Genomic DNA, 67,326 nt, shown 5'->3' with positions numbered 1-67,326 from the left:
GTAGAGCACCCATAGGGCTCTGGTCAAAAGGAGTGCACTACACAGGGAATAGATTGCCAGGTTTTTGTTATTATAAGGATTACAATGATATTTACATCTATTGAGACTTTGGAGACAATTCAACTATTTTATCAAACTGATAAAAAACCTATGGGAAAAAAAACACTCCAACAGATGCGCTACCTCGCCTATTTGGAAAGTAACAAGCAATCTTTGATTTCGTCATTGTCTCTGGCTTTGTCTGTGTCAATCAAAGGCAGTAGCTCTTTGGGTGGTTTCCTTTCCAGGGTTAACAGAAGTGAGAGAGAGAAAGGTCACTTAGGCCTACAACCTACACACCTCTGTGGGCGCAGCTTCCTGCAATACCTGTCCGAAACACACCAGCTCAGAAGCAACTGTTGTTTCTCCTATGAGAGTACAACACCTTACCAACACCAAACCATCACACTATGCATGCTACCACGTATGACACAGCTTTTTGTTGGGTTTTAGGAGGCTTAGAGGCAATTTTTTATAAACAAAAGCATGTTTATTTTTTGTATTTTTAATAATCGTGTTTTAAAGTATGACACTAAAGGTTTGCAAATGGTAAAGCTAAGTTGAGCTGATAACACTTTTTTTTTAAAATAAAAGTGGTCTACATCTGAAAGGAAGTGAAACTTTCATGGAACTAGAGGTTTTACCAGTGAACATGAAACTGTCCATTGTCAGACTGTAACTTGTAACCTGTGACCTGTAATTCTGCTTGTAATAGCACACAGAGAATGGCATCTCTTTGGTTTATCTTGATGATTTGTGAGTAAAATGTATTGGATTTTCAGAGAGTCTTATTGATGAATAGCCTGATTTGATTATGCACATGTTTTTTTAATTTGATTGTAATAGAAAATTGCCTAATGTGTTGTAATCTATCTATCAAACAAGTGTTCATCGTCAAGCTACGGCAGTCTGTGGAGGAGTCTGTGTTTCGAAAGGTCCAGCTTGGAGATACTGCCATTTCCCCCTGTGATATCTCTTACCATTACGAGATAACCTGTAATCTTTGGTCACCAACACAATCTTCGTTTCGAGGCACAGATTGCCAACAGGTCATTGGCATTGAAAATCAAGACTGTTGAGGATGCAGACCTTGGATTGTATTACTGAATGGGAAAGGTTGGAAAAATGATGATGCTTGGGGGAGAAAGCAGAATTCATGGTAAGAGGAGATTTTTGATAATCAAAAACATATGTGTATTTTTCACAAAATACCATGCTCCTCAATTTACAATATACAATTTTAGTTGTTAAATCTGTCACAAAATGTTATTCTCACATCTAAAACGTTCTGCCTCAGAGACTTTATGTTCAGTCTCTCCAACTGTGACCTTAACAAACCAATTTATCATCACTGGTGGTACACCTAATCATCAACCAATCTCATTAGTAATTTATGTCACTATTGTTCAATGTCTGGCCTAGAAACTATAAATTAATATTTTACCACTTGTGTACAAGGTAACATAAATATATATACTAAATTATATTACAGCTTAAATACTATGTCATACTGCATTTAACACAAACAAAAATGAGCCATGCAATTTTCCTAACGTAGCATAATTTCAGCAGGTAAAGCTAACCTCGCCTCCCTCCTCCTATACTTCTCCTTTTAGCTTTGCCTGCAATGTCTATTGGTACTAACGGTCTCTCCTTATTTCATCTGCATGCAGTTTTTAAGTTTTAAGTTCCTCGGCGTACACATCACGGACAAACTGAAATGGTCCACCCACACAGACAGTGTGGTGAAGAAGGCGCAACAGCACCTCTTCAACCTCAGGAGGCTGAAGAAATTTGTCTTGGCACCTAAAACCCTCACAACCTTAACAGATGCACAATTGAGAGCATCCTGCCGGGCTGTATCACCGCCTGGTATGGCAACTGCACCGCCCTCAAACGCAAGGCTCTCCAGAGGGTGGTGCGGTCTGCACAACGCATCACTGGGGGCAAACTACCTGCCCTCCAGGACACCTACAGCACCCGATGTCACATGAAGGCCAAAAAGATCATCAAGGACAACAACCACCCGAGCCACTGCCTGTTCACCCTGCTATCATCCAGAAGGCGAGGTCTGCAATAGGTATGCAGCTTGGTTTGAAGAAATCAACTGTGGGAGCAATTATTAGGAAATGGAAGACATACAAGACCACTGATAATCTCCCTCGATCTGGGGCTCCACGCAAGATCTCACCCCGTGGGGTCAAAATGATCACAAGAACGGTGAGCAGAAATCCCAGAACCACACGGGGGGACCTAGTGAATGACCAGTAACACACTACGCCGCCAGGGACTCAAATCCTGCAGTGCCAGACGTGTCCCCCTGCTTAAGCCAGTACATGTCCAGGCCCGTCTGAAGTTTGCTAGAGAGCATTTGGATGATCCAGAAGAAGATTGGGAGAATGTCATAGGGTCAGATAAAACCAAAATATAACTTTTGGTAAAAACTCAACTCGTCGTGTTTGGAGGACAAAGAATGCCGAGTTACATCCAAAGAACACCATACCTACTGTGAAGCATGGGGGTGGAAACATCATGCTTTGGGGCTGTTTTTCTGCAAAGGGACCAGGACGACTGATCCGTGTAAAGGAAAGAATGAACTGGGCCATGTATCGTGAGATTTTGAGTGAAAACCTCCTTCCATCAGCAAGGGCATTGAAGATGAAACATGGCTGGGTCTTTCACCATGTCAATGATCCCAAACACACCGCCCGGGCAACGAAGGAGTGGCTTTGTAAGAAGCATTTCAAGGTCCTGGAGTGACCTAGCCAGTCTCCAGATCTCAACCCCATAGAAAATCTTTGGAGGGAGTTGAAAGTCTGTGTTGCCCAGCAACAGCCCCAAAACATCACTGCTCTAGAGGAGATCTGCATGGAGGAATGGGCAAAAATACCAGCAACAGTGTGTGAAAACCTTGTGAAGACTTACAGAAAACGTTTGACCTCTGTCATTGCCAACAAAGGGTATATAACAAAGTATTGAGATAAACTTTTGTTATGGACCAAATACTTATTTTCCACCATAATTTGCAAATAAATTCATTAAAAATCCTACAATGTGATTTTCTGTTTTTTTTTCTTCTCATTTTGTGTGTCATAGTTGAAGTGTACCTATGATGAAAATTACAGGCCTCTCTCATCTATTTAAGTGGGTGAACTTGCACAATTGGTGGCTGACTAAATACTTTTTTGCCCCACTGTATGCTGATTATTTATCTGAAGACAATCGTGTTATGGTCAGGAGCTCACGAATTTGGGTCAAGTTTATCAGGAAGGAAACCACCCATCTGAGGTCTGGAACTCCCTCCAGGTCATCTCTCTCTCCATTCCTTGGCCTTGGTTGCCTGGTTTTTAAGCACTACATTCATTCATTGTGGAGAACAAACATCCGTTTGGCCAGAGCGATGTGGATGGGTAGCCTTGGTACATAAATATTTTGGAAGGACAACTCCTGGGAACCATGTACAGTGCCTTGCGAAAGTATTCGGACCCCTTGAACTTTGCGACCTTTTGCCACATTTCAGGCTTCAAACATAAAGATATAAAACTGTATTTTTTTGTGAAGAATCAACAACAAGTGGGACACAATCATGAAGTGGAACGACATTTATTGGATACTTCAAACTTTTTTAACAAATCAAAAACTGAAAAATTGGGCGTGCAAAATTATTCAGCCCCCTTAAGTTAATACTTTGTAGCGCCACCTTTTGCTGCGATTACAGCTGTAAGTCGCTTGGGGTATGTCTCTATCAGTTTTGCACATCGAGAGACTGACATTTTTTCCTATTCCTCCTTGCAAAACAGTTCGAGCTCAGTGAGGTTGGATGGAGAGCATTTGTGAACAGCAGTTTTCAGTTCTTTCCACAGATTCTCGATTGGATTCAGGTCTGGACTTTGACTTGGCCATTCTAACACCTGGATATGTTTATTTTTGAACCATTCCATTGTAGATTTTGCTTTATGTTTTGGATCATTGTCTTGTTGGAAGACAAATCTCCGTCCCAGTCTCAGGTCTTTTGCAGACTACATCAGGTTTTCTTCCAGAATGGTCCTGTATTTAGCTCCATCCATCTTCCCATCAATTTTAACCATCTTCCCTGTCCCTGCTGAAGAAAAGCAGGCCCAAACCATGATGCTGCCACCACCATGTTTGACAGTGGGGATGGTGTGTTCAGCTGTGTTGCTTTTACGCCAAACATTGTATTGCATTGCATTGTTGCCAAAAAGTTCAATTTTAGTTTCATCTGACCAGAGCACCTTCTTCCAAATGTTTGGTGTGTCTCCCAGGTGGCTTGTGGCAAACTTAAACCAACACTTTTTATGGATATCTTTAAGAAATGGCTTTCTTCTTGCCACTCTTCCATAAAGGCCAGATTTGTGCAATATACGACTGATTGTTGTCCTATGGACAGAGTCTCCCACCTCAGCTGTAGATCTCTGCAGTTCATCCAGAGTGATCATGGGCCTCTTGGCTGCATCTCTGATCAGTCTTCTCCTTGTATGAGCTGAAAGTTTAGAGGGACGGCCAGGTCTTGGTAGATTTGCAGTGGTCTGATACTCCTTCCATTTCAATATTATCGCTTGCACAGTGCTCCTTGGGATGTTTAAAGCTTGGGAAATCTTTTTGTATCCAAATCCGGCTTTAAACTTCTTCACAACAGTATTTCGGACCTGCCTGGTGTGTTCCTTGTTCTTCATGATGCTCTCTGCGCTTTTGACGGACCTCTGAGACTATCACAGTGCAGGTGCATTTATACGGAGACTTGATTACACACAGGTGGATTGTATTTATCATCATTAGTCATTTAGGTCAACATTGGATCATTCAGAGATCCTCACTGAACTTCTGGAGAGAGTTTTCTGCACTGAAAGTAAAGGGGCTGAATAATTTTGCACGGCCAATTTTTCAGTTTTTGATTTGTTAAAAAAGTTTGAAATATCCAATAAATGTTGTTCCACTTCATGATTGTGTCCCACTTGTTGTTGATTCTTCACAAAAAAATACAGTTTTATATCTTTATGTTTGAAGCCTGAAATGTGGCAAAAGGTCGCAAAGTTCAAGGGGGCCGAATACTTTCGCAAGGCACTGTACATATGTGGGGCCGTTTCAGCTCCAGATGACACAAGAGGGTTGCAGGTCTGCAGTCATTCATTTTAATTAGAGAAATATCCTATAAACCGAACTGTTTTAACTGTCAATGTACTTTATTGCACACAATCCTCTAATAAAATCGAGCATAAATTAAATCTGTGTATTTACATTGGGTCTAATGTGTGTGTGAGAGAGAGTGAGGCATGTTTCTCAACTCCAAGAAAAGCACACAGAATTTTCTCAAACTGTACACATTATCACATTTTGATTTGATAGATATTTAGAGTAATTACAGTGCCTTGCGAAAGTATTCGGCCCCCTTGAACTTTGCGACCTTTTGCCACATTTCAGGCTTCAAACATAAAGATATAAAACTGTATTTTTTTGTGAAGAATCAACAACAAGTGGGACACAATCATGAAGTGGAACGACATTTATTGGATATTTCAAACTTTTTTAACAAATCAAAAACTGAAAAATTGGGCGTGCAAAATGATTCAGCCCCCTTAAGTTAATACTTTGTAGCGCCACCTTTTGCTGCGATTACAGCTGTAAGTCGCTTGGGGTATGTCTCTATCAGTTTTGCACATCGAGAGACTGACATTTTTTCCTATTCCTCCTTGCAAAACAGTTCGAGCTCAGTGAGGTTGGATGGAGAGCATTTGTGAACAGCAGTTTTCAGTTCTTTCCACAGATTCTCGATTGGATTCAGGTCTGGACTTTGACTTGGCCATTCTAACACCTGGATATGTTTATTTTTGAACCATTCCATTGTAGATTTTGCTTTATGTTTTGGATCATTGTCTTGTTGGAAGACAAATCTCCGTCCCAGTCTCAGGTCTTTTGCAGACTCCATCAGGTTTTCTTCCAGAATGGTCCTGTATTTGGCTCCATCCATCTTCCCATCAATTTTAACCATCTTCCCTGTCCCTGCTGAAGAAAAGCAGGCCCAAACCATGATGCTGCCACCACCATGTTTGACAGTGGGGATGGTGTGTTCAGGGTGATGAGCTGTGTTGCTTTTACGCCAAACATAACGTTTTGCATTGTTGCCAAAAAGTTCCATTTTGGTTTCATCTGACCAGAGCACCTTCTTCCACATGTTTGGTGTGTCTCCCAGGTGGCTTGTGGCAAACTTTAAACGACACTTTTTATGGATATCTTTAAGAAATGGCTTTCTTCTTGCCACCCCTCCATAAAGGCCAGATTTGTGCAATATACGACTGATTGTTGTCCTATGGACAGAGTCTCCCACCTCAGCTGTAGATCTCTGCAGTTCATCCAGAGTGATCATGGGCCTCTTGGCTGCATCTCTGATCACCAGGTCTTGGTAGATTTGCAGTGGTCTGATACTCCTTCCATTTAAATATTATTGCTTGCACAGTGCTCCTTGGGATGTTTAAAGCTTGGGAAATCTTTTTGTATCCAAATCCGGCTTTAAACTTCTTCACAACAGTATCTCGGACCTGCCTGGTGTGTTTCTTGTTCTTCATGATGCTCTCTGCGCTTTTAACGGACCTCTGAGACTATCACAGTGCAGGTGCATTTATACGGAGACTTGATTACACACAGTTGGATTGTATTTATCATCATTAGTCATTTAGGTCAACATTGGATCATTCAGAGATCATCACTGAACTTCTGGAGAGAGTTTGCTGCACTGAAAGTAAAGGGGCTGAATAATTTTGCACGCCCAATTTTTCAGTTTTTGATTTGTTAAAAAAGTTTGAAATATCCAATAAATGTCGTTCCACTTCATGATTGTGTCCCACTTGTTGTTGATTCTTCACAAAAAAATACAGTTTTATATCTTTATGTTTGAAGCCTGAAATGTGGTAAAAGGTTGCAAAGTTCAAGGGGGCCGAATACTTTCGCAAGGCACTGTATGTAGATACTGACAATGGACAGACAGGCGTAGATATCTCCCATCCTAAAATAAACTTGAGCATCCATAAAATAAACAAGTAATTACAATTTCTTTACATTGGGGATAATGTGTGTGTGTGTGTGACAGAGAGAGAGAGCGTGTGCATGTTTTCTTTTTTCCTTGTCAGCCACCCATCTCTGCTTTATCAGTCTTGATAGGCCCAGTGTATGCACTTCTGGGTGAGGCTGTCGGGCAATGGTGGAGTGCATGGCAGATCTGAAAGAGTGATGCACATAGTGACAGTAAGCTCAACGACATGTCTGTGTGTGTACATCTGTTGGTGTGAGTGAGGATATGTGTATGAATATAATTCTGAATGACCTGAATCCATCTGGGAATCCTCACAAGTTTCTTTCTCCACGGCTACTGTAGAAGGAACCGGTGCAGCCGGTAAATTAAATACCTCAGCAGCAGACTGCTGTGACTGCAGCTGAATTGCTGGGGGTGGCAGATCTAAAAGAGAGAGGCACAATTTTCTCAACTGACAATAATCATACAACTAAACAGACTGAATGAGTGTAAGGCCTAGATCCAATCAGATCAAGTGTTAACCAGTGATTGCTGACACCACATAGCTGATGTTTTGGCGGTGTCTGAGGTGTTAACTGAGTTGGATCTGTCAAAATCAGTAAGCAGCAGCTCTTGATCATTGTCATGAAGCTACCCTGTCCTACTCGTGTTACAAGTTCAGAACGAGAAAGTGAAGGCTATAGATATATTGATGCTCAAATTCAAAATCATTAAACAAAAGTGAGGATTTCTATTAGCCTAATCGAGATGTAGATTAAATCTCACATTCCAGTGTTCAAACTTGTAAACAAGTCCGCATGAGATTTCTGTTGATGCAACTCGCTTTAGGTATAATGCCAGGGGCCGCTTGTGGATTTCACAGCTCTAACACAGTTCCACCTCAGACACCACCAAAAACAACCGCTATGTGGATGTCGGCTAAAGCGGACATGATTGAATAGAGCCCCAAGTGAGGGAGTGTGTGCATGTGTGTATACATGCATGTGATAATCCCCTGTATCACCAGTCGCTGCAGCAGATGCAGGGGCAGACGACTGCAGCTGTGAGGTTGTAATAGGGTTGTCAGATCTAAAAGAGAGAGGCACAAAAATGACACAACATAACAGTGAGCGATTGAGTGAGTGTGTTAACATGTGTGTGATCATTTTTTGGACCACATCACACAGCTTCAGGTCTACAAGCCTCTGGAAGTTCCAGCGTGCCACTCCAGGGCTGGAACAGTTTGGTGGGAACACCCACCAAGTCTGGTTGTCAGATCTGAAAGATAGGCACAATAATATTTTAATGGCAAAGCCTCGACTACACATAAAACTAAATTAAGTGTGTGCTTGTGTATATCGGGCAACCACACAGCAGACTTAATTTCCCCAACTGCTCATTGTACTTGCCCTCACAATCTGTGGTGTGTTTGTTCTGTGTTATTGACTCAGAAGTGTGTCATCCTGACCACATCCTTGTAGTAGGACATTCAGTGATTAGCTATTAACAGTGTACAGTAAAAAGGATATCAAATATTCAGACCTGGATTGACAAGTAGCCTAAATCAGTTTCAAAACCTCTAGGGCAGGAGTGGGCAAACATTTTGGCTCGAGGGCCACATCAAATCAAATCAAATCAAATTTATTTATATAGCCCTTCGTACATCAGCTGATATCTCAAAGTGCTGTACAGAAACTCAGCCTAAAACCCCAAACAGCTAGCAATGCAGGTGTAGAAGCACGGTGGCTAGGAAAAACTCCCTAGAAAGGCCAAAACCTAGGAAGAAACCTAGAGAGGAACCAGGCTATGTGGGGTGGCCAGTCCTCTTCTGGCTGTGCCGGGTGGAGATTATAACAGAACATGGCCAAGATGTTCAAATGTTCATAAATGACCAGCATGGTCGAATAATAATAAGGCAGAACAGTTGAAACTGGAGCAGCAGCACGGTCAGGTGGACTGGGGACAGCAAGGAGTCATCATGTCAGGTAGTCCTGGGGCATGGTCCTAGGGCTTAGGTCCTCCGAGAGAGAGAAAGAAAGAGAGAAGGAGAGAATTAGAGAACGCACACTTAGATTCACACAGGACACCGAATAGGACAGGAGAAGTACTCCAGATATAACAAACTGACCCTAGCCCCCCCGACACATAAACTACTGCAGCATAAATACTGGAGGCTGAGACATCTGGATTTTTAAATTCAACGGAGGGACACATTTTTTGGGGGGCAAATTGTTTGTTCAAATCAATTCGCGGGGGCCTCCAGAGTGGTGCAAAGGTCTTGAGAGTGGTGTAGTAGCTTGAGGCGTCACCACAGACCCAGGTTTGATCCCAGGCTGTGTCACAGCTGGCAGTGACTGGGAGACCCATGAGGTGGCATACAATTGGCACAGCGTCATCCAGGTTAGGAGAGGGTTTGGCCGGCCGAGATTTCCTTGTCCCATTGCACTCTAGAGACTCCTGTGGCGGGCCAGGCGCATGCATGCTGTCACGGCGCCAGGTGTTCTTCCAACACATTGGTACAGCTGACTTCCGAGTTAAGCGGGCATTGCGTCAATAAGCGGTGCAGCTTGGCTGGGACGTGTTTTGGAGGACGCACGGCTCTCGAACTTCGCCTCTCCCGAGTCCGTACAGGAGTTGCAGCGATGGGACGAGACTATAACGTACATTTCTGTGTCTTAACTACTAGCTTCGTAACATATAGTCCATTTAATCATAATCGGAATAATGCATTGGTCATTCACAGAAAATGTCAAACGGAAAGGGGGGTTCACCCGATGTCTTGGCTAAATTCCCAACCTGGCCACATTCCATCATGGCCATCTAATCATCTCCCTCATTCCTAATTGGCATATATCACTCCTCACCTCTCCATCTGATAGCTGACGTGTGGTGAGCGTTCTGGCACAAAAAATGGTCGCCGTGCATCACTGAGGTGGGCGCTACACATTGATGGTGGATAAGGTGAGTTTCCCCCTACTATGTAAAGAGCTTTGAGCACCTCAGTTGGTAGAAAAGCGCTATATAAATCCAATCAACTATTATGTATTATTATTATTTGTATACGATCACATATGTCTCTCTATTGTGAGTGGGAATATTTGGGAACAGATTTCCAAAATTAAAATCACTTGGAGCTGATGTCCGGGTGTTTGTATAGTATTTTATGTCCGGCAAAATTCAACAATACATGTGTATGCACAAATTATTTTTTTGCTCAGAAAAATGTTCAATACATTTGTATCATGACATTGTTTACAGTCACAATCTTTTCAGATGTCATTACATGAAAAAAATTATAATCAACTATGATTCATGTCATAGTTAGCTTATCACATGAATGAATCTGTCTATATATTTTTTACTACTGGAAATGAAACCATCGAGTAAATCTGCCAGTCTGTGTGGCGAGATATAATCATATTGTCCAGCAGAGGGCAATATCACCTTGTTTGTATTTCAGTTCAATTCATCCGTCATCTGTGAATCACATCATGTCAATCTTTTGAAAGCTCCACATCACAGACCTATTTCGCAGTTTAAATGATCACCTCCTCATTTGTACAATGGCCCACACCCTCGCTCGCCTCATGATCCCAACCCCCCAAAAAGTGTTTGTTTTCGGACATTGTGACCATAAAAGTGCAACAGGTGTGGGCAAAATGGAGATAATGTGTGTTCGCTGCCGAGTAGAATTTGTGTAATGAAGGCTGGCTCCATCCAACAACCCTCCAACTCCTAGCCTAATTCAATGGTGCACTTATCGGTCCGCACAACACCGAGGACTGCCAGGGCCTTCTCAAGGAAAAAAACAATACATCACATCACACATGTGTTGCATATATCTGAAAGTCTTTATAATGTAGGAAAAAGTGAAGGTGTGAATGCTCTTTAGATGGGCCAATTGGCCAGTCCCCAAAGCTTTTTGCATGGCCCTGCATCTTTCCGTAGATACTTCTGAGGAATTCTGAAGGTTTCAGCAAAGGAATTTAGTTTTGCATTTGCAATGTAGTTAATATAGCCCAGTGTTCCCCAACTGGTGTGATTTGATTTGGCCCCCCAACTTTTCTGAGCAAAAAAAAAAACAACACACTTTTGATTTTATTTTTGTTTTTATTGTTGGACAGAAGACTGGGGAAACACAAGCAAATGAGTTCCAAGTGATTCCCACGCATAATAGAGAGATGTGCACTCATGCTATTGTGTTTTGCTTGCAATGGAATTACAGTATGCGTGAGTGATTTAAACGTCATAACATTCCTTCGAAGTCATATCGGAGGCATGATTAACGTATCCTTGTTGGTTCATTGACAGAAAGACATTTTATAGACAGCCTATTGCTGTGCTATAGTCTAAATATTTTGGGAAAGGGACAGACATTTAGTCTGGGATTTGGTCTAATATCAGCATCTGATCTTTCTGCGAGTGACATAACCCCTCTTATGCTTTTGTAGTCAATCCAATTTGGTTTGGTGTTACTTTGTTACTGCATGTTAATACAAGTGAAATGAAAAGATACGTGTCCACTTCACTCCAATAGATTAAAATGAAACAACAGAAAGCCCATCACTGCCTGCACACCCCAGCTTGCCGTCACAGCTAAATAACCTCTTAAAACTGATGAAGATGCGCAGAAAGAATGGATGGAGAGAAGCAGCAGAGTAGGTTCATGGCCAGCACAGGACCACCACTTCTGGCTTCTTCAACTACAGGATCGTCTGAGACCAGCCACCCAGACAGCTGATGAAACCGAGGGGTATTTATGTCTGTAATAAAGCCCTTTTGTGAGGGAAAAACTCATTCTGATTGGCTGGGCCTGGCTCTCCAGTGGGTGGGCCTATGCCCTCCAATGCCCATCCATGGCTGAACCCCTGTCCAGTCCTGTGAAATCCATAGATTAGGGCCTAATGCATTTATTTCAATTGACTGATTTCCTTAAATGAACTGTAACTCAGTAAAATCGTTGACATTGTTGCATGTTGGGTTTATATTTTTGTTCAGTATTTATTTTCACTTATTTGCCCAGTAGGCTAGCACAATTTTGGTTTCATGTTTAGGTATGAAAATAAACACAACTGAACAATTGGCTATTTAGAGCATTTCCCCAAAAGGCATGTCCTGTTTTTCCCTACATAGACGATAACATTTGTAGGTTGAAACAAATGTGCATTGTCATGCAGTGACAGAACAGACCTAATTGATACTGCAAGTCATTAATGATGACTTAGTTGGACTAACCTTTTTGAATTTGCTGTTGGCCTAATTCATCTGCCTGTATTCCTAATCCCTACCTGCCTCTGGTTTTATGAATTTCCACCTCTCACTGTATCATTCTTACTTGTCCATCTTCCTCGACTAAAATGAGTTATTTTTACAGATCAATCTTGCTGGCAAAACGTCATTAAATATTGCCAGAATATTTAGCTATAGCGTGGATTTAGGGATGTTTAAAAGCACTCACTTACTGCGTAGGCAATACAATAATATCAGAGACAAGCTGGCCCGGGAAAAGATTTGTGCGAGCCGACCCCTCGTTGGCTAGTATGTTACAATCAATAATCTCGTAACTATCTTTGTTGACCTAGTACATTTTTCAATATTCTCCAAACAGCCTCGTTCATTTGATACAATGTTTCAATATTCTCAGGGCCACCTTGTTGATAAAATGCTTCAATATTCGCAGAATGTTTCTCCCCTTCCCTGGCGAACAAGGTAGACGGTCAAATACAGTAATGAGTGGGAAACGCAGAGACACCGTCTAGTGGGCTTCACTGTTTTGGCTTTATATAGCCTACAGTAGGGGGGTGGACATTTACAATATATCCTACCTACCGTTTCTAAAGATCTGAGTGGCAGTTATGATTTTCATATACTCATTTTAGGCTACCTAACTGTGCCCCGAAATGTCTATGGGCACATAAAGGGAAAAAAAGTATATTGCTGGCAACTGAACATAGGCGCTGTCCATTCAGCACCACACCACGGAGTTCCACTATGACCACCTGTCCAGAGGCGCTGTCCATTCAGCACCACACCACGGAGTTCCACTATGACCACCTGTCCAGAGGCGCTGTCCATTCAGCACCACACCACGGAGTTCCACTATGACCACCTGTCCGGAGGCGCTGTCCATTCAGCACCACACCACGGAGTTCCACTATGACCACCTGTCCGGAGGCGCAGTCCATTCAGCAGTGCTGAATCATGTGTAGATTTTCCTTTTGTATTTCGTGAGTTTCGTCATTATTTGGTCGAGTTGTTTTTCTTCATGCATCCCTTTCGAACGGTAGGCCTGAGTCGGCTTAAGTCCTCTGATGTATGCATTTTATTTCAATACATGTGTAGAATGTATCTGTCATAGTTGTCCAACTGTTTTATGCATCGGTTGCTTTCACATTGATATTTAAAGTCGGCCTTGTTGTTATTTGATAGCGTGCGTGGCGTTCCAAAAGTAAATTAGTCAATTTATGATGAGGTTGTGTAGCTAACCTTGTACACACCGTTCCACGAACCTTTAAACCTTATATTGAGGTGGTAATTAATGGCTTAAGACATTTTAGTTTGTTTTTGCTGTTCTCCAAAATACCATTTTAGTGTTTTTAAATTGTGTAGAACTGCAGTAGCCCCAAATGAGCTTCAACTTACCCAAAACTCCGTGGAAGCTTTGAAATCACCCCAACCCACCTCACCCCACTTTGCCATTCCCTAGGTTTAGCTGAACTGACGCCACTACATTATTTAGTGCTGGCACAGGGGGAAAAAGCTGTTCGCGCCTCTCCTTTATAGCCAAAGGTGTTACTCTCTGCGTCTGCGCACATTTCGTCAGACCCTTTTCGTAGTTATGAAACTTCTAAACTCAGGTTTTGTAATCGAGACGCGCTGGCCAATCAAGGCACCGAGATGCCGTTCACGTGATCGCATTTTTACGTAACAAACGGGTGTAGTAGACCTGTATGTTGCCAAGTCTCTACTGGCACATAAGCTAGACACGTTGTAGGTTATAGCAATGGCTAAACACATTTTTTAAATACATTTATAATAACCGGAACACATTGTATGCCGACCATCTATCCTACAATGTCGGTCCAACACCCCGAAGGAGAGGACGCCGTCGGAGAAATAAAAATATTCTTCATTGAGCCAGAATACGACTGGGACGAGGAGCAGGACAATGTCGACAACCACATACTTATTTTACAAAAAGCCGATGCACTGGCATCAGAAAACCGTCTCAAAGAAGCCATCTATGTTTACTCGATGGCCTTGAGAGATGGTTCTGTAGGGCCGGAGCAGATGAGCACTTTAGTGGATTGTATTCTGCGCAACTTTAAGAGAAAGCTGGAAATTGATGAGGCGCCTTCGGAACGAACGCCACATATTATTGATAACGCCGGGGAGGGGGACGTTTTTGACTGCCCGAAATGTCATAGATTTCTAGGCGAGCCCGTGACTATCGGCTGTGGACATTCGTACTGCAAAAGATGTTTACAACACCAGCTACTCTCCAAATGCAAGCTGTGTAGCGAGGTAGGAGGCAGGCCGACGGAGCTTAAAACGAATGTGATTCTATTCGGACTGTTGGAAAAGTGGTTTCCTGAGGAGCTGAAAAGGTCTAGAGCTATTAGTGAAATTGAAGACCTGTCTAGAAGGAAACATTTCGAGGAGGCCGTATCACTAGCAACAGATGTGATTGAATCTGGTGAGTGGGGGGAGGAAAGGCTTGTGGAGACCACCAATCACTTCGCATCCTTGTTTTATATGCTATGATGAGACGTTTAGGATACCTGTTAAAGCATGAAAACAAAGTGTTATTTTAGTCAATCCCTATTACTATTTGTGGTCTTTATTATCGAAGGGGAGTTCCACTGACCAATATTAAGGGTACCCGCTTGTCATGTGTTTGACTGTAGGTCCTTTGGCTACGTTTACAGGCAGCCCAATTCTCATCCTTTTTTTTTCACTAATTGATCTTTTGACCAATCAAATCAGAAAAATATCTTATGTGAAAAGATCTGATGTGATTGGTCAAAAGACCAATTAGTGAAAAAAAAGTCAGAATTGGGTAACCTGTGAGAACGCAGCCTTTGTGCCACTGATGTAACCCTTGTGCCACCCTGTTACGAAATGTCGTAAGTTGGGCATGCGCACAAGCAGCGAGTTTCATAAGGCAGGTTGTGAGATCGTGCTGGGTTTGCCAAACAATAATGTTATAACGTTTGGTCCCCTCTCAAATATTTCCCGAAGTCCGAAAAATATACTAAAAAAAGGCTAAATGTGCTGCCCAATCAAGGCATGGCGATGCAGTACACGTGATTGCATTTCCACGTCACAAACGTGTTTATACCTGTATGTTGCCAGGTCTCTACTGGTACATAAGACACTGAAAAGTAAAAGTGCAGTGTGTCAATGCAATACAAAGTGACAGCACGGAAGTCTATAGTCATTGCTGTAGGCAATGTCTAGATTCCTTCAATTAATAGATTACTTGAGGTTTTAATGACACCAGACATACACTTAGTAATACTTAAAACTTAAATACCTAAGAGTTTCCTGAAAGTTGTCATTCAGTTTCCTAAATATTTTATTAAAGTAATGTGAATAATTTATGGTCAATAAGTAATGGGCAGTCACTAACATCTTGGGACTTGATATTAATTGTTTTATTATGTGTTGTTACAGCATTCAACCCACAGTGCATTTAATGTTAACAACGATAGTTAAAAATAAAAAAAAAACGTGATTATTTTGTAACAATCAAATTGAAACCGAACCTGCCTCAAAATCTCACCTCGACAGCCATAGGCCTTGTTTGATGGTTCAGCTTCTCGGAAAGTAATTTATTATTGGAAACTAATTCTAAAATCGATCAGATCAACAGTTACAGATACTAACCAAGGCAATGCTCCCCATAATGTGAAGGCCTTCTCCGGAATTCGAATGGCACCTATACGAGCAGTATGCTGTGCACAATAACATGCTACATGGAGAAAACATGTGGCAAACAATCTCTTGTAATGTTGACCTCACAATTAGACCAAAGTATGCAGAGGTTGTTTCTTTAGAATATGTTTTATATATATATATATATATATATATATGAATATATATACACACACACACACAGTGGGGCAAAAAAGTATTTAGTCAGCCACCAATTGTGCAAGTTCTCCCACTTAAAAAGATGAGAGGCCTGTAATTTTCATCATAGGTACACTTCAACTATGACAGACAAAATGAGGGGGAAAAAAATCCAGAAAATCACATTGTAGGATTTTTAATGAATTTATTGGCAAATTATGGTGGAAAATAAGTATTTGGTCAATAACAACAGTTTATCTCAATACATTGTTATATACCCTTTGTTGGCAATGACAGAGGTCAAACGTTTTCTTTAAGTCTTCACAAGGTTTTCACACACTTGCTGGTATTTTGGCCCATTCCTCCTGGCTTAAGCAGGGGGACACGTCTGGCACTGCAGGATTTGAGTCCCTGGCGGCGTAGTGTGTTACTGATGGTAGGCTTTGTTACTTTGGTCCCAGCTCTCTGCAGGTCATTCACTAGGTCCCCCTGTGTGGTTCTGGGATTTTTGCTCACCATTCTTCTGATCATTTTGACCCCACAGGATCTTGCATGAAGCCCCAGATCGAGGGAGATTATCAGTGGTCTTGTATGTCTTCCATTTCCTAATAATTGCTCCCACAGTTGATTTCTTCAAACCAAGCTGCTTACCTATTGCAGATTCAGTCTTCCCAGCCTGGTGCAGGTCTACAATTTTGTTTCTGGTGTCCTTTGACAGCTCTTTGTCCTTGGCCATAGTGGAGTTTGGAGTGTGACTGTTTGAGGTTGTGGACAGGTGTCTTTTATACTGATAACAAGTTCAAACAGGTGCCATTAATACTGGTAACGAGTGGAGGACAGAGGAGCCTCTCAAAGAAGAAGTTACAGGTCTGTGAGAGCCAGAAATCTTGCTTGTTTGTAGGTGACCAAATTTTCCACCATAATTTGCAAATAAATTCATAAAAAATCCTACAATGTGATTTTCTGGAGAGAAAAAAATTGCCCAGCAACACTGCTCTAGAGGAGATATGCCATTGCCAACAAAGGGTATATAACAAAGTATTGAGATAACAAAAGTTTATTGACCAAATACTTATTTTCCACCATAATTTGCCAATAAATTCATTAAAAATCCTACAATGTGATTTTCTGGATTTTTTTCTCTCATTTTGTCTGTCATAGTTGAAGTGTACCTATGATGAAAATTACAGGCCTCTCATCTTTTTAAGTGGGAGAACTTGCACAATTGGTGGCTGACTAAATACTTGTTTTGCCCCACTGTATGTATGTGTGCATATATATATATATATATATATATATATATATATATATATATATATATTGTATATATTGTAATATACACGGTATGCTATTGTAAACATAAGCACAACAGAAGCTATAGCCTGCACAGCATATCAAACAAGCAAGACACACAGGCAAACATTTGCTAAACAGGAAACAGACTGCTGGCTATTCGTATTCGTAGTCTCAGCCATGTTATGTCACCTCCAAGACCCTTGTCCCTCTGTCACTGAAGATAATTCATCAAGCTGCACAGGCACCCCTCTCTCTTGACATTAAACCCATCTCACTTGTTAATAAAGGATTTACAAATTATACATTGGCCAATGACAAATATATGAGCACTTATTGCGTATAAGTGTAGCCTAAAGCTACTTTCTTTGATTTGCGTCTAATTGAGCGCAAAGAACATGGTTAGGTCTGGAGGTGGAATGTTATGCCAGCAACTGTGGGACACTGTAGCAAGTGTAAGAGCCCATAGCCAGTGTGGCACTTTGGGTCAGCTAAGGACTTTGCCTAGGTGACTTTGGTTTTGGGGCCCACACGCTTGTGGCACAGTCAGTCACTGCCGCAGAGCGGCAAGAACCAGACTAGAGGTGCCACCGCTATGACATCACTGTCTCTGTCTGAGGCTTGCTGAGCTAGCCAAGCCTGAAGCACATAAGCTAATATGGAGTAATCCCGCTTGTCGTGAAGTGAATCACACAGTCATTATTGAAATCTGTCTTTTCCCCCACGCAACGGAAAACCCACCGGGATGCATGTCAATAGTCTAAAGGGGCTTAGTTTTCTAGACCTTGTCCTTCCTCTGTACTGGTCGACAAAGACATGATAGGTTAAAGAAAACCAGACAGTGTCTCCTGTCCAGGGGTCATGCTGGACAGGAGACGGTGTGGGTGAAGGAAAGGAGACTGGGAGAGGAACTATGGATATGCAACCCTTTTTGTGTTTTGGAGACATGTCACCTCCAGCCGTAGGCTCAGAATCACAGAGGCCCATCTTGCACCAAAAGACCGCAAACAAGATGCCATAGTGTCTCTCGTCTTGCCAGCAACACACATGATTTTGAACATTTATCATAGAAGACCAGATAGGCCTAGTATATGACCTCCGCTGAAAGCTGGGCAGCTTAACCTGGTCTACAGTGAATTCCCTGTGTTCATTTAGCTGCCAGTATTTTTGGTATTTTTATTTGATTTAACTAGGCAAGTCAGTTAAGAACAAATTCTTATTTTCAATGACGGCCTAGGAACAGTGGGTTAACTGCCTTGTTCAGGGGAAGAACGACAGATTTGTACCTTGTCAGCTCGGGGATTCAATCTTGCAACCTTTCGGTTACTAGTCCAACACTCTAACCACTAGGCTACGCTGCCGCCCCAATGGCTGGATTACTGACATGCTACGCAGGGTATATGCCCAGGGTTCCCGATGGGGGTCCCTGTTGATTTTGTTATAGTGTTTGAGCATAAGAACACAGAAATAGCCATTGCAAAATGCATAGAGTCGCAGGAAATTAGCTTCACACTGCAAACGTTTTGTTCAGCTTCATGGTAACATTTATAGAATGCAGGGTGCTTCTCTCTGCCGCCAATTCTGGACTGATTTAAAACACCTTCCGGACCAATGTCATGCCTTGGATCAGTCATTTAAATAGGCTAGATCTACTCCTTGACAGGATTGTCAGTCTTCACAGACCCTCAGTGTGCGGTCTGGAGCGTGAAGTCACGAGCTCTGCTGGTCGGCTACTGCGTAGCAAAAAGCCCTGGTCTGCCCTAGAATGTAAATTAAGATTGCGAGAACAGACCAGATTTTTTTTAATGGCCATTTTTTTGGCTCTAAAATGTGTTTTATTATGATCAAGTTCGATCCCCTTGGTAAATTCTTTAAATGTTTGCTACCAATCAAGATATTTCATTCAATAGTGTTCCATTCTGACACCTACATTTGTCACGTGCTGACACAGACCAATCAAGGGCCGGCAGGCTACGAGGTGGCTCGCACCCTCATGCACGCTCATTGCACGTGGTCGTCACGTGGTATCCGGTGTGGACGCCGACGTCATCTGGCAGCGTTGGGTTGACTCTCTCAGGCAGGATGAAAATGACTACTTCGACCATCATCCTTTGCTAGTTACGGCCACTTTGACCAGGATCCTTAGACATTTTTTGGTGTCATTCAGCCCCATTCAGCAATATGGCACGCTTCAAATTAAAATATTTCCGGCTTCTTGCGCCATCAGGAGTTTTCCGTACGAATATGTGAATGAGGTACAGTTCAGAAAGGTTTCAGACCCTTTCACTTTTTCTTGGTCGGGGAGGTGACCAAGAACCCGATGGTCACCCTGACAGAGCTCCAGAGTTCCTCTGTGGAGATTGGAGAACCTTTCAGAAGGACAACCATCTCTGCAGCACTCCACCAATCATGCCTTTATGGTTGAGTGGCCAGACGGAAGCCACTCCCCAGAAAAAGGCACATGATAGTCCGCCTGGAATTTGCCAAAAGGCACCTGAAGGACTTCCAGACCTCCCTGGTCTGATGAAACCAAGATGGAACTCTTTGACCTGAATGCCAATAGTCATGTCTGGAGGAAACCAGGGACGGGCACTGTATACCTGGCCAATACCATCCCTTACGGTGAAGCATGGTGGTGGCAGCATCATGCTGTGGGAATGTTTTTCAGCGGCAGGGACTGGGAGACTAGTCAGGATCGAGGGAAAGATGAACAGAGCATAGTACAGATCGATTCTTGATGCTCCAGAGTGCTCAGGACCTCAGAATGGGGTAAAGGTTCACCTTCCAACAGGATAACGACCCTAAGCACACAGCCAAGACAACGAGTGGCTACGGGATAAGTCTCAATGTCCTTGGAGTGGCTCAACCAGAGCCCGGATTTGAACCCGATCAAACATCTCTGGAGAGACCGGAAAATAGCTGTGCAGCGATGCACTGCATCCAAACCTGACAGAGCTTGAAAGGATCTGCAGAAAATAATGGTTTTGAGGCTGTAATCGCTGCCAAAGGTGCTTCAACAAAGTACTGTGTAAAGGATCTGAATACTTATGTGCATTTGCAAAAATGTCTAAACCTGTTTTTGCTTTGTCATTATGGGGTATTGTGTGTAGATTGATGAGGGAGGGGGGGGGATTATTTAATCAATTTTAGAATAAGGCTGTAACTTAATAAAATGTGGAAAAAGTGAAGGGGTCTGAATACTTTCCGAATGCATTGTAAGTGCTTTCACTATCTCCTGGTTTTAATGTCTATAGGTCTTCATGTCATGTGTTTGACATGAACCATTTTATGGATGTAGCCTAAGCTTTCATTCCGTCATAATTTGCTATTATGTTGAATGTATGCAATTCTCATTACACTGATAATTTTGCCCTGGAGTTATGGTCATCTTCGGTGACAGATCGAAAGATATTTGTAAAATGGGCGTTTGTCTGAAATGGTCTGTTTTTTAATCAAATAATCTGTCTCTCCTCCTTTATTCTTCCATCCTTTATTCCAGATCCTGGGGATGAGGCGGTGCGGTGGTCACGGGTCAAGGCCTACACCGGGCTCCTGCAGTACCGATTGGCCCTGGAGGACGCTGAACTCTGTCTTAGCTCCACCCACTCTGCAGAGGTACTAATGCGGGAAACTGTGTGTTGAGTTCAGTAGGCACAAGTGGATTTTATTTTTTATTTTTTAAATAACATTTTGTAAATTAAAACTAAGTTTTAAGTTTGCTGAGGCCTACTTCATTCACTTGTCAGCTCCCCAGCGCTATAATTATCCTTAGTCCTTACCAGGCACCCTGTGGCACTTTGAAACAGTTCAAGTCTACAGCTCCGGTTTCATCCGCCACTCTTTACTACACCGTGTGAGGCGTCATGGAGGGAAAGTGGAGGCTGATTAGAGGCTCAGCCAGGTGTTAGTATGTCTAAATGGGTTAACAGGCCATCTTGAATATGAACCGGTAGGATATATTCTAGGATGTCTTAGCGCTATTAACAGCATTGTTCACCATGTCCTCTAATTCTATTTTTCAGTCTTGATCAATTCTAATAGAATATTACTGTATAACCTTCTATACCTTTAGACATTTTGTCTGTATCAAAGGTTGATTTGTTTTTTTTCCTTTTACATAACCTTTTTTGATTGAGCGTTCAGAGCCTCTCATTTGGGAAATGTGCATTTGTTTGTTACACATTTGGTCACACTTTATGTTTACTGTACCTTGAGCTGTTTTAAATGGTCCAATGCCAGATGTTTTTATCTTAATATCAAATCATTTCTGGGTAACAATTAAGAATGTTATGGTGATTGTTTTCAATTTAAAATGTTCCAAAATAATTAATAAATACATTCTTAGCAAAGAGAAAGCAAGAATTTCTGGGAGTGGTCTGAGTGGGGAGGAGAAAAACTAGCTGTTATTGGTAGAGAGGTTTGGAACTTGCTTTGTTAATGGTCTATTAACTCATTTACCACCTAGTGATGTCACCAGGCAGGCCAAAACTCTGTCTCACCAAGGCTGAAATTTCAGGCGGTCTTTTCAAACAGCTCTTATTGCCCTTTTAGTGTATCACAATTTTCATAATTTCACAGTATTATTCCAAACTCAGTGTGGAAATATACAGTGGGGTCTGAAATTATTGATACCCTTGATAAAGATGAGCAATAATGACTGAATAAAATAATGAAAATACTTAGCTATATTGTATGTGCCAAAAAATTGCGAAATTATAATATTTTATAGTAATTGTCACGTTGTTTAAATGATTGGAGGCAGGCGCAGGAGTACGTAAAAGTGGGTTTTAATACTCCACCCAAAAATACAACATGCCATGAAAAGGGACGAAGCCCAAAACAAACACGTGCACAAAAACACAGGGATGTAAACCCAAACAAAAGAGAGAGGTAAAACCTCTAATAAATACACGGAACGAGACCCGTAATAACAACACACGGGACGAGACCCGTAATAACAACACACGGGACGAGACCCGTAATAACAACACACGGGACGAGACCCGTAATAACAACACACGGGACGAGACCCGTAATAACAACACACGGGACGAGACCCGTAATAACAACACACGGGACGAGACCCGTAATAACAACGAGACCCGTGTGCGTAATGAAACAACAGTTCGGTGAAGCCTAGAAGGCCGGTGACGTAGACCTCCCAAGCTGGTGCACGGAATGAGCAGCAGTACCGGGGGAATCCGTGAGGCTAATGCAATTGCTTAGAGAAAGAGATTTTGTTTTAACAAATCATATTTCTCAAAAAGGTAATTGTCACAATTATTGAGACCCCTAAATAACCTTATAAATAAAGTAGTCAAAGCTCAGTATTTGGTCCCGTATTTCTAGCGCGCAATGACTACGTCAAGCTTGTGACTCGACGAACTTGTTGGATGCATTTGCAGTTAGTTTTGGTTGTTTCAGATGATTTTGATTTTGTACCCAGTAGAAACTAATGGTAAATAGTGTATTGTGTCATTTTGGAAGGACTTTTATTGTAAATAAGAATATAATACGTTTCTAAACCCTTCGACATTAACGTGGATGCTACCATGATTACAGATAACCCTGAATGAATTGTGAATAATGACGAGGGTGAAAGCTACAGAGGGTCAAAGATCATACCCGCAAGGCATGCCACACCTCCCCTGTTATTCTTAATGGTGAGAGGTTAGTTGAAGAGGTGGAAATATATAGTTGGGGATAAACATAAAGGCCCAAGCTAGTAGCCACACAGGGTACACCTTTTATTTCAATGTGTATTTCCCATAACTGCTGATTTTGTTAGTAATGTGTAATTTAGCAAACTAGGCTAGAGCAAGAGTCATGCCTCTCCTAGAGAGGAAGACAAACAGGTTCAGGACCAAAAGGGGTTAGGAATTTTTGCAATGTATGTTAATCCTATCCAGTGAAGCCTGAAAAAAACTGAATTTGATGTTGAGTGATTCAGGTCAATGTTGACTCATGTTGTCAGGCTACCTGCATTGTGTTCTAACTAGGGTCCCTTCTCTCTCTCTCTCTCTCTCTCTCTCTCTCTCTCTCTCTCTCTCTCTCTCGTCACTCTCTCTCTCTCATCTCTCTACCGTTCTCTCTAGCAGTTCACCCTCTGGCTGTCGCTCAAATACAGTATTGTCCAGTTGAAACGCAGCGACGTAACCTCTCTCTCCACTGGAAGTCTTGTGCTCTTTATAACCTCCCCGTCCCCCCTGTCACACTCTCTCTCTCTCTCTCTCCCAGGGTTTATACTGGAAGGCCAAGGTGCTCCAGGACATGGGCCAGGTTGACGACTCGTTGCAGGTTTTCCTCCACTGTCTGGCCCTGGACGAGGACTTCACCCTGGCCAAACGAGAGGTGGAAAATGTGAGTTGGAGGGAGAGTGGTGGTGTTGTTGTTGAAGTAATTTGCTTTGGTCTTCCTGGACGCTTTGGGACTTGACTTGAGTGCAAGAAAGCAAGGAGATATTGCATCTTCTCAATGCCTTTCCTTGAGCCAAACCTCCTCTGTGTATCAGTGATAGACCGACCCCCTCCCGATCCTGGGAACATGAACATGCAACCCTTACAATCTCTAGGCCTATCACTAATTGCAGTGTCTAAGTTTATACTTGTATAAATACTGTTGTTGTTTTTTATCTCCAGGAATGTTAGCGCCATAGTCCGTTTCATAAGGAGCCAGGCGCTCTCTGAGTTCTCCCTTTTCTGTCTTACTTAAGCCAAGCGTTTCCCGGCACTGATTTGCCTACCATCCATGAAAAGGAACACTGTGCATTCCTTCGCTGATAGCCTAGCGTCGGCTAGCTAGGTCATTATCCTCGGCATTGGCCTCGTGGAATTAAGTTGAAAGGCGCTTGCGTGAGAGATGGAACATATTGGGCCGACAGCGGCCTTAAATTAGGGGCTAAATCACATTCCTTGCTGAGAAAAGCAGCTGTTTTTTTAGCGGGTGACGGAAAACGTGGTGACGACGATTCGCCGCTTTGACACTCTTTTTTTGGGTGACATTTATTTTCCTAATACCTCTGTATCTGTTTGGTATGTGCTATGGAAGGACTTGGCGACAGTTGGGGCTTTATGTTATTCATTACAATTCAATCCCCACGACGAAGAAGTAAGTCTTGGGGTAGCGGTTATTTATGCTGTAGTCACTAATTACTATAGTGTCTCAGTTAAAATAAAGTGTTACAAATCTATTCCCCCCCCCAACACAACATCCCAGCGAAGACTCCCATGTTTTTGAGGTTTACTTCCCAGTGGGTCAGCCCTTGTGACTCTCCCCTCCTGTCATGACATTTAACCCCATTAGTCAAAGGCTTCATCCCAAATGGCACCCTTTCCGTATTGACCAGAGACCTACGGGGACTTTGGTCTATGGACTCTGGTCAAAAGTGGTGCGCTGTGTAGGGCGCGGGGTGTAATTTAGTACTGTGACGAAGCAGGGTGACATAAGTCACAGACGGCGTGGACCGTTTCACGATCGCTGACAGGGTCTCCCAGGCTGCGTGAAATGTTAGGGTAATACTCTGGGTTGTGAGAAAGTAGGCCCGTGTTTCTTTGGTCGCGTCGTTGATGTGTGGATTTGCATTCTTGTTGTTTCACTCTGTAAGAGGAACTTTGATTGGTTTGAGTATCGTTGAATGCAAATGGCTTCTCTTTCTGCTCAAGAAGGGTGTTGTCTGAAACCTGCTCTCGAGGTTTGATTGGGGAAAGAGCTATATGGGATTTGTCTGTGTGTGATGTTTGTGTCTGGGTGCCTCAGCAAAGGTGTGTTTCTGTTTTCTTTAACTCGTATAATACAGTGAGTAGCCTACATCACAAGGTCCTAAAAAGAAATTTGGGCTTAAAACATCTCCCTTTTAAATGCTGATGTAAACATAAATCCTCCATCTTGTGATCCTGGATGGGCACCAGGTTAGCAGATACAAAGGTGGACATGTTGTGTGTCTGGGAGCACAGCGGAATGGATGTGGATTAGATGGATTTATATGGATTGGAGCGGGGCCCGGGTTGTTCGTCAGCGTCTAATAACACAGGAGCAGGAAATGAAACGTTGATATATATATATAGGAGGAGAGGGATTGGGTGGAAGGAGAGGGATTGGGTGGAAGGAGAGGGATTGGGTGGAAGGAGAAGGGATTGGGTGGAAGGAGAGTGACCGAGCTGGTGCATCAACAAACACGTGTTTCTTTCCGACAAGTGAACTTTACTGCAGATTTAACGTCAATCATGTTATTGTGAAGCCAAAGGCATATTTCCACAAGTACATTTTTCTAGACAAGTACATTTTTCTAGATCTAAATCCACATTGTTGCCAGGAAGGCAGACTTGGCCAGTGGTCACTCCCAGTCTTGGCCAGCCACTTTTCTGCATTTAAGTGAACTTTGCTCCTGTTCTGCCATTTTTGTCTGATTTAAAAAATTAAAAAATGAATGTTTTTTTTATCCAGTTGACTGCTCTTATGGCTAACGCAATGTGTACCACAGATACTGTGCGACCTGCTGTCTCCGGCCGGCGAGAACGTGAAGGTGGGTCTGAGGGAGACGGCGCAGAGCACATCGCCTCGCCTGCGTAGTAAGATTTCGGTAGCGGATGCCGAGGCCAGAGCCCAACAGCATCAGGCCGAAGCCAAACACTCTGCCCTGCACCAAGTCCAGGCTCGTACCTCCTCGGGACACCCTAGCACCGACGCACAGCACGAGGTACGCTAACTGGACAGTGTGCTTGATACAGCCCTGTAGGCCGTCGTTGTAAATAAGAATTTGTTCTTAACTGACTTGCCTAGTTAAATAAAGGGGGAAATTTAAAAATAAATAAATAAAAAGTCCTGAACCACTATGGTGCCTTCAAAGTTTCCAAAGTCAATATGTTTTGATATTTTTTAGGTGTTTGTTCAGTTAAAATGCATCAACAATGTCTAAAACTCCTTTTAACCTTCTAATTCTCTCTCTCGCTCGCTCCTCCTCCCCCTCCCCTCTTTCCGTACCAGAAGCCGGGTCGCTCAGGGAGCCTGGAGCGTTCGGGCCTCGGCCGCGCTCACTCGATGCGAGCCCACGGGCTGGGTCCGGGCGGCGTGGATGAGGGTCTTAAACGCGTCTGCTCCGCACCCCAGCTGGGGGACCAGGAGAAAGGCGTGCTGCTGAAGCGGAAGCTGACGTTCTCCGAGCGTGGACCCCACGTCGTCTACAGCCACGGGAGCAAGCACAAGAAACAAGGAGGTAGGAATCAAGACTGCTGCTAGTGTGTCGTAATTAGAAAGAGAGTAGTTTAGCTCAGGGATCGTCAACTGGATTCAGCCGTGGAACGTTTTCTTTTCTTGAGCGGATGGTCGGGGGGGGCCCCAAATTGTAGACTGCAAATTGACCGCAAGGAGCCCAAATGGATATAGTGCCTGACTAAAGCTGACTATTTCAAACCTAGCTTACATTTGTATATGATCATGTTTTTTGGGGGGTGGGGGGAGGTCTCAGAAAACTTTGAGGACCATATACACCCACCCGCGGGCCAAATAAAACCACCCGCGGACCAAATAAAACCACCCGCGGGCCAAATTCAGCCGCCAGTTGTGGAACCCCTGGTTTAGCTGGAGTGCTGGCTCTTTATATTGATTTAAATGGGATTATTCCATTGTGAAAGCAGCTAAAATATGCATTCCCTCTATATCAGTGGCAGAGCCGCAACCGCCACAGTACCAATTAGCAACGGTCCCATTAGCCATTGCCAGGTACCTTTGCTGTGTCTGTGTTTGAATGCGTCTGTCTGCGTACTTGGGGGTGTGTGTGTGTGTGTTACGTGCTTGACGTTCTCCTGTCGCTTCCTCTGTAGGGGCCTGTGGTGTGTCGAGCCAGGGAGCCTCAGCCCGAGCTCACAGAGTCGTACCCAGAGACCTACTGGACCCCAACGACCTGGAGTGTTCCCTCTGCATTAGATTGTTCTACGAGCCAGTGACCGCGCCGTGCGGTCACACCTTCTGTAAAAGCTGTCTGGAGCGCTGTCTGGACCACACTCCCCAGTGTCCTCTCTGCAAGGAGAGTCTCAAAGAGGTAAGAGGACACTACCACCAATCACCATCAACTCAAATGGCATCCTATTCCCTATATAGTACACTATTTTTGACCAGGGCCAATAGGGCTCTGGTCAAAAGTAGTGTGCTAAATAGGGAACATGGTGCCATTTGGGACAAGACCTAAGACAATTCACTTGGGGAAGACCTCTTCTTAAATGATACAGTGCCTTGCGAAAGTATTCGGCCCCCTTGAACTTTGCGACCTTTTGCCAGATTTCAGGCTTCAAACATAATGATATAAAACTGTATTTTTTTGTGAAGAATCAACAACAAGTGGGACACTATCATGAAGTGGAACGACATTTATTGGAAATTTCAAACTTTTTTAACAAATCAAAAACTGAAAAATTGGGCGTGCAAAATTATTCAGCCCCCTTAAGTTAATACTTTGTAGCGCCACCTTTTGCTGCGATTACAGCTGTAAGTCGCTTGGGGTATGTCTCTATCAGTTTTGCACATCGAGAGACTGAAATGTTTTCCCATTCCTCCTTGCAAAACAGTTCGAGCTCAGTGAGGTTGGATGGAGAGCATTTGTGAACAGCAGTTTTCAGTTCTTTCCACAGATTCTCGATTGGATTCAGGTCTGGACTTTGACTTGGCCATTCTAACACCTGGATATGTTTATTTTTGAACCATTCCATTGTAGATTTTGCTTTATGTTTTGGATCATTGTCTTGTTGGAAGACAAATCTCCGTCCCAGTCTCAGGTCTTTTGCAGACTCCATCAGGTTTTCTTCCAGAATGGTCCTGTATTTGGCTCCATCCATCTTCCCATCAATTTTAACCATCTTCCCTGTCCCTACTGAAGAAAAGCAGGCCCAATCCATGATGCTGCCACCACCATGTTTGACAGTGGGGATGGTGTGTTCAGCTGTGTTGCTTTTACGCCGAACATAACGTTTTGCATTGTTGCCAAAAAGTTCAATTTTGGTTTCATCTGACCAGAGCACCTTCTTCCACATGTTTGGTGTGTCTCCCAGGTGGCTTGTGGCAAACTTTAAACGATACTTTTTATGGATATCTTTAAGAAATGGCTTTCTTCTTGCCACTCTTCCATAAAGGCCAGATTTGTGCAATATACGACTGATTGTTGTCCTATGGACAGAGTCTCCCACCTCAGCTGTAGATCTCTGCAGTTCATCCAGAGTGATCATGGGCCTCTTGGCTGCATCTCTGATCAGTCTTCTCCTTGTATGAGCTGAAAGTTTAGAGGGACGGCCAGGTCTTGGTAGATTTGCAGTGGTCTGATACTCCTTCCATTTCAATATTATCGCTTGCACAGTGCTCCTTGGGATGTTTAAAGCTTGGGAAATCATTTTGTATCCAAATCCGGCTTTAAACTTCTTCACAACAGTATCTCGGACCTGCCTGGTGTGTTCCTTGTTCTTCATGATGCTCTCTGCGCTTTTAACGGACCTCTGAGACTATCACAGTGCAGGTGCATTTATACAGAGACTTGATTACACACAGGTGGATTGTATTTATCATCATTAGTCATTTAGGTCAACATTGGATCATTCAGAGATCCTCACTGAACTTCTGGAGAGAGTTTGCTGCACTGAAAGTAAAGGGGCTGAATAATTTTGCACGGCCAATTTTTCAGTTTTTGATTTGTTAAAAAAGTTTGAAATATCCAATAAATGTTGTTCCACTTCATGATTGTGTCCCACTTGTTGTTGATTCTTCACAAAAAAATACAGTTTTATATCTTTACGTTTGAAGCCTGAAATGTGGCAAAAGGTCGCAAAGTTCAAGGGGGCCGAATACTTTCGCAAGGCACTGTATGTCCTCAAAAAGAAAACTTTAATCTTAATCCCCCCCCCCCCCCCAGTATCTGGCAGCCAGGAAGTACACAGTCACCAGTGTGCTGGACCGAGTGATAAAGCAGTACCTGTCTAAGGAGCAGTCGGAACGGCAGAAGACTCACCTGGAGGAGACCCAAGAGCTCGCAGAGTGAGTTGTCCTCCCGACATATTATTCTGTTATAAAATGAACCTAGAATGTCCATTCTGGTAGTTGTACTGCTATGGCTTCTGCCTTCTCTCTGAACCCTTGTCTTTCTTTCTCCCTGGTTGTCCTACTTTTTATTTTTTAAATGAATGCAGCCGGAAAACATGCAAAACACACACAGCAGACAGGTTCACCTAATGTTAAGCACTGACTGTTCGAATGAATTCTTGTTGATCTATTTTTACATCATCTTTGGAATGCATATGTCACATTTGAATCACTTCACTTGTGAGAGATGCTCGAGTGTCTTAGCATCATTCTTAACGCTCTCTCTTTCTCCGCAGCCTGATGAAGAAGGTGCCCATCTTTGTGTGCACCATGGCCTACCCGACCGTGCCGTGTCCCCTGCACGTTTTCGAACCGCGCTACCGTCTCATGATCCGCCGCTGCATGGAGGCCGGCACGCGCCAGTTTGGGATGTGCATCAACGACGCTCAGAAAGGGTAGGCACAGTGGTAGGCACAGTGGTAGGCACAGTGGTAGGCACAGTGGCACCCGATACAAGCACCTAGGCCAGCACGCACACATTTGCACATAAAACACTCACTCAAATGCACACGCACCATTCTGCTGTGCACTAATGCGTCACCTTCTGTCACCTCACCCGAGAGAGACAGACAGAGGAATTATGAAAATACTATCTAATAGGATTTTGACTGAATATCAAATCCAACTTTGAAGCATCCTCCTGATGGGGAAATAAAACGATTTAAGCATATATATGCTAATATTTACATTTTTCAAGATGCCTTTGGCTACTATACCTTCTCACAAATGAGTTGAATGCTGACGTTTGACTTGACTATGCAATGGCCCTGTGAAAGTTCACTTTTTTCCCCCGCCTAAAATGACATACCCAAATCTAACTGCCTGTAGCTCAGGACCTGAAGCAAGGATATGCATATTCTTGATACAATTTGAAAGGAAACACTTTGTTGAAATGTGAAATTAATGTAGGAGAATATAACATTAGATCTGGTAAATGATAATACAAAGAAAAAAAACATGCATTTTCCACACCAAAATGTTGTTCCATCATCTTTGAAATGCAAGAGAAAGTTAATTATATGACTTAGGATTCTAGGCGCAATTTAGATTTTGTAGTAGTGTATGTGCAAAGTTTTAGACTGATCTAATGATCCATTGCATTACTGTTCAAAATGTTGTATCAAGTCTGCCCAAATATACCTAATTGGTTTATTGATACATTTCCAAGTACATAACTGTGCATTCTCCTCAAAGAATCGCATGGTATTCTTTCACTGTAATAGCTCATGTAAATTGGACAGTGCAATTAGATTAACATGTATTTAAACTTTCTGCCCATATCAGATATGTATATTTCCTGGGAAATGTTCTTGTTACTTACAACATCATGCTAATCACATTAGCACACGTTAGCTCAACCTTACCCAGAGGGGGGGGGGCACTGATCCTGTAGAGGTTAAACAAAATAGGCCATTGACCAATCACTGTAATTGACTGCTCACAATGATCCGGTAACTTTTCACAATGCTTTGAATGGCTGTCTGATTTGACTGCAACGGCCATATGCAATATATTTGTGGTCTTCTTTAGCTCAGTTGGTAGAGCATGGGGCTTGCAACGCCAGGATATTTGGTTTGATTCCTGGGACCACTCATACGTAAAATTTATGCAGGCATGATTAAGTGGCTTTGCATGAAAGCGCCTGCTAAATGTATATATGCAACTTTAATAATAATAATAAAGCTCTGCTCTGCCTTAACAACACTATCAACTAGGCAGGTCCTACAGGCCCTGGTTTTGTCGCACCTGAACTACTGTTCAGTCGTGTGGTCAGGTGCCACAAAGAGGGACTTGGGAAAAAAATTGCAGTTGGCTCAGAACAGGGCAACACGGGCCGGGCCCTTAAAAGTACACGGAGAGCTAACGTTAATGACATGCATGTCAATCTCTCCTGGCTCAAAGTGGAAGAGAGATTGACTTCCTCATTACTTGTTTTTGTAAGAGGTGAAGCTGAAGCTACCGAGCTGTCTGATTTTTAAAATACGAGCACACAGCTCAGACACCCATGCATACCCCACAAGACAAGCCACCAGAGGTCTCTTCACAATCCCCAAGTCCCAGAACAGAGTATGGGAGGCGCACAGTACTACATAGAGCCATGTCTACATGGAACTCTAATCCACATCAGGTAACTGATGCAAGCAGTAGAATCAGATTTAAAAAGCAGGTAAAAATACACCTTATGGAACAGCGGGGACTGTGAAGAGACACAAACATAAGGCACACACACATGATAACATACGTACTATACACACACATGATAACATACGCACTATACACACACATGATAACATACGCACTATACACACACATGATAACATACACACACATGGATTTTGCGTTGTAGATATGTGGTAGTGGAGTATGGGCCTGAGGGCACGCACTTAGTGTGTTGTGAATTCTGTAATGAATGTATTGTAATGTATTGTAAAAATGGTAGAACTTCCTTAATTTTGCCAGACCCCAGGAAGGGTAGCCACTGCCTTGGCAGCAGTTAATGTGGATCCATAATAAATACACATTTAGAAATAAAGACCATTTGCAAAATCACCTTCAAATGACTATATGATTACAACAAACAAAGATTCAGAATGTTCCCATTTCAGTTTTGTGGACTACGGCTGTATGCTGATCATCCGGAGTGTCCACTTCCTCCCAGACGGGCGTTCCGTGGTGGACACCGTCGGAGGGAAGAGGTTCCGGGTGCTGACCCGCGGGATGATGGACGGGTACTGCATCGCCGACATCAAGTACCTGGAGGATACCAGGGTAAGAACCCATGTTCTCTTACCCCAAAATACTGTGTATATATATATATATATATATATATACTGTGGGATGTTTTTATTTCATGGAGAGTTTCTGTTCTTTGTATTTTTTGGGTATATATATATATATATATATATATATTTGGTTATATTTTTATTTGTAAAGAAAGGATGACAAAATAATACTAAATTATACAATAAAAAACACAAAAGCATAGAGAGAATTATATTTGAATCCATTTTCCATTGGTGTGAATACCTCGATAATAACTCCCACTCACAACTTTAGCACAGCTTGAATTAGCCGAATATTTTAATTAGAATAATCTACTTTTTAGTCCATTATTCACCCTTTGATTTAAAAGGTCTCATGTAAAAACAAACTTTAGTTTTATTTTAGTTTATCAGAGGCCATCTGTCAATGGATTATGATAGTGTGGTGTTCTGGCGAATGCTACACTGGGATCTATATAGTTTTCATTTTCACGTGACAACCCTGCTTTCAAACCTAATGTCCCTCTTGTATGGTTAAGATAAATTGATTGATTGATTGACAGGTGAGCGACAGCGAGGAGTTGACACAGCTGCAGCAGCTGCACGACGCCGTTTACGAACAAGCGCACACCTGGTTCCAGAACCTCAACAACCGCTTCAGCCACCAGATCCTTCAGCACTTCGGCGCTATGCCCGAGAGAGAGCCCGACATCCAGGTGAGCTGAGACCCAAATCTCTCCCCCCGGCATATAGTGTTCCCCCTCCCCTTCTCCAGGGTCGTTCATTAGGGCATACTGTAGCAAAACAATTTGCAGCAGAGTATTAATATGATTGTTTCTTACGGGATAAGTTCAGTTAGTCCCTTGCTGTTTCAGGCTTTCTTCCAGTGTCACTCCCATGGCAATATAATCTATTTCTATGGTTGCTCCACTGCCCTAGAAGAGATCATTGTGGGTCATTCTTAACTCATCCTCTGGAGGAAGGTGTTATGTCACTATCCTCCAGAGTGTCCTTACAACATCCCCTCACCCTCTATACCACACACACACACACACACACACACACACACACACACACACACACACACACACACACACACACACACACACACACACACACACAACATTGGATGCGCAATATCCAATGGAGGAATAGCATTTTTCATGGAAAATGTGGAATGTTCCAGTGGCTTGCGAAAGTATTCACCCCCTTGGCATTTGTCCTATTTTGTTGCCTTACCAACCTGGAATGAATTTTTTTATTTTTTGGGGGGGGTGGGGGGGTTTGTATGATTTGATTTACACAACATGCCTACCACTTTGAAGATGCCCATTCTTCAAGGCAAAACCGCTCCAGCTCCTTCAAGTTGGATGAGTTCCACTGGTGTACAGTAATCTTTAAGTCGTACCACAGATTCTCAATTGGATTGAGGTCTGGGCTTTGACGAGGCCATTCCAAGACATTTAAATGTTTCCCCTTAAACCACTCGAGTGTTGCTTTAGCAGTATGCTTAGGGCCATTGTAATTTTGTTCTTTAAGCAATGGCTTTTTTTCTGGCCACTCTTCCGTAAAGCCCAGCTCTGTGGAGTGTACGGCTTAAAGTGGTCCTATGGACAGATACTAAAATCTCCGCTGTGGAGCTTTGCAGCTCCTTCAGGGTTATCTTTGGTCTCTTTGTTGCCTCTCTGATTAATGCCCTCCTTGCCTGGTCTGTGAGTTTTGGTGCGTGGCCCTCTCTTGGCAGGTTTGTTGTGGTGCCATATTCTTTCCATTTTTTAATAATAGATTTAATTGTGCTCTGTGGGATGTTCAAAGTTTCAGATCTTTTTTATAACCGAACCCTGACCTGTACTTCCCCACAACTTTGTCCCTGACCTGTTTGGAGAGCTCCTTGGTCTTCATGGTGCCGCTTGCTTAGTGGTGTTGCAGACTCTGGGGCCTTTCAGAACAGCTCTGAGATCATGTGACAGGTCATGTGACACTTAGATTGCACACAGGTGGACTTTATTTAACTAATGATGTGACTTCGGAAGGTAATTGGTTGCGCCAGATGTTTTTTTAGGGGCTTCATAGCAAAGGGGGTGAATACAAATGCACGCACCACTTTTCATTCAACAAGTAATTTTTTTCACTTCACCAATTTGGAATATTTTGTGTATGTCCATTACATGAAATACAAATTTAAAATATATTTAAATTACAGGTTGTAATGCAACAAAATAGGAAAAATGCCAAGGGGGATGAATACTTTTGCATGGAGATACTAGGATTAATGATGAGTGTCCGGGGATGAACCATAGTCAAGATTAGAATACATTTCCGCTGCTTGTGTTTGTGTGTGTTCCTAAATATACATGTTTTGTCATACCCGTGGCATATGGTCTGATATACCACAGCTTTCAGACAATCAGCATTAAGGGCTCGAACCACCCAGTTTATTATAAACAACATGTATCTCTGACACAGCAACATCCAATAAGTGGCAGATTAGGTTGAGGCTGCTTTGGATGCAAGCTAATTCACCACGTCAGTCATTTATCAGAGATTCTTGGCTCAATTATAGAACAACTCATTTAAGATGCCGACTCTCTGAATGAGCTACGACTATCTTGTAGATCTGAAGCGTCTCCATCATACCTGTCTGACGCAAGGCATGTACTGAACTCCGGCTGACTCGCTAGCCTCTACTCTCAAGTTCCTTTACAGATCTGAAATGACTGAATAGGTGTATCCAATATGGCAATTATTCCACCTAGTCTTTCAAATGGCAAGGTGAAGTCATGATGATGCTGTTTAAACCTATCCAATCACTTTTTTATTCTTTTTTTTGCACTGTGACCCCTTAAAGCCTTTTTGAATTATTCTGTGGCCCAGCAAAAAAACAAAACAATAGCCAACAAGCCATTCTCTGTCAATTGTCAACCCATTGTTTTAGGTGAGTGATATCATGTTTCTGGACAGTGATATCCTTTCCTCCTCTCCTCCTCTCCTCCAGGCGACTCCCAACGGTCCGGCTTGCTGCTGGTGGCTGCTGGCCGTGCTGCCCATCGACCCTCGCTACCAGCTGTCGGTGCTTTCCATGACCACGCTGCGCGAACGCCTGGTCAAGATCCAGCACATCCTCTCCTACCTGCAGAGCATCCCCAACGAGTAGAAGAGTAGAGCTCCACCCGACCACAACTACTTCGTACATCCTGGTTCCGACACCATGTACCTCCATACCAGATCAAACAACCGAATCCTAGGTCTCCATGCATCGGCGGCGTCTGCCACAAGACATCCGTGAGACGTCAATGAGACATCTCCCTGAGAAGGCAGAATCACACAGCACTTCTGAGACACCAGCAAGATCCCAGTCACATAAGCAGCTAGCTTTAGCAGCACTACAACTACCACACACCAGCTAGCTACATCGACGAGAAGCCACCGACTGCTGAGGTGATCGGCCGAATTCTAAGAACTGGTCCTCCTCTCTCTCGCTGTCTCTCTCTGTCTGTCTGTCTGTCTGTCTCTGTCTGTCTCTCTGTCTCTCTGTCTGTGTGATGTTGGTGAAAACAAAAAAAAGGCCTTTCTGTCTATACTTAACAGTGGCACCAGCCACCCTCAACACCTGCTACTGTCAGCTTGGTTACCAGAGAGAGATTGGTGAAGTGATGTCTCCGTTGTCTTGTCTACTCAAGACTACCCATGCAGCCTCGCTGTCTCGATTCGGCCACTGTTGATGGTAGAAGGGAGTGTGTATGTGTGTGTGTTTGTTTCTATGGGTGGGCCGTGCTTCTGTGCAAATCCCAAATGCTGAAATTGAGTCAGACAGAGAGAGGGGGTTGGGTGGATGAATTGTAGAAGGTTGGTGGTAACAAATGGAGGGAGGGGGTTACTAGAATTGCGTGTGTACTACAAAGCCTAACAAGTGGGATGGTGCAGCCTTCCAACAACAAAAATAAAAAAGTGTGAATCTTACTCTTCTGAGCAGTAAGGCCCTCTGTCACTTCACTGTCTACTAAATGCACATCTTCCTTCACCGCCGCCACCGAGCGGCAGTGGACCCTGGTGAAAAAGAGAGCTTCCCCCTTTTTTTATTATTAATGTCTCCAAGTTTGTACTTTTTCATCCATTTTTTGTTTTCTTCCAAGACTTCAGAAAGAAAACCCTTTTTGGCAGCCATTTTGTCCGGTCTGTAGTATAGCTACAGATGTGGGACTGTGGTCTCGCAACGCTCCCAACCTCTGTTCTCTTAACTGTTTTTTTTTTCTTAGCTGAAAACGAGGCATAACTCCCAAAAAATCCAGACTTCCAATAATACGTTACTCTGTGGTTTTGTTTTCGTTGTCGTTTCTCAGTGGATAACGGAACTTCTTGAATCCCGACAGCTTAGTCTTTGATTTTGCATTAGGGATGTTTCCCATTCCGAGTTATTGATGCTTGAGAGAAACCTCAAAGTCATCCATGTGACTCGAGTGTTGTATTTCCTGTCTCTCTCAAAAGTTCCAACTTCCTGTTTAAACTGAAGTCATTTTTAAGGACAGATCTTTAAATATATATTTTGACAGTATGTTTGTATGTACAAAATCACAAAAGGGGAACTTGCAATATTTTGACGCAGTAAAAAGGAGAAAGAAACAATACTATACAATTATCTGTGTTCCGCACTGCAAGGGTTAAAGGTCACCCTGTTGTCAAGTAAAAAGCAGTCGCCTGCCTTTTGTCGGGAAAAAGGACTAATATAGGTGAATATATCTATGGTGGTCGATTTCGCAGACATATTTTTGCCTTATACCATTTTTAGCATTTTGCTTTGAATGGCACAGTGTGACGCCTTGGTTAGCATTCCTTTTGCCGTACTAGTAATTATGATATTTTGTATTAACTATTTGTCTTTTCTTCAGCCGCCTCACGGCCCAAATCGTTCACGGTGTGTATAATGTATGTCAAGTCGCGGCTTTGTTTTGTTTAAATCGTTTTTGGTTTTGGACAGATCATGCTTATTTTTTTCTCTAATGTTTTAAGTTATCAATTTTCAATAATAAATGAACTCATTTTTTTCAACTTGAAGCCTCAAGTGGTATTATGTTAACGTATGGACTAAATGTAACCCATGAATGTAACCCATTTGTCAATGTAACCATCCGATGCCAGTGTTATGCATTGGGTGTTACGTCATCTGGAAATTGGTACATTCAGAACAATCTGTTCAATCGGTTGTTTCGAATGTTTCCACAAGGTGGCGACATAGACTCACCACTGCTATGCAAGAGCGCTGTAACAGTAGTCATGTTTCATAACTCACCCTTCGTCCTCTGCTGCATTGCTTAAATCAGTTTTATTGTAAAAAAAAAATACAATTAAAATAAAGGCAACAATTTGACCTGAATTGATATCTTACAATCGAAGTCTATACACCGCAAAAACCATTCAGATCGAAAAACCTGATGAATATGCAAAATCATGCACAACGCTACAGGACATTGACACAAGAATGATGCCCCTTGTCCGGTGATCCAGACCTCATCCAGTGTGTCTTGTCGGTTTGTTTGCTCGGCGGCTGAGGCTTGCTACCGCGACGACAGCATCATGACAAACTCTGCAGGGGGAGACCGAGACAGACACAGCACCAGATACGTTGATTAGAACCAGGGGGCTCTGGATATTGCAGGGGACAACATAAGACACAAGCCCCATGTTACATCTGCCCTCATTAACATGCATTGGATGCCATTAGAAGTCACGGTGCGGTAATAATGACAATGTCAGTTCCATTCTGTCCGTGGGGGGGGGGGGGGGGGGGGGGGGGGGGGGGGCATTTTAGTTTTGAGGGGGACCCTTGATTTTACAGTCCTATACGACAGTCATTTTTACAGTAGTGTTTGTGCTCTATGGACCTTGTATTTACAAAAAACAACAAATGTGAGTACTTTATAGTAATCCAAAAAATTCAGTAGGTGTAACGACCTGGTCAATTCTTAGTTAAAACGAGGTACATAGGCGGGGCTGTAAGATAAAGTGTATCCAGTTCATTTGTGTCCCAAATTACGTTTCCAAATTGACCCCAAGCCCATACCCCTATCCTACCACTGGCCCCAGGCACAAGTATATCTGGAGGAATTGGACAGGTATGAAGCAATAGGCTGTCATCTCCACACGACCTATCACAGGGAATATTGCTTAAACCCACCTGACCCCCTCCGATTAATACTGTACGTGTGCATCGGGTTGATATTATTGAGACTATAGGGGTGGAATTGGAATTCGTCCCACGACCTGGTCTCAGAACATTTTGTATTATTCTGTACGTAAATCCAACACACTCCATTTAGTATGATATGTTACGTTCGGTATGGTTACATAAGAAAGATTGTTACTTAAGGTGGATGGGGAAGGTGTATAACATGAATGTCTCGCAACGCCAAAGTTTACTAGTTCAAATCTCATCACAGTCAACTTGATCATTTTAGCAAATCTTCAACAACTTACTACTTTTTAGCTACTTTGCAACTACTTAGCATGTAAGCTAACCCTTCCCCTAACCCTAACCTTAACCCTTTTAGCTAACCCTTCACCTAACTCTTAAACTGAACCCTAACCTTAACCCTAACGCCTAGCCTAGCTAGCATTAGCGAGCTAGCTAACATTAGCCACCTACTAGAATTCGTAATTGATCATATGTTTTGCAAATTCGTAACAACATATCTGTTACACCCTGATCTGTTTCACCTGTCTTTGCTTGTTTCCATCTCCCTCCATCTTCCCCATTATCCCCTGTGTATGTATACCTGTGTTCTCTGTTTGTCTGTTGCCAGTTCGTTTTGTTTCGTGAAACCTACCAGCGTTTGTTCCCCTGTTCCTGTCTGTTCTTGCTCCTTCCCGGTTTTGACCATTCTACCTGCCCTGACCCTGTCTGTAGTTCTATACCTTGCCCCACCTCACTGGATTATTGACCCCTGCCTACCCTGACCCTGACCCTGCCTGCTGTTCAGGACATTTTGCAGCCTCTCTGGATTACTGACCTCCGCCTGCCTTTGACCTGTCGTTTGCCTGCCCCTGTACTAGAAATAAACTTTTGTTTCTTTGACACTGTCTGCATTAGGGTCATACCTGAAACCTGATAATATCATACAAAATGGGTGACTGACATCCACAAATTAATGTATACCACACGAAATGTAACAATTCATACTAAATGGACCGTCTCGAATTTACATACAGAATCATACAAAATGCTTTGAGACCAGGTTGCATCCCATCATCCCTCTCCTACATCTCTTTTTTCAAACCAATCGGTTAACCAAGCATAACCGATCTTATCGTGTCACCTGCACCCTCAGCATGCCCCCCCCACCCACCAACAAACATCCATCTATCCACCTGTCAATCACACCAGCCAGTAGTTGCCATTAAACAACCATAGGCAGGACCCATCCATCCCATCATTTCAGTCCCTCTGTCAATTCTGGTTACATTTTCCATTATGCTTCTTTAAGGACATTTGTTGAATGACTTCTATGACTGTGTCCCGTATGGCTCCCTATTCCCTAAAGTAGTGCACTGTGTATGGTATAGGGTGGCATTTGGATCTCAGACAATGTCTGGTCTTCTAAAGCTATAGGTGTGCAACTTCAACAATTGATTGACGAGATGGCTGAAGGGCTCAGTAAGAGGGATTAGGCTAGTTGTATCGCCCCAAGAGGGCTAATTGTTGATAATGCGTGGGCCAAATGCTTATTGATCCCCCTGCTTACGCAGAGACTCCCATCCACATGTTTCCAATTATTATTATTGATTGGGCCTTTGTTTGATTGGCTAGGACAAAACACAAGCATGCGTTTCTGGGGGGATTACTGATGGACATGAGACAAGTCTTGTTTTATAGTTATTGAAATGTGTGTGTGTGTGTGTGTGTGCTGGTTTGAAAGCGTGTGAAGTGTGGCATAACTGAGAGTTAAGTGTATGTATCCATGGGCATGTATACAGTCCTTGAGAAGTCCAAAGGTTTATGTGCCATGTGCCATGTGTGACTGCATGTGTGGACCTCCCACGGGAGTCACCGTCTTAGACCAAAATAAAATTCCCCCACAGGCAGGGCTACCTCATCACGTGACCATTAGTAACCATGCCCAACTCATGTCCGCTACATTCCCACAAGAGACCGTCCCCACATTGGGCGCCAATGTAACATGCAGGATATGAACCCGGATCTCCCACAGGAGCAACCAACGTTTTAGACCAGGGGTCATCAACTAGATTCAGCCACAAGCTGATTTTTTTTCTTGAATGGATGGTCAGGGAGCTGGAACAAATTTACAAATAATTTGTAGACTCCAAATTAATATTTGACTAAAACATAATAATTTTAAACCTTGCTTACATTTGTATACGATCACATACATCTCTCTATTATGCGATTTCTGATATTAAAATCACTTGGAGCTCATTTCCTGGTGTTTTTACAGTATTTTATGTCCATCCAAAAATAATAATAAAAAATAATAAAAACAATATCTATTTTTTTGCTCAGAAAACACTGGGCCAAATAAAGTCATCCATGTGCCAAATTCGGCTCGCGTGCAACCAGTTGGGGAACCCTGTTTTAGAACATTAGACCAAGAGAAAATTCCCATTTGGTCTTAGGGCAGACACTGCTTTTCAAGTTCGCAGGTGGGTCTACCTCATCACGTGACCATTAGCAACCATACCCGACTCATGTCCACAATATGTACACTGTAATGATTGCCTTAATGCACTACTGATGAGATTGGATTGGGTTATCCACCCACCTTACCTCCACTGTCCTCATCTCTGCACTCTCTTCCTCTCCCCTCCACTCTCCTAGGACCTACTTTTTTTCTGTCCCCTCCCTCTCCTATCCTTTCTCTTCTCCTACCTCATCCTCTCTCCTCCCTCATCCTCTCCCCTCTCTTGACACTTATCCCCCCCCCCCACCCCCCCCCACCCCATCCACCTTCCCAACTCCCCTCACCGTCAAAGTCTATTCCGCCATCCTTGTTGAGGTCGATGTCCTTCTTCAGCTTCTCGCCCAGCAGGCCTTCATGCTGTCCTTCAGCTCCTCCAAGGTGATGCGCCCGTCCCCGTTGCTGTCAAACTGGGGGGAGAGGAGGGGGGAGATGATGATGGACAGACGGAGGGCAGTGGATGAAGATGATGATGATGATTATGCTGATGAGGAGTTATGTAGAAGATTATCAGTTACAATTCATTATTATTAATTAAGTTAATTAAGTGGGGAGAGGGCACAATTCAGACCTGGCTTTCTCTCCTTTAAATATCTGTAATTGACTGCACCTGCTAACCTTAGTTAGCTAGCTAATCAGTGCAATTGTACAAAAAAATCGAGCTAACTACAATGTCTTCAGAAAGTATTCATACCCCTTGACTTACTCCACATTTTGTTGTGTTACAGTCTCAATTCAAATGGATAACTAAACATTTTTTTAAATCTCGCTACACACGATACCCCATAATGACAAAATGAAAACATGTTTAAAATACATTTTTGCTAATTTATTTAAATTGACATAAAAAATATCTTATTTATTTAAGTATTCACACCCCTGAGTCAATACTTTGTAGAAGTAACTTTGGCAGCGATTACAGCTGTGAGTCTTCCTGGGTAAGTCTCTAAGAGCTTTCCACACCTGGGTTGTGCAACATCTGCCCGTTATTATTTTCAAAATTCTACAAGCTCTACCAAATTGGTTGTTGATCATTGCCATAGATTTTCAAATAGAGTTAAAGCCAAAATGATAACTTGGCCACTCAGGAACATTCATTGTTTTCTTGGAAAGCAACTGCAGCCTTGTGTTTTAAGGTATTGTCCTGCTGAAAGGTGAATTCATCTCCCAGTGTCTGGTGGAAAGCAGAACCAGGTTTTGCTCTAAGATTTTGCCTTTGCTTAGTCCCATTTCATTTATTTTTTATCCTGAAAAACTCCCCAGTCCTTAACAATTACAAGCATACCCATAACATGATGCAGCCACCACTATGCTTGAAAATATGGAGAGTGGTACTCAGTAATGTGTTGTATTGGATTTGCCCTAAGAATAACACTTTGTATTCAGGACAAACATTTATTTGCTTTGCCTTGTTACAAAAAGGTTTTGGAATATTTGTATTATGCACAGGCTTCTTTCTTTTCACTCTGTCAATTAGGTTGGTGTTGTGGAGTAACTACAATGTTGTTGATCCATCCTCAGTTTTCTCCTATCACAGCCATTAAACTATGTAACTGCTTTAATGTCACCATTGGCCTCATGGAGAAATCCCTGAGCGATGTCCTTCCTCTCCAGCAGCTGAGTTAAGAAGGATGCCTGTATTTTTGTGGTGACTGGGAGTATTGATACACCATCCAAAGTGTAATTACTAACTTGCTCAAAGGAATATTCAGTCTAACAATAGGTGTCCTTCTTTGTGAGGCATTGGAAAATCTCCCTGATCTTTGTGGTTGAATCTGTGTTTGAAATTCACTCCTCGACTGAGCCTCGACTCGGGGACCTTACAGATAATTGTATGTGTGGGTTGCAGACAGTTGTGTAAAGTAAAAATACATTAACGTACTACTTTAGTTGTTTTTTTGTGGTATCTGTACTTTACTTTACTTTACTATTTACAACTTTTACTTTTACTTCACTACATTACAAAAGAAAATAATGTACTTTTTTTTTACTCCATACATTTTCCCTGACACCCAAAAGTACAGTACTTGTTAGATTTTGAATGCTTAGCAGGAGAAGAAAAATTGTCCAATTTACACATTTACCAAGAGAACATGCCTGGCCATCCCTATTGCCTCTGAGCTGGCGGACTCACTCAACAAAAATGCTTAGTTTGTAAATTATGTATGAGGGTTGGAGTGTGCCCCTGGCTATCCGTAAATTTAAAAAACAAGAAAATGGTGTCGCCTGGTTTATTTAATATTTGGAATTAGAAATTTCACTTTTACTTTTGATACTTAAGTATGTTTAAGCAATTACATTTACTTTTGATACTTAAGTAGATTTAAAACCAAATACTTTTAGACTTTTACTCAAGTAGTTTTTACTGGGTGACTTTCACTTTTACTTGAGTAATTTGTTATGATGGTATCTTTACTTTTACTCAAGTATCACAATTGGGTACTTTTTCCACCACTGGGTACACCTACTCATTCAAGGGTTTTTCTTTATTTTTTATTATTTTCTACATTGTAGAATAATAGTGAAGACATCAAAACTACGAAATAACACATATGGAATCATGTTGTAACCAAAATAGTGTTAAACTAATTGATACATTTTATATTTGAGATTCTTCAAAGTACCCACCCTTTGCCTTGATGACAGCTTTGCACACGCTTGGCATTCTCTCAACCAGCTTCAGAAGGTAGGCACCTGGAATGCATTTCAATTAACAGCTTTGTTAAAAGTTACTTTGTGGAATTTCTTGCCAAGAGTGTGCAAAACTGTCATCAAGGCAAAGGGTGGTTTAAAAAACTTCCACAACAGAAACAGAGGACAGGGAGGTGGAGGACAAGCAAGAGGATGAGGGACAGGTAGATGTCGCAGTGCAGTGCAAGCAGATTTTTACAAAGGTAGGTTGAAGTGACAGCGTTTGAAACTACTTTGCAGATATGACACAAACAGAGCATCCTAATGTCACTAAAAATATATAAAATTCCCAGTTGTGGGTTCTAGTTGACTCAAAATTCCATGACGTACAGTAAGGCATTGTTGCCAGAAAAGATGGATGCAGGTCAAAGCATGATTAATGTAATTGACCAATACATTTCTTGCTAGTCCCAAAAATATTGCTATCAGGTTGTATATCACTACTGGCCTTTGTGTAGCACAGCTGGTACATTGTTTGCTGCTTCTGCCCATTCGGGATGCACTGTTTAAAGTTTCAATGACTCAATATTTTGATGAGAAAAAAAAACTGATGACTGTAACTAAGGCTGGGAATGACAGTACAGTCAAACTAGCAAGGGCAACGATCACAAGTCAGTCATAACCTGGCTAATAGGCTAACGTGTCGAGCACAAGGCCTGCGGGCGGAACTGGACACACAAGTTGTCTCATCTACTTCATGAAATTACAGCCTGATGCTGCTTGCATAGGTGAATTCAACTTCCAACTGCAGCTGCTGTCATGTGATCGATCGGGTTTACAGCGCGCAGTTTTAAAGCTTGAGAATGAATAACTCAGAAAAAGCCCCCAAAAACATGCAACAAACACTGTGCAAAGGAGAAACTCGTAGGCCTATTACAGCAACATTCGAACAGTAGCCTCGGCTGGCTACTCAACTACAACACATTTTGAGTGCACCATACAGTATTGCTGCATTCAACATGTTTTAAGTGTACAACAACCTATAGCTCCGTTTTTGTTATTTGGAGGCATTAGATACTTTCTGATTAGGGTCGCGGGAATACTATGCACTTCTGCAAGCATAGCAGCAAAGGCTGGACACATATTATTTCTCTCTTTTGTTTTAATAACTTACAATTCGATATACATTATCATACGTGCATAAATGGACATTATAAAGGGCCATCTTTTTTCTAATAAAACAATGGGCAGTTTAGGTCGCAGTTTCACGTTTTTTTTGTAAAAACAAATAGGCTATGTCTGGCCGCCGTAAATTTGTTGTGTTTTAAAAAAAAATATGCACGGATTGAGTTTGACACCGCTTTTAGTTGTCCATTAAATGTTTTTGGCATCTATCAAATGGGCGGGCAAGTTCCCATTCAGTTGTCAAAATGTGGGTTGGGACAATCATGCATTTGGCAGGCAAGCTGCAGAAGGACGAGCAGCTTCCCCATCGTTTATCAGTGCAATTTTGATGGCCACAACTAACTGAAAAAGTTTGAGAGGGTTTATCTAATGTTCCCTCGTTAGATTTTTAGCTCATCTCACTCTGGCTAGGATTAGTTGTTGATCTTGTTGTTGATGTGCATAACTGAGGGCGAGAGAGACGACATTTTCATGGTTGTTTGATCAATAGGACTGTGAAGTTCCCAAATGTAAGAGCACTACCGTGGTATTTGCAGAAATCCATTCAGGTGTTTTGTTGTGGCTTTTGGCGAATGTGTTGTAATGATCTGAAGTCATGCTGTTGATTAAGCCTGTAAACACACAGTCCAGTTCAAAGTGAATGATGACAGGCCCGTGTGGCTTATTTGTTTATTAACCTACTGCAGCTCTGATTGGCTGTGGCGCACAGGTCTGTGTTGACTCCGGACCTGGACAAGACCGATATTCTTATTCAGTTTAATTTACTGCAGTGTCTATTAATTGTCCCACTCTACATTGCTATAGAACTTTCGCAAATCATTTCCAAACATTCTATGAATTTAAGAAAACGTGAAAATAACCATATCTACAGTGAGAGAAAAAAGTATTTGATCCCCTGCTGATTTTGTATGTTTGCCCACTGACAAAGAAATGATCAATCTATAATTTTAATGGTAGGTTTATTTGAACAGTGAGAGACAGAATAACAACAAAAAAATCCAGAAAAACGCATGTCAAAAATGTTATAAATTAATTAATGCATTTTAATGAGGGAAATAAGTATTTGACCCCTCTGCAAAACATGACTTCGTACTTGGTGGCAAAACACTTGTTGGCAGTCACAGAGGTCAGACGTTTCTTGTAGTTAGCCACCAGGTTTGCACACATCTCAGGAAGGATTTGGTCCCACTCCTCTTTGCAGATCTTGTCCAAGTCATTAATGTTTCAATGCTGGCAACTCGAACCTTCAGCTCCCGCCACAGATTTTCTATGGGATTAAGGTCTGGAGACTGGCTAGGTCACTCCAGGACCTTAATGTGATTCTTCTTGAGCCACTCCTTTGTTGCCTTGGCTGTGTGGATTGGGTCATTGTCATGCGGGAATACCCATCCACGACCCATGTTCAATACCCTGGCTGAGGGAAGGAGGTTCTCACCCTAGATTTGACGGTACATGGCCCCGTCCATCGTCCCTTTGATGCGGTGAAGTTGTCCTGTCCCCTTAGCAGAAAAACACCCCCAAAGCATAATATTTCCACCTCCACGTTTGACGGTGGGGATGGTATTCTTGGGGTCATAGGCAGCATTCCTCCTCCTCCAAACACGGCGAGTTGAGTTGATGCCAAAGAGCTCCATTTTGGTGTCATCTGACCACAACACTTTCACCCAGTTGTCCTCTGAATCATTCAGATGTTCATTGGCAAACTTCAGATGGGCATGTATATGTGTTTTCTTGAGCAGGGGGATTTCAGTCCTTCACAGCGTAGTGTGTTACCAATTGGTTTCCTGGTGACCATGGTCCCAGCTGCCTTGAGATCATTGACAAGATCCTCCCGTGTAGTTCTGGGCTGATTCCTCACTGTTCTCATGATCATTGCAACTCCACAAGGTGAGATTTTGCATGGAGCCCCAGGCCGAGGGAGATTGACAGTTCTTTTGTGTTTCTTCCATTTGCAAATAATCGCACCAACTGTTGTCACCTTCTCACTAAGCTGCTTGGCGATGGTCTTGTAGCCCATTCCAGTTGTTATTCTGTCTCTCACTGTTTAAATAAACCTACCATTAAAATTATAGACTGATAATTATTTTTTCCCTCACTGTAAGTGGTTGCTTGTCAGATTTTTTAAAACATTTTTAAGTGTCGTGTTCTTCCTGGTGGTGTATATGAACACAAGATTTCATGTTGCTAAAATGCTGTCAGATCCACTTTATCTTCCACTCTGTTATCATTCACAATGATTAGAGAATGCACCACTTGCTTGGGTTTCTAAAACGTTGTTTGAAAGCACTCTGTACACTCTGTAGGGTCCTCTGACCTGTCTGATAGCACATTCTTATGGATCTTGCACACTTCCTAGGGGCGATCTCATTTGTTTGAAAACACACTTCTTGTGGCTTTTGCACACTTCCTAGTGACCTTCTCTCACCTGTTTGAAAGCACTGCGTACCCCCCTCATCCCCATCATGTGAGCCGTCTCAGCCAGCATCCTAGGGCCCATCAGCTCAGTACAGAAATCATCAAAGTCCACGTGACCGCCCCCTACAGATAGGGAGACATCAGATTACACACACACACACACATACACACAAAGCGCCGTTTCCACCTGACATCAATCAAATACACAATGTCCCAAACTTCAAAAACAGACATTAGTCTTACGCACACGTGTCACACATGCACACACCCGCCTCCTCTAACTTCATAGAGGGAGACATCAATCATACACACATGCACAGACCCCTGAGAGAGCCATGAGTCTAACACGACACACACACACCAGAGGAGGCTGGTGGGAGGAGCTATAGGAAGATGGGCTCATTGTAATGTCTGGAATGGAATAAATGGAACGGTATCAAGCACGTCAACCATATGGAACCACATGTTTGACTCTGTAACAATAATTCCATTCCAGCCATTACAATGAGCCCGTCCTCCTATAGCTCCTTCCACCAGCCTCCTCTGACACACACACACCACACACACACACACACACACACACACACACACACACACACACACACACACACCATTAACCCCTCCACACACCACTAACCCCTTTGCACACAAACACACATGCTCACATTTCATCTTGATCTGCTGTATAATCTCTATGAGCTCCTTCTCTGAGGGCATGTATCCCATGGCCCTCATACAGTCGGCCATGTCCTTGTAATGCAGGAAGCCATCCCCATCGTAGTCAAACTCCTTAAAGGCCACCTGCAGCTCTGAGACACTCACTCACGCACGCACATGCACACACACACACACACACACACACACACACACACACACACACACACACACACACACACAGTCAAAAATTGTGGTGCAGTGGTTTTCAAGCAGCTTAGAAGCTCCAGAACTCGTATTGCTGAATGATTTCAAGAAGCTAATAGCCAGTAACATTTACAAGCTACCACTGTGTCCTGTATGACTCACAAGGTTAAGTAGAGCTTATGAGAGATTCATGCATTTTGGACAATAAACTGAATGCCTGCGGAATATTTTGTTTCTTAAAAAACTTCCTATAATATTGCTTGCATTAGCACTATTCATTTCACTAACAAAGGTTTAAAGGTATACTCAGCAATATGACATCAGTTGGCCGATTTCTTGCATACAGACATCAACAACAACTGCAATCACATTTGTAAAGAATGCCTCAAATTGGCGCGTCCAACTTGGCACCCTCCCTTGAGGCCTGGCCACGTTGGGGCGAGCCAATAGTCCTTCTTGAAGGATTATAATTTAGTTGATGTTGATTTAAGTATGCAGGTAGTCGCCCCGTTGCGTATGAAGACGTCATATCGCTGGCACTACCCTTAAGTGCACTGGTAAAATGGACTCTCGCTCACTGTGTGGACTGCACTTGCTTAGTACATTTCTTTAATCAATAACAAAGACTTACCATCCAACTCCTCAGGCATCAGCTCCCTATCCTGCAGTAAACAGATAGAGAAGGGAGATGAAGAGAGAGCATGAGTGTGTTCCCTAAATCTCTGCTTCATTAAAGCAGAGTAGTCCCTTGAGAAATATACCCCACTTGAATCTATTTTTTTATATATAGCGTATTAAGGAAACATGCATATCATATCAACCACTGCAGCGCGCCTGACAGAGACCCTAATGGGATTACTCCACGACATGCCTACTAATCTGAGCAATGACATATACACACGGTATGTGCAAGCATACACACACGCACGCACGCACGCACGTATGCACGCACACACACACACACGCACGCACAGACACGCGCACGCACGCACACAAACAGTCATGAAGTGCAGCTACCAATACTCTCAATAACTCACTCTCCATCTCTCTCTCTCTCTCTCTCTCTCTCTCTCTCAATTCAATTTGCTTTATTGGCATGACGTAACAATGTACATATTGCCAAAGCTTACTTTGGATATTTACAATATGAAAATAATGAGAATCAAAATTTTCAACGGGACAACAGTAACAACAATAACCAAGGGTCAAAAATAACCATGCATTGAATAATAACAATAAGCATACAGTAGAGGACATGTGCAGGTTGATTGCTCTGTCAGACACTCTTCCTCAACTTGTGGCAGGAAGCAATGTAGTGCGCTGCCAACCCACAGCTCTCTGCGTCCTCCCCCAACAGGACGGGTAGCCTACTCTCATCAGAGAGGTCTTTGAAACCTTGAATAAGGGTTTCAAATTTGGGGAAATGACACTCTGTAATTGTTTTATATTTTTCACATTTTGTCAGGAAATGCAGCTCTGTCTCAGGTTCTGCTGTTGTGCAGTGGTTGTTTGTGCTTGTGTTTCCCAATAAGCAATGTAGTTTTGTTTTGACTGTGTTGTCATTTAGTTTATTCTGATTGACTGGATGCTCTGGTCCTGAGGCTTCAGTGTGTTAGTAGAACAGGTTTGTGAACTTAGCCCCAGGACCAGCTGGATGAGGGGACTCTTTTCTTTGCTCAGCTCTTGGCATTGCAGGGCTTGGTAATGATATGAGAAGGGGTCACTGTATTTAAGATGTTTCCAAAACTGAATTGCTCTTTTTTTCAGTTTTTATTATTAGTGGATATTGGCCTAATTCTGCCCTGCGTGCATTGTTTGTAGTTTTCCTCTGGACATGTAGGAGAATCTTACAGAACTGTGCATGCAAGGTTTCAATGGGGTGTTTGTCCCATTTGATGAAATCCTGTTTTGCAAGTGGACCCCACACCTCGCTGCCACAAAGTGCAATCAGTTCAATTACATATTCAATTAGTTTTAGCCAAATTTTAATAGGTATTTCAATTTGAATTAGCTTTTTAATGGCGTAGAATGCCCTGCGTGCTTTCTCTCTCAGTTCATTCCCTGCCTCATTAAGGTGTCCAGTTGAGCTTATTTTTTAAACCTAAGTAATTGTAGTGTGTGCGTGCAGTGCTCTATGTATTTTGTACCAATTGAAAACTTTGGTCTAATTCCCTGAGATCTGGATCTTCTCTGGAAAATCATTATTTGAGTCTTTTTGGGGTTTACTGCCAGGGCCCAGGTCTGGCAGTACTGCTCGAGCAGGTCCAGGCTCTGCTGTAGGCCATGTGCTGTGCGTGACAGCAGGCATAGGTCATCTGCGAAGAGTAGTGTTAAAGGAATTTCATTCCTATATGTTCATCAACCAATTCAATTAAAACACTTTTCTAAGAATTTGTAAGATACTTATTTGCATAAAATGGACATAAACCAGTCTCAAAATCAATCAATAGCGTTTATTCTCGAGAGTACTGATCATAGTACAATATACATCAGGTTTTATACTAAAAATGGTGTCATAGGTTTTCAAATGTCCTTCCTCCACTCCGATACAATGGCAGTATAGTTCACAAGCCTTTTCCACATTGTCTACCACCTGTTAAATAATCTACTACTAGCCCAAAGTCTCTCCCCTCCCTGGGTAGAGACAGGATGTCCTGTAAGGAACACAATATTCCAGCCGGTCTGACGATAACTCCATTAGTTTCTAACAAGGAACAGACCGTCCTTGTTCTAATTCTTGATTATAATTACACACATTATATTCAGTACTATGATTATAATAAGATTCATACATCCATACAGTAACATAGTAGTATTCTGTTTAGTTATAGTTTTAAGCTAAATGTATACATCATTTAGTCATTATTCATCAAAATCCCATAACAAGTAGGCATTTAACTTCTGAATTGTGGAGTCTAACTAAAAAATGGAACCCCTACCTTTAAGAAAATAAAATGTATTCCTTGTTTAAACAAACACGTTTTTGAGCATACAATCTACTGTAACTCAGTATTTGAAGTATGTATTTTTTCATTATTGCTCATCTTTATCAAGGGGTATCAATAATTTCGGTCTCCAGTGCCTAGTGAAAGTCTATACACCAGGAAGTCTTCACGTGTTGCTGCCTTAAAATGACATCTAAAAAGGGACTACAATTTTCCCGGCAGATCTAAACAACCCACTCCACGTTTTCAAATTGAAAGACATTCATTGAACATTTTCCAAATGAAGTAAAAAGGAAGGAACGCTTAACACTTCTTACAAAGCCTTTCTGGTGTGTCTTTGGCTTAAATTGTTTTGTAATTGTCCCGCTGGGGGAAAAAAACAACTTTGCCCCAGGGTTAGATATTCAGAAGACAGAGGCAGGGTTTTTGCTCAACTTGAACGTTTCTTTTGCTCCTGACAAACTCCCCAGTCCCTCCCGGTGACAAACACCCATAACACGATGCAGCCAGGAATGCAGTGTTTGGTTTTCGCCAGGCAAAATGGGACCTATGTCATCGAAAAAGTTATGCTTTTGACTCATCTGTCCATAGAACATTCTTTCAAGAGTCTTGATCATTCAGGTGCTTCCAGGTGCTTTTTGGCAAACTTTTTGGACAAGATGGGTCCCATTTTGTCTGGTGAAAACCAAACACTGCATTCCACAGAAAGAACCTCATACCAACGGTCAAGAATGGTGGTGGTAGTGTGATGGTTTGGGGATGCTTTGCTGCCTCAGGACCTGGACGACTTGCCTTAATATAAGGAACTACGAACTCTGCTCTGTATCAGAGAATTCTACAGGAGAATGTCAGACCATCTGTCTGTGAGCTGAAGCTGAAGCGCAGCTGGGTCATGCAGCAAGATAATGATCCAAAACGCACAATTAAGTTTTCATGAAATTAGCTAAAAAGCAACAAATCTGAAGTTTTGGAATGGCCCAGTCGAAGTCCAGACCTAATCCAAATTGAAATGTTGTAGCAAGACAAATGTCGTTGAGTTAAAGCAGTTCCGCATGGAAGAGTAGGCCAAAATTCCTCCACTGTGACGTGAGAGTCTGATCAACAAGAAGAGGAAGTGTTTGGTTGGAGTCATTGCAGCTAAATGTGGCACAATCAGTTTGAGTTGAGTGTAAGTGGGCAAATACTTTTTCTCACAGGGGCATTGGGTGTTGCATAACTTTGTTTATGAAATAATATGCATTGTTGTGTTATTTTTTCACTCAGGTTCCCTTTATCTAATATTAGGTTTTGGTTGAAGATCTAATAACTATAAAAAATATGAAAAAGTAGAGAAAATGACAAAGGGGAAATACTTTTTCACAGCACTGTATACAGTGCCTTTTGGAAAGTATTCAGACCCCTTGACTTCTTCCACATTTTGTTACATCACAGCTTTATTCTAAAATGATTTTTTTTTTAAATCCCTCAACAATCTACTCACAATACCCATAATGACAAAGTGAAAAAAGGTTTTTCAAATTTTATGCAAATTCATAAAATATAAAAACAGAAATACCTTATTTACATAAGTATTCAGACCCTTTCCTATGAGACTCAAAATTAAGCTCAGGTGCATCCTGTTTCCATTGATCATCCTTGAGATGTGCATGTCAGAGCAAAAACCAAGCCATGAACTCGAAGGAATTGTCCGTAGAGGTACGAGACAGGATTGTGTTGAGGGACAGATCTGGGGAAGAGTGACAAAACATTTCTGCAGCACTGAAGATCCCCAAGAAGAAGTTTGGAACAACCAAGACTCTTCCTAAAGCTGTCCACTGAGCAATCAGGGGAGAAGGGCCTTAGTCAGGAAGGTGACCAAGAACCCGATGGTCACTCCGACAGGGCTCTAGAGTTCCTCTGTGGAGATGGGAGAACCTTCCAGAAGGTTAACCATCTCTGCAGCACTCTCCCAATCAGGCCTTTATGGTAGAGTGGCCACACTGAAGCCATTCCTCAGTAAAAGGCACGTGACAGCCCGTTTGGAGTTTGCCAAAAGGCACCTAAAGACTCTCAGACCAAGAGAAACAAGATTCTCTGGTCTGATGAAACCAACATTGAAGTCTTTAGCCTGAATGCCAGCGTCACATCTGGAGGAAACATGGAACCATCCAAACGGTGAAGCATGGTGGTGGCAGCATGCAGTGGGGATGTTTTTCAGTGGGAAGGACTGGGAGACTAGTCAGGATCGAGGCAAAGATGAACAGTGCAAAGTACAGAGCGATCCTTGATGAAAACCTGCTCCAGAGAACTCAGGACCTCAGACGTGGGCAAAGGTTCCCCTTCCAACAGGACAACGACCCTAAGCACACAGCCAAGACAACGCAGGAGTGGCTTCGGGACAAGTCTTGAATATTCTTGAGTAGGCCCAGCCAAAGCCTGAACCCAATCTAAAATCTCGGGAGAGACCTGGAAATAGCTGTGCAGCAATGCTCCCCATCTAACCTGACAGAGCTTGAAAGGATCTGCAGAGAAGTATGGGAGAAACTCCCAAAATGTAGGTGTGCCAAGTTAGTAGCGTCATGCCCAAGAAGACTTGATGCTGTAATTGCTGCCAAAGGTTCTTCAACAAAGTACTGAGTAAAGGGTCTCAAAACTTATGTAAATGTGTTATTTCATTTTTTTTTTAAAAATTTATTAGCAAAAATTTCTCCAAACCTGTTTTTGCTTTGTCATTGTGGGGTATTGTTTGTACTGTAGATTGATGATTTTTTATATATACATTTTAGAATAAGGCTGTAATGTAACAAAATGTGGAAGGTTTAGGGCTCTGAATACTTTCTGAAGGCACTGTACATATATATATATATATATATATATATATATATATATACTACCGTTCAAAAGTTTGGGGACACTTAGAAATGTCCTTGTTTTTGAAAGAAAAGCTCATTTTTGGTCCATTAAAATAACATTAAATTGATAAGAAATACAGTGTAGACATTGTTAATGTTGTAAAAGACTACCGTAGCTGGAAATGGCTGACTTTTTATAGAATATCTACACAGGCGTACAGAGGCCCGTTATCAGCAACCATCACTCCTGTGTTCCAATGGCACGTTGTGTTAGCTAATCCAAGTTTATAGTTTTAGAAGACTAATTGATCATTAGAATACCCGTTTGCAATTATGTTAGCACAGCTGAAACCTGCTGTGCTGATTAAAGAAGCAATAAAACTGGCCTACTTTAGACTAGTTGAGTATCTGGAGCATCAGCATTTGTGGATTACAGGCTCAGAATGGCTAGAAACAAAACACTTTCTTCTGAAACTCGTCAGTCTATTCTTGTCCTGAGAAATGAAGGCTATTCCATGCGAGAAATTGTCAAGAAACTGAAGAACTCATACAACGCTGTGTACTACTCCTTTCACAGAACAGCGCAAACTGGCTCTAACCAGAATAGAAAGAGGAGTTGGAGGCCCCGGTGCACAACTGAGCAAGAGGACAAGTACACTAGGTTGAGAAACAGACGCCTCACAAGTCCTCAACTGGCAGTTTCATTAAATATTACCCGCAAAACACCAGTCTCAACATCCATAGTGAAGAGGCTACTCCCAGTTGCTGGCCTTCTAGGCAGAGTTCCTCTGTCCAGTGTCTGCGTTCTTTTGCCCATTTTAATCCTTTCTTTTTATTGGCCAGTCTGAGATATGGCTTTTTCTTTGCTACTCTGCCTAGAAGGCCAGCGTCCCGGAGTCGCCTCTTCACTGTTGACGTCGAGACTGGTGTTTTGCGGGTACTATTTAATGAAGCTGCCAGTTGAGGACTTGTGGCCAGGCAAAGCTCAGAGCACAGTGACATTTCACAGTACTCAGAACACTAGGAGCAGAAACATGCTAAAGTCAATGAATCTTACTGGACTCACAGACAGGCCTGTCGGCTAGATAGAAAACAATTGCATGCTAGACAGTGAGTGGATCCTACTGGAATGCAGGTGGAATTATTGAGTTGAGAAATAGATACTGTGCTTCATGTCTTTCTATTTTGTTACAGTGACACAGGCTAGAAATGACAACATACTAGTGAAGCTGAACTCCCTTAGCATAAATAGGCTATTGTAGATCCAGTTTAGAAAACGTAAGATACTTATAGCATTGAATCCTTCTTCCACATAGACAGGCCCCGCAGGCTAGTAGAAACAGAATGACATATAGCATACAAACAACACTGCATTTTGGTAGCACAAAGATGTGCCCAAAGGCTAAGCTGCATTGCAGTAAAATACAGATCAACCTGGTCTCAGAGCATTTCGTATTATTCTGTATGTAAATCCGAGCTACTCAATTTAGTATGATGCTCTGTTACGTTTCGTATGGCATGTATTCATTTGTGGATGTCAATTAATTACTATTTGTAATTGAATGTTCTGAAATTGCAAATCATACAATATGTCTAGGAATTTGTCAAAGCATAATATGTTACGAATTTGCTGAACATATGATATGTTACGAATTCTAGCTAGGTGGCTAACATTAGCGAGCTGGGTAATGTTAGGTAGGCTAGCGGTTAGGGTTGGGGGTTAGCGTTAAGGTTAAGTTTAGGAGTTAGGTTAAAGGTTTAGAGGAGCTAAAAAGTAGTAGGTAGTTAAAAAGTTGCTAATTAGCTCAAATGCTAAAGTTGTCGGTGATGAGATTTGAAATCGCAACATTTGGGTTGCTAGACGTTCATGTTACACGCCCACCCATCCACCCCAGTTTAGTTTTTGCCTTAAGCAACCATCTCTGTTATGTAACCATACCAAACGTAACATATACTAATGTCGGTGTCCCGGATTTACGTTTACTATGTTACGTCTCGTCTATGAGACCAGGCTCTACAGACAGCTCAGTAGATACATACCAACTACCCCCTCTGCACCTCTCTAGCATGCGAAACATGTTAGCCACATTTAAGTATGCTGTCACACATATCAATGACGTACATGAATGGCACATTTCAGCAAGGATAATTGTACAAACAGCTAGCAACTCTGCCGCCCTGTAAAATTTCTCGCTACATTAAGTTTGCTGGCATAGCCTACAGATAAATGTGCACAATGGACATTACAGTAAGGATGATGCTATAACGTGGGATAGAAGCGTTACAAAACGCAGGAGGCTAAGGAAACATGCTACAGTACACATGTGAATCACATTTCGGCAGACATATCAGGGTCAAGCTGAATGTATGCAGGTCATGCTAAAGGTCAGCAGCCAGCAGACACAAACACAACGCATTCACAGGTCTCCCTTGGGAAAGAGGTCCTCTGACCTCAATGGGACTTCCTGGTTAAGGTTAAATTTAAAAATAAAAAAAAGTCAGGCCAAAAGGATGATTTTCATCTAGGCTACTGTTAAGGTCACTCTACAAATGTATAAACTCTACACTGTATAAACTCTCCAAAATCCAACTTTGATGACATACTTAGGTAGAAGCTTAGTCTTTGAACACCCCCTGTTACTATGCCTCATGTATTGTATACATTGGATGCCATCTTTGTTTTTATTTCTAGAGATTATTCATGATAAAACAACAACTAGCCAATGCGAAATAAATAAAGCAAATAGAGCATCCAACTGTAGAGGAGATTCTGACGTACAGTGTACGCGCACACTGGGACATATTTAGAAGGCAAGGTCAACACACATTCATTTGATTTCTTCGTCTGGAGACGATTAGACAGCATGCCAAAGCCAAGTCTCCAATCATCAGTCCATACACAGACCCATCAACAGTTCCTTCCCATCGGTTTGATGTCACATGGGCGTCTGAGCTAAGTGCTTTCATAACCATTCGACATACGAACAGACAAAGAAGATACAGTGGACGGTCAGTGCACACGCATGCAGAGCGGGTACACAGATATTCATCTTGCTATCTGTCTGTATGTCTGTCTCTCTCTGTTCTCATTATGGCTAATGAAGGATGACAGCGAGCCTTGCTAACAGCGTTATTAATACTTGAGTCAAGGCAGGGATTAGAATGGGGTGGAGTAACCTCCTCCCACTGTGTGTGTCCAAGCACAGGGAAAAAAAATGAATACTCTACGGCAATGTCACTGCAAGGGCAGAGAGTGCCAAGGAAGGGGCATGGCAGAGATACGGCTGCTAATTGTGAAAATTGGATTGTGGTAGCCCGGATGTCAATCTGTTTGTGCTTTATCGACGTGCTCCTCATGCTTTGCGATGGTCCTGTTTGGTTTTCTATGAACGGTTTCCCACCAGAACACATACACACGATGTTCTTCAAGTTTCACGTTGTTTTAGTCGTGTGTACAGGATACACATGGTACACGCCATCCAACAAAATGATTACTTACAGGCTCCTTCTTTACAATGGAACAACAACAACAAGTAATAAAATATAAAAAAATATCAACAATAAGTAAATGGCTCAGTAGCATAAGTATAATACAGAAAGGCACAATTTATAGTCCAATGTTTACACTTGTTTTGGGGAAGGGGCTATTGGGGGAAAAGTGTTTCAATTGTGCAGTGTTTAGAAATCAGAGTCAGTTTGATGTGTGTGTAGCGTGTGTGTGTGTGTGTGTGTAGCGTGTGTGTGTGTGTGTGTGTGTGTGTGTGTGTGTGTGTGTGTGTGTGTGTGTGTGTGTGTGTGTGTGTGTGTGTGTGTGTGTGTGTGTGTGTGTGTGTGTGTGTGTGTGTGTGTGTGTGTGGAAGAGTGTATATCTGAGTGAGTGAGTGAGTGAGTGAGTGAGTGAGTGTGTGCTAGGGCGTGGAGAGTCAGTACAGGTGGTCAGTCCAGTTCAAGTGTTCAGCAGTCTGATGGTTTGTAGATAGAAACTGTCCCTGAGCCTGTTGGTATCAGACTTCATGCTCCGTTTGCCCAATGGGAGTGAACAGCTCGTGGCTGCGGGCCTTCCCTAGGTACCGTTTCGAGTAGATATCCTGGATGGTCGGGAGTGATGCACTGGGCCGTCTTCACTACTCGCTGGAGGGCCTTGCGGTCATGGATGGAGAAATTGTCATACCAGGCCATGATGCAACCGGTCAGGACGCTCTCAATGGTGCAGCAGTAATATTTGGAGAGGTCCCGGGGTGGCATGTCGAATTTCTTCAGCCGCCTTAGGAAATAGAGACGCTATTGCGCCCTCTTGACGAGTGGTAGTGTTGTTGGTCTTATGCCATGTCCTTGGTGATGTGGACACCTGCTGACTCTCTCTACTGCAGTCCCAGTGATGTGGATCTGGTACCTGAAGTCAACAATCAGCTCCTTAATTTTACTGACGTTGAGGGAGATGTTGTTGTCCAGGCACCACAATGCCAGTTCACTTACCTTCTCCCTATAGGCTGACTCGTCGTTGTTGGTTATCAGGCTTAGAACCGTGGTGTCGTCAGCAAACTTGATGATGGAGTTGGTTTCGTGCAAAGCCACGCAGTCGTGGGTGAACAGGGAGTACAACAGAGGGCTGAGGACCCCTATATTAAGAGTCAGTATGGAGTAGTGGTTGTTGCCAATCCTCTGATATAGAGTTGTCAGCTTAGGGCGAAGGGGAGGGAATTGAGGTGTGAGAAATATGGTTGTTGTTCATTTTCAGTTGGTTTATGGATCTGTGTCCAGATTGCATTGCATCAAAAGTGTAAATCCACCCCAGGTTTCTGTCAAACGTTCAAACGTTCGATCCTGGATGTTGAGGTAGGACAGGTAGACGACTGCTACAGAGCCTGGCTGTGGCTCCTGCCACTCTTGGTGGAGCCCGGAGCGCCCAATTGTCTCTCTCTCTCCCTCAGCATGTCTCAGAAAGGGACAAAAAAGGGAGGCACGCCCTCACCCAGAGCGAGGTAAGATAACAGTGATGACACAGTGGCAAAGATGATCATGTTGACAATGCTGATGTCAGGAGGGATTTATGAATGTACATTTGATTGATTTATTGAGAAGAGAAAGAAAAATAATAATAATAATAATAATATAATTATTTAACCAGGGGCGAGGCCTTCGCCAGGGTTGTAATCAGAGCCCTGCAGTCTTCAATATTTACATGAACGAATTGGCCACTATTCTAGAAAAATCCTCAGCCCTTGGTGTTAGTCTCCACAATTCGGAGGTTAAATGCCTGCTCTTCGCAGATGACCTGTGCCTGCTGTCACCTACAGAACAAGATCTACAGCAGAGCCTGGACCTACTAGAGCAGAAAATAATAATGATGATAATAATAATGATTTTACAGAGAAGATCCATATCTCAGGAAATTAGACCAATGTTCTCAATTGGTACAAAATATGTAGAGTACTCGACACACTACAAGTTACACTGCAAAATTATTCAGCCCCTTTACTTTCAGTGCAGCAAACTCTCTCCAGAAGTTCAGTGAGGATCTCTGAATGATCCAATGTTGACCTAAATGACTAATGATGATAAATACAATCCACCTGTGTGTAATCAAGTCTCCGTATAAATGCACCTGCACTGTGATAGTCTCAGAGGTCCGTTAAAAGCGCAGAGAGCATCATGAAGAACAAGGAACACACCAGGCAGGTCCGAGATACTGTTGTGAATAAGTTTAAAGCCGGATTTGGATACAAAAAGATTTCCCAATCTTTAAACATCCCAAGGAGCACTTTGCAAGCGATAATATTGAAATGGAAGGCGTATCAGACCACTGCAAATCTACCAAGACCTGGCCGTCCCTCTAAACTTTCAGCTCATACAAGGAGAAGACTGATCAGAGATGCAGCCAAGAGGCCCATGATCACTCTGGATGAACTGCAGAGATCTACAGCTGAGGTGGGAGACTCTGTCCATAGGACAACAATCAGTCGTATATTGCACAAATCTGGCCTTTATGGAAGAGTGGCAAGAAGAAAGCCATTTCTTAAAGATATCCATAAAAAGTGTTGTTTAAAGTTTGCCACAAGCCACCTGAGAGACACACCAAACATGTGGAAGAAGGTGCTCTGGTCAGATGAAACCAAAATTGAACTTTTTGGCAACAATGCAAAACGTTATGTTTGGCGTAAAAGCAACACAGCTCATCACCCTGAACACACCATCCCCACTGTCAAACATGGCGGTGGCAGCATCATGGTTTGGGCCTGCTTTTCTTCAGCAGGGACAGGGAAGATGGTTAAAATTGATGGGAAGATGGATGGAGCCAAATACAGGACCATTCTGGAAGAAAACCTGATGGAGTCTGCAAAAGACCTGAGACTGGGACGGAGATTTGTCTTCCAACAAGACAATGATCCAAAACATAAAGCAAAATCTACAATGGAATGGTTCAAAAATAAACATATCCAGGTGTTAGAATGGCCAAGTCAAAGTCCAGACCTGAATCCAATCGAGAATCTGTGGAAAGAACTGAAAACTGCTGTTCACAAATTCTCTCCATCCAACCTCACTGAGCTCGAGCTGTTTTGCAAGGAGGAATGGGAAAAAATTTCAGTCTCTCGATGTGCAAAACTGATAGAGACATACCCCAAGCGACTTACAGCTGTAATCGCAGCAAAAGGTGGCGCTACAAAGTATTAACTTAAGGGGGCTGAATAATTTTGCACGCCCAATTTTTCAGTTTTTGATTTGTTAAAAAAGTTTAAAATATCCTATAAATGTCGTTCCACTTCATGATTGTGTCCCACTTGTTGTTGATTCTTCACAAAAAATACAGTTTTATATCTCTATGTTTGAAGCCTGAAATGTGGCAAAAGGTCGCAAAGTTCAAGGGGGCCGAATACTTTCGCAAGGCACTGTAGGCAGCCATATTCTTTGAGTGTTTCGTTCGGTGATTGTTCCTGTCTCTGTGTTTGTTTTGCACCAGTATAGGCTGTTAGGTTTTCGTGTTACGTTTCTTGTTTTTGTATTGTTCGTTTTTCATCATTATTAAACATGTATGAAAATTACCACGCCGCATTTTGGTCCGACTCTCCTTCGACGGAAGAAAACCCTAACAAGCACAAAAAAAATTAACTGCTATCTGGCTCTAAATCGACAGTACACTGTGGCAAACTATTTGACCATGGTTAGTGCTCAAAACCTTAGAAAAACATTCACAAAGTACAGTCTCAATGAGCACAGCCTTGCCATTGAGAAGGGTAGACACAGGAAAACATGGCTCCCTGTAGAGGAAAGGCTGTGCAACCACTGCACCACAGCAGAACCTGAGACAGAGCTGCATTTCCTGACAAAATGTAAAAAATATAAAACAATTACAGAGTGTCATTTCCCCAAGTTTGAAACCCTTGGTTATTTTGACCCTTGATTATTGTTGTTACTGTTGTCCCATTAACAATATTGATTATTGTTATTATAATTATGTTACTATTGTAAATCTCCAAAGTAAGCTTTGGCAATATGTACATTGTTACATCATTCAAATAAAGCACATTTAATTGAATTGAGAGAGAGAGAGAGAGAGAGGAATAATAAATATCCAAGGGACCAAGGAGAAGAGAGAGAGACATACAGAAGAGAAAGAGAGAGAGAGTGAGGGAGGTAGAGAGAGAGACTTATGGCTGTACATTTGAGAGACAGATGAATGCCTTGTCATCGCACTGTGTTGTCAGAACTAGGGCCCGGGATGAAAGACGGCCTCTCAGACATTGACAAGTCAAACAGTACACCTTTACACCCCCGACCATCTCAGATGCTCAGAAATTTGCGCCTAAGGCCCCCCGTTTGAACATACGCTATACGAATATTGGTAAGTGCATGTGATGTGCAGAGGTAACATGCCAACAAGGCTCCGTTAGTCTGCATTCTCCTCCCTAGGGACCACAGATCATAATGAGATGAGCAGAACAGGTAGGCCCTATAAATTACAATAAACAACCCAATGTTCCACTCCACGCAAATCAGAGCCCCCTTTTCACTTTGACACCATTACAGGAGAGAGAAAGCAACATGCGAGCAGCACGCATGTGATGTGTACTGATTGCAATGCTCTGAGCATGCTGTCTCCCCAGAGAGGAAGAGGCGAAGCGGGAGGATTTACTCCGCCCCAAAATCTGTCCGCGTGAGATAAGCCATTTTCGTATGGAGGTCTACGAGCAAGTACGTGAGGCTTATTTGATTGAATAGAAGTTTTTAAATATTTAATCTGTTACAAATGTACTGAGTGGATACATTCCGACAACTTTGAGGAAAAACGACTTTGTTGTGCCTTTTGTTTACACCCGTATCTGCCCTCTACCTTCAATCATTGAGGACATGTATTTCCATTGTTAGAGCAGTCACTCGGCTATCTTTATAATAGATCATCTTTGGTCTCCCTACTAAATCCTCGAGCTCTCTGGGTGTTTCAGCCATCTAGCCTATCTTAACAGTTGTTCCTCTCTCATAGTTGGTTCAGGGAATGACTGAAAACAACTGGAAATAAGAATGTGTGAGCAGTTGGCTGGTATTTGGTAGTTAGTGCCAAATAATATAATTGTTGTTCAAAATCACAGGAGGTTGGTGGCACCTTAATTGGGGAGGACAGGCTTGTGGTAATGGCTGGAGTGGAATCAGTGGAATGGTATCAAATACATTAAATACATACTGTAGTTTGATACTATTCAATTCGCTCCGTTCCAGCCGTTATTATGAGCCGTCCTCCCCTCACCAGCCTCCACTGTACAAAATGGATTCTAAGAATGAGTTGCTTGCGCACACATACAGCTAAATTGCTACAATTTTCATGGTGGTGCATTCATAGTCATTCATAGGCCATGCACGCCTCCAACTCAATCATCAAGTTTGCAGACGACACTACATTGGTAGGCTTGATTACCAACAAAGACGAGACGGCCTACAGGGAGGAGGTGAGGGCCCTCGGAGTGTGGTGTCAGGAAAATAACCTCACACTCAACGTCAACAAAACAAAGGAGATGATCGTGGACTTCAGGAAACAGCAGAGGGAGCAGGCCCCTATCTACTTTGAAGGGACAGTAGTGGAGATGGTGGAAACACATCACGGACCAACTGAAATGGTCCACCCCACGCAGACAGCATGGTGAAGACGGCGCAGCAGCGCCTCTACAACCTCAGGAGGCTGAAGAAATTCGGCTTGTCACCAAAAACACTCGCAAACTTTTACAGATGCACAATCGAGAGCATCCTGCCGGGCTGTATCACCGCCTGGTATGGCAACTGCTCCGCCCACAACCGTAAGATTCTCCAGAGGGTAGTGATGTCTGCACAACGCATCACCGGGTGCAAACTACCTGCCCTCCAGGACACCTACACCACCCGATGTCACAGGAAGGCCAAAAAGATCATCAAGGACAACAACCCCCCAAGCCACTGCCTGTTCACCCTGCTATCATTTTTTTTTACCTTTATTTAACTGGGCAAGTCAGTTAAGAACAAATTCTTATTTTCAATGACGGCCTAGGAACAGTGGGTTAACTGCCTGTTCAGGGGCAGAACGACAGATTTGTACCTTGTCAGCTCGGGGGTTTGAACTTGCAACCTTCCGGTTACTAGTCCAACACTCTAACCACTAGGCTACCCTGCCGCCCCGGTGAGGTCAGTACAGGTGCATCAAAGCGGGGACCAAGAGACTGAAAAACAGCTTCTATCTCAAGGCCATCAGACTGTTAAACAGTCATCACTAACATTGAGTGGCTGCTGCCAACTCAACTCTAGCCACTTTAATAATGGAAAAATGTATGTAATCAATTTATCACTAGCCACTTTATATAATGCTTACATACCCTACATTACTCACCTCATATGTATATACTGTACACTATACCATCGACTGCATCTTGCCATCTTGATGTAATTAAATGTATCACTAGCCACTTTAAACAATGCCACTTTATGTAATGTTTTCATACCCTACATTACTCATCTCATATGTATATACTGTACTCTATACCATCTGCTGCATCTTGCCTATGCCGTTCGGGCATCACTCATTCAAAAAAATGTATCTACACATTCGTATTCATTCCTTTACACTTGTGTATATAAGGTAGTTGTTGTAAAATTATTAAGTTATATCGCTTGTTAGATATTACTGCATGGTCGGAACTAGAAGCACAAGCATTTCACTGCACTCGCATTAACATCTCCGGAGTTAAAGGAGAGGTAATGCGGGTAAGGTAATGCATAGACTGGCTGTGATCCAGAACTGGTTAGCTGAGGGCCTCATCCTTTTGTCATTTTTTTTCTCTTCAGTGTTTTTCCCTATGTTTTTTTGGGACATTCCTCCTGCTCCCCTGCTGTTAATCTGCAGTCAAATGCAGATCAATGTCCAGATGGCTCAGCTACTCTCTTCTCGTCCAATGTCTTTTAAACAGCGCACGGTACAATAGGCCTGGCTGTCTCCTCCTCTCCCTATTGATCTCCACCACTGATTTTGTGTCACGACTCAGAAATCAGACTCCCCTTCATTACCTTTTTTGGGAAGATGGGAGCTGGGGGAGCCAGAGGAGGAGAGGGAGATGGGTGGATTTTCTTGCCCACCGGCTGCCCTGTCATCCTCCTATCAATCTTGGCATTTCCCACCATTCACCGCCATCTCGCGTCCCACACGATCAATCTCCTGTGCAGTCGTCATTTCAGTGCCTTCTGTCCTGGTATCTGTCTGGCATCCTGTCTGTCCGTCGGTTCCTGTTTGTTACCACCAGTAATTGTTGATAGACTGTTGTACACTTCGAACTGCCCAAACTCTCTGGGTAAAATGCAAAGAGGGCTACACGACATTAAGTCCTATTGACGAAAGGATAAATGTATCGATTGATTAGCCGATCGATTGAAGTAAACAAATACAAGCACAATTTGGCCAAAGGTCAACAGCCCTTGACCACCTCCCCATCCTCTATCCTCCTTACCTTCAATATGCAGCTCGAAATAGAGGGAACGTTTCTTTTTCTGACAAGTCCAGTTGTTACCGTTTGAAGTGGACGTGTTGACCCATATAAATTAGGAGTGTAACTCCCCTCCTGCCCCTCTACCTTCCGCCTCCTCTGCCTCACCGGATTACACAATAATACGGGTGATTATCTTGCTAAATATGTCTGGATTCGATTTTGAGACGCGTGACCGAGTCACTGTTTTGAAATGACATCGTAGGGTAGTCATGTATAGGTTGCTTGTAAACAATGAAAACTTTCAGTGTATCTTTCGGGGAAGCCTTTCTTTGAGTCACCGGTTCACAAGCCTGCATGTGTTAATGTAGACCGTTAACGGGGCTTAAGGACACTGAGCTTGTCCTTTTCTTAACACTCAGGTTACAATCCTTGCAATTACCTGGCTATTGTGGATGACTGTATTGCTCCTCCAAACTCATCTCCCTTGCAGCAGTTCTAGAGAGTTCACCGAAGTGTCCCTGTTCCAACTTTGCATTCCTTGCTACACTGTCCGAAACTTAGTTGTCCTTGCTTCGTCACTTGCTACAACTTTGTTTCCCTCATTATGTTTGAGGATACAATATGTGTCACGCCCTGACCTTAGTTATCTCTGTCTTCTTTATTGTTTTGGTTAGGTCAGGGTGTGACTAGGGTGGGTATGCTAGTTTTGTCTTGTCTAGGGTTTTTGTATATCTAGGGATTTGTAAGTCTAGGTATATGTATGTCTATGGTGGCCTGAATTCGTTCCCAATCAGAGGCAGCTGTTTATCGTTGTCTCTGATTGGGGACCATATTTAGGTAGCCATTTTCCCTTGGGTATTTGTGGGTTCTTATTCTATGTTTAGTTGCCTGTCTGCACTAGCCATATTAGCGTCACGTATCATTTTGTTAGTTTGTTCAGTGTTTCGTTCTTTAATCAAAGAAGAATGTACGCATACCACACTGCACCTTGGTCTCCTCCTTACAACGGACGTGACAATATGTCCTAAAAGAGCTTCCCAAATGGTGGTCTGTGGACCAGTATTGGTCCTTGAGGTGCTACCTAGGCATCAGTGAGAAGGTGTTACATTTTAATACAGTAGGCTGGATGCATGGGGAATCTAGGCTCCCGCGCAACCGACTAAACTGTGCTACGGTGCAGAAAGGTACGCATGATGTCAGTGCGAGTTTCAGTTCATAGAAGTCCTCGCTCAAATGACCTTCCTCAACGTAGTAGACTGTGAGAGAGATGAGTATGCAGAACGTCAGACTTTTCTTCTTCTGGAAAGTTGCACTAGCCTACTGGTGGGCTGCCAAAATGTTCATTCGTCTTACCGTGCAGTCAGCGAGGTGAAACATTTTGGAACCTCCTCCCTGTCCTACCTTTTCTACCTCACTGTCGTCCTATACCGCCCTCTCTTGCCAAGCACTGGCGCAGTAAGGCAGCTCTTCGCAGGTGAACTGTTTCCCAATGCTATTCGAACCTTGCCATTCTCAAATATGCTTAGTCCGGCCAACCAAAGCCCTTATTTAGCATTCTGCCTTCTGAAGAGCGAGGAAAACACCCTCCTTTCCGCCTGAAAAAGAAATGGGGGTCGCAATAAGGTTGTCACGTTACACGCACCAGCCAGCTCCCGGTGGACTGTGGACCTTGGCAATGAAATGTTTACTAAAGTGGAAATCCACTATTGTAGCTCGCTGCCTCACTCTTGCCTCAAGGCTGCGGTGCAAAGACAAGCCAAGCCCAGTTCTTGTTGGTTTTTCACGAGGTTATAGTGCCTCGTATAATGTTTGAGTGCTTTTCAAGAGGAAATATGGATTATTTGGTGAGAGAAATGTCTTCGCAAATAAGAAGACACAGCCGAAACGGATGTTGTGTGTAAGGGGTGTTTTGTAGTTACAGATGTCTGTTTGTGTCTATGAGGTGCATTGCCTTCGGGGAGTGGGTTGGGCAGAGATGAGAGGTGGGTTGAGCATAATGAAGCGTCCTGTTATTGGTGACTGATAATGCCATATTGAGAGCTAATTACCTGCAACTTTGCCTCATTAACCACAACAAGACGTCACCGCCCTCGGGCACTGGCCACAACACCCAGGCAGATCACACTGTCTCTTCATCTCCCCTCTCCTCCTTCCCTCCTCTCTTCTTCCTGCTCTCATCTCTCCATCTTTTTTTAGATGGCCTTGCCTTCATTTCCTCTAGCACTCCTTCCTGTCTTTCCCACGGCTCGATTTTTGTTGACGCTTGAACTTCTTAGTTGTAAACCTTTGAAAGTCATCTTTGGTTGTTTTGTCCCAGCATTCCCTTCTTGGTACCTCCTTCTCGCAATCTCTCTATTTCCTCCTTCATCTTAATCTCTATCCCTCTCCTCTTCTATTTTTGTCTCCATATCAATCCGTCTGTCTGTCTCTTCAGTTTCTAATATAGCTTCCTCTCCTACCATCTCCCTCTTTCTCCATGTCTCCATCTTCGTCTTTCCACAGTCACCTTCACACTCCATTCTGG

The 67,326-nt window shown here is 42.7% G+C and overlaps 1 protein-coding gene across 2 annotated transcripts; it reads left to right on the top strand.

The window, feature by feature from the left end:
* The first annotated feature begins 13,973 nt into the window (after positions 1–13,973).
* LOC139374901 (LON peptidase N-terminal domain and RING finger protein 1-like) lies at positions 13,974–37,356 on the top strand. 2 transcript variants are annotated; one of them, XM_071116120.1, is made up of 11 exons: positions 13,974–14,759; positions 20,931–21,046; positions 23,669–23,791; positions 25,911–26,126; positions 26,414–26,642; positions 27,250–27,467; positions 29,322–29,443; positions 29,785–29,943; positions 32,155–32,317; positions 32,874–33,026; positions 35,306–37,356. In XM_071116120.1, the coding sequence occupies exons 1-11, from the start codon at positions 14,117–14,119 to the stop codon at positions 35,462–35,464; spliced, it is 2,301 nt and encodes a 766-aa protein (XP_070972221.1). In that variant the 5' UTR covers positions 13,974–14,116; the 3' UTR covers positions 35,465–37,356. The 2 variants fall into 2 exon arrangements, with proteins under 2 accessions (XP_070972221.1, XP_070972220.1); XM_071116119.1 differs by having other exon boundaries at positions 14,005–14,759; positions 26,417–26,642.
* The last annotated feature ends 29,970 nt before the right edge of the window (positions 37,357–67,326 follow it).

Source organism: Oncorhynchus clarkii, chromosome 19 (genome assembly GCF_045791955.1).
Source record: "Oncorhynchus clarkii lewisi isolate Uvic-CL-2024 chromosome 19, UVic_Ocla_1.0, whole genome shotgun sequence".
Lineage (NCBI taxonomy): Eukaryota > Metazoa > Chordata > Actinopteri > Salmoniformes > Salmonidae > Oncorhynchus > Oncorhynchus clarkii.
The sequence above is the reverse complement of the archived record's forward strand: the minus strand, read 5'-3'. Positions and strand labels throughout refer to the sequence as shown.

Coding starts and splice junctions, on each gene's coding strand:
- LOC139374901 (XM_071116120.1), top strand. CDS start 14,117: ATGCCGACCATCTATCCTACAATGTCGGTCCAACACCCCGAAGGAGAG. Junction 26,643..27,249: donor CAAGCACAAGAAACAAGGAG/GTAGGAATCAAG, acceptor CTTCCTCTGTAG/GGGCCTGTGGTGTGTCGAGC. Junction 32,318..32,873: donor AGTACCTGGAGGATACCAGG/GTAAGAACCCAT, acceptor ATTGATTGACAG/GTGAGCGACAGCGAGGAGTT.